We start from the raw sequence: 72,089 nt of genomic DNA on the forward strand, positions 1-72,089 counted from the left end.
AGTTACTATACTTAGGCCAAATTTTTTAAGAATTAGCCACTGATTTGGAGTGTCTCCATTTTGGGGTGGGTGCTCAACCGGATACAGCTTGAACCTGATTTTCAGAGATGCTAAACACCAGTAATTCCCATTGACTTCAGCTGGAGTTATGGATGCTCAGCCTCACTGCAAATCAGACCCCAGGAGTCTGAAATTGGGCTCCCAAAACTTGAACAATCCAAAATCAGTGGATACTTTGGAAAAATTTTCACTGTAGTGTCTTCATGAAAGATCCAAGATCAAGCATTTACTGTACCTAACGAAATACATAGCTCTTGTCACTCAAATATTTCTTTTAAAAACAATTTAACCCTCTCCGTCCTAAAGGCTCCCAAACAGTTTACTACTAATTTTGAAATATCAATAGTTTGTTATGAATAAGGGTCAATTTTCTACCAGGGCAGATATACAGCAGTATGTAAATCAGCTATTTATCACATTAACCGTTCAAAAAAACCCCAAAAGCCCAAGTGTCCACAGATTGTTACTATTAAGGCCTGACACAAAATCAAGAAAAGCAAGGAAACAAAATGCAGCTTAGAAATCAGCCTTTATCACACTGTTGCTCCTTCTGTATGATCCTCTGCCATTCCTGTTCTTTCTAAATAATGCCATGCTCTGCCATCAGTGTGAATGATCTTTAAGATCATATAAATATGTATTTAAGCTTGCTTCTAATGGCATCTTCTTTATGACTGATCAACTGCAATTGCCTGAGAGGAGCTGTTGGAAGTTAATGGTTAAATATTGTCACAGGGTGACTGGCCCCTTTAATAGGAGTCAGGGCCCACTCTGCCCATGACAAACACATTTTTAACTGAGAGTCTTTTTTTACATCTTTAAGTATTTTTGAAAAACATCTTTCAGGCATGCCGTATCAGTCTAAAAGCCAAATAACTAAAATACTATTAAATAATAGAGATAAATTAATAGCTACAGCTTTTTAAAAATCTGTTTTTAATGTTTTTGTTTATAACTATGAGCCACAGGATATTTGACTGAGCTATTGATTGGCCATGCCCTTTGCTTCCTGGATGTTTGCAGTGCCATGCACTGTAGCCTACTTGGTCTTAAAATGTAGGACTACTGCACTAATTCACTACATTTAATGGAGCTGACATATGGCTTGATTTTTAGTCTAACCTTTATTGTTTTATTTCACAGGGGCACTTTGCAAATCACCATAAGCAAAACTGCAGGCCTTTAGTTCTAAGTGCATCTCCTTATCAGAACACATGGCACGGCATTATATTGCATACTAATGAGTTGGAGCACTGACTGATAACATACATGCATAGTTAAATAAAATGTTACAACATGAAATAACAGCAAATCCATTTATTCTTGGTAAAGAATGTCACAACAGGAAAAAGATTTACTCTCTGCTACATGCAGTCATAGAGATCTAAATAGCTGGAATAGTATAACCATTAAGAGCTATTTTCCTGATAACTATCTATTCCTTTATACACCATCTTTCTATTTTTCTCTGTTATATTAATGGAACTTGACAGTACTTGGCTTACATTTTTACATTTGGTATTCGTTGTGTTTGAAGCAAAACTTCCATCCTTTATTGCTTCACATTTTCTCATAAATTATGACAATACAACAAAATGATATTTTTAATAAGTGCCTGTCATTAGGCTCGCAAAGTGTTTGCTTAAATAATTTATATTTATGCCTAATGGGATGGAAGCTTGAGTCTTTTCAATCTGTGAACTGAACCATTAATGGTTGAGTTGATTCAAGGGAAAATATACATTTTCCATGGTTGGAGCTCTCCAGAATGCCATTTATTTAAATGAGTAGCTGGTGAGTTCTCATTTCCTGAGGCTGGATATATCCACAGGTCTCGGGATAAAATGGGCATTATAAAAGGACACATCTGATTGTCTAGCAAGGTTTTAACTATGCAAGTATGTTGTAGGTAAGGTAAGGTATGGTAAGGTAAGGACTTAGTTGATTTAGACTCCCCCAATCATAATAATGCTTCTGAAATGATTGGAAAAGGTTTTCCTAAAATTTTTTCATTTAAATTTATTTTCAAAGCTGAACACTGCAGACTTTAAGAGCCTACTGCTTAGGAGCCTATTGCTTCCTAAAGTCTGCAATGTTAGAAAAATGGCACTGGGAAATTTTAGTTTGCTGTTCTATGAGTTGTAATGATTCACCAGCTGCCTCCTTCTATTCCTAATCACACAGAAACGAACACTCAAATATCATTTCTGTAAGCCTACCAGCTGTATATAAGGCAACACATAGTAAAACTTTAAGTCTTTCCACCTAGCTTAAATTTAGAACACTAACATTTAAAGGCTCAATTTTCCCCTGTGCACGAGAACTACTGGTGCAGTAGTGAGTGGATGGGGGACACATTATGGAGCCAGTTACATCTTCCTGACCCTGAGCTGATTTTGTGCTAACATAAGAACAGCCTAGGGTGTGCTCTAAATTGAATAATTAGTATATGGTTCCTAATGAGCCATATGTCAGTGGAGGATTGATATAGCAGAATTGCCCTCCACCGTGTCCCTGTCCAGCCCCTGGCTCCCCTGCCCTGCCCTTCCTTGCCATGACCCTAAATCTCCATCAGACTTACACACCAGCCAAGAGTTCCCCTTTTCAAAGAAAATTGTCCATGGACAATTTACTGTGAGACTGTATAAGGGCCTGATGCTCCCTTGCCTGGTACCTGGGGTTGTTCTTTACCACCTTTGCAAAACAGATGTTAAATGTTGCTATTCTGATGCAAGGGAGTGGAAAAATCAAGATCTCTATGCTCGTGTGTCACTTCATTATAAAGCTGGTACATGTGACACACGAGCTTCTGTTAGTGATCACAGGCAGACAGAATGCTTTTATATTTCAGACCCACAGGGACTGATCTGCTGTCACTGAAGTCAATGGCAAAACTCTCATTGCCTTGAATGGTGAAAGATCAGGCCCACAATATCATCTTGTGCATTGCCAGAGAAATCCTTTGTAAATTCTCTGTATACAACAAAATATATATTATCTTCTCTCCCCTGCTGCCCCTCTCTCAGGGATGAGGCCACTCATCCTTTGTAACTCTAATTACATTTCATATTTCCCAACTAAACGAATCCATAACCTGCCTTTGTCTTTTCTTCAAAAATGTTAAGACCACACACTCTGGGCTCTGCTAACATACTGTATTATGCTATTATTAGACAAATGTAATTTTAACATCACATCACATACATGTTGCAGCTGTAATTGGAACATGCCTTTTAAAAATACTTTATTGGATGAAATTGTCTCTTTCTCAAGAAAAATCTGGTGCTTTAATATATTTTATTATGCCTTTTAAAATTCTGTCTGTTTGATAAAAGCTTTGATATATTATAAATACCTGTAAAGAAAATATAATTTAAAATTCTGAGAGAAAACATTTTAGTCTTTTTTTTTTTTCGTTTTACATTTTCACAAAACCTACACAGGCACCAAGAAAAAACTAACAAAAATAATTTACGTCTGTACAATATACTCTGGGTTGGAAAGATTCAAGAGACAGATTTTCAGCAGGTTAGTTTTAAAGCTGGTCTCTGATGAAACTTGGGCTACAGCATGAGGACTGGACTTAAACAAAGGAAGAGTCATGTCTATTCCACATGGTTAACACGAGCACTGCATTCACGGACTGACCATTGTTGCTGCTGCTGCTGGGGTAAGCAGTAATCATTTTCACTGACAGCGAGGACTAGTGGTTACTGCTGTTCATTGAAGAAAGCAGCCTCTAAAAATCTTGACACAACAATAGAGCTGGACTGATACAACAAGAGCTAGGTGAAATTTTGCACCTGAAATTTTGTCTGGCAAAAAATGCAGATTTGGTGACACCAAAACATTTAGCAAATTTGTGTCCATTTTATCTTAACTGTTCATATATAAAAAAAGAAAATTTCTGAAAATGTCAGAACATTTTCTTTGGACATTTTTTAAATGAAACATTTTGATTTTCGATTTGAAGCACCTTTTTGATTTGAAATTTCCTTCACTTTTTTTTAAAAAACAAAACTACTTGAAATTGAAATGAAACACTTCCTTTTGAGTCAAACAAAATGTCTGACCCAAAACAATTTTTTCACTTTTGGATTTAATGAATTTTTGAAAGATTTTGGTTTGAGGCCAACCGGAAAATAAAATTAAAACATTTTTGGAATTGCCAGTGCACCAGAAAATCAGTTATTCATTCAGCTGTACACACATCCTAACAGTGTTGTGTTCTTGACAGGGTAGCTCCCAGTTCTGAAAATTAAAATGTGAGTGGAAATTATCCTGCACTTCCTCCTGCCCAGTGCTACCTCTCAAATTAGTCAAGGTCAGTCGTCTCTGAACTGCCTGTCTCTCTAAATGCTAGCAGAATTAAGAAACATCATGAGAATGCTTTTTGGTTTGGACCATTTCAATATTTTGACTGCTTTCCATGCTAAAGAAAATGTTGCAAATTAGCACAGAGAGAAGAGGAGATTTAGTAACAAGAGACAAATCAAACAGGAAGTCACAACCTTGAGAAGTGGGTAGAATATGATTCTCCTTTCACTCATGCTGGTGTAAATCAGGAGAAATTCCTTACATCAATTGAGTTGCATTAGTGTAAAGCTGGCTTCATGCAGAATTAGGCCCTAGAAATGTATACTACTACTGGAATGAATGAGAAATCAGAGATTTTCAAAGTTGTTATAAAAGAAATCCTGCTATTTTTTATTGGTTAATTTAACAGTCGTTACTATGAGAGTAACCAGGTTTTGTTTTAAATAACAGAATTTCACAACAGCTTTGAAAGTCTGTGTCCAATTTGATGAAGTATTAGCAAAATGTTAAGCTCCTAGTTTGAGAGATACCAGCATCATTTATGAAATGGAGATACTGAAACTGTGACAAGTATTTCTAAAAGCTGTTTGGAAAATAGAGATAGATGATGTAAAATCTAGTCAATATCTATTCAGGTATCTTTGGCATTGTAGAGAAACACTGCATTTTCCATTTCACTTAGAGACTTTGTATTCCCCTGCCCAGGGTTCCCTCAATTTTTTAGCAGGATATTCAGCTGTGTGCTATTTTTTGACCCTATGAGCAACAAATCATATACCCATCCGGGACACTGGAACAATTTGTATAGAGGGGGTGCTGAAAGACACTGAACAAAACTGTAAACTCTGTATATGATAGAAGCCACTCCATACCCCTAGCTCCAGCACCCCTGTACCCATTTTGATTTCAATTAAAATAAATGTATGAAACGTTGCTACTCTGACATCCACCATCCCTCAGCCATTTTGTCCCAGATTTTGTCTTCCTACATTAGATAAGGTGATCTGACCACTCCACTCAGCCAGTCCTCCCAGTTTGAATCAGATCTTCTGGATGCAGCACTTTACTTGACAAGAGCTGCTGGAACCATTCTGAGGGACTTCCCTCCATCTCTCTCTCCCTCTTCTCTTTTCTTTTCTGACTTCTGACCTTTCATTTTTCTCTTCCTTGTCTTTGACTGCTGCCTCCTCTTTACTCACATTCCATTTCATCCTTTTTTCCCCTCTTACCTATTCTTTCCTTCCTTTTTCAGGCCCATACGATTTCTTCCTATCTTGTTTTCCTCTCTCTCTCCATTTGCCCCTCACCCCTCCAAAAGATTTAAGAAATGTTGCAATCAGCCATTTGCATTCCCACATCCAGTCTTGCCGTGTTCTCTATGGATAGAAGTCCTTTCCCTAGGCCACAGTGAGATTAGGGAGAAGACAAGCTGGTCACAGGCTTTTGTGCAATATTTCCAACAGTGTAGTTACTGATGCCAAGCTCTTTTACACCAGTGTGACTCTGGATTAGTGTAAATCAGGAGTAACTCCCTGGTGTGTCATCAGAATCAAGTCCAATACTTTCTTCCAGCCATGGATCATAAGGAATAGTTAAACTCCTGAATTCTCTTGATTTATAACTGTCTGCAAAACTCAAACCCATTGCAAGCTTCCTCTCTGCTCTAGAATTTGCACTGAGACAGAATTTGCAGCCAGCATTAAGTCTTGTGAGAATACCAGGTATGAGAAGAACTGATATGCTCACTACAAGGGAAGATGGTATTTCCCCATTCCTTGGCAGTTCGCATAGCACTGGCAGTCCTGTTCAAAACCATGGCCTGCTAAAGGAATCAAGTGGAAAACAACAGGGAAAGGAAAAAGGGTTTGAAGTGGAGCTGTAGTGTTTTCAGAGGACTATAGTTGCATTTCATGCCAGAAGGAAGAAACTACCTCTTTTGGTGATAATGAAGACAAGATTTGAATAGAGCAGTGGTTCTTAAACTGTGGGTCGGGACCCCATTTTAATGGGGTCACCAGGCCTGGCGTTAGACTTGCTGGGACCAGGGGCTGAAGTCGAAGCCTGAGGGCTTCAGCCCTGGGTGGTGGGGCTTAGGTTATAGGCTGCCTGCCTGGGGCTGAAGTCCTTGGGCTTTGCCCGTGCCCCCCACCTGGGGCAGTGGGGCTCGGGCTTTGGCTTTCCCCACCCCCCACCCGCCCGGGGCAGTGGGGCTCGGATGGGCTAAGGCTTTGGTCCCCCCTCTTGGGGTCATGTAGTAATTTTTGTTGTTAGAAGGGGGTTGTGGTGCAGTGAAGTTTGAGAACCCCTGGAATAGAGTGATCACTGATACCCTTCAGCTTAGTGCCTCGCACGAACAAATTACACTTCCTATCTGTTTCCCACCCTGCTTCACATCCTAGTTAAGTATGAAGCAATCAAAGTAGTAATCACATGAGTAAAGTGTAGAATATACTTCAGAAAAGGGCAGTGGGGGTGGGGAGCATGAATATTTCCAACTCAGTGCCATTCCCTACATTTTAGTTGTCTTCATTCAGAATATCAACCAAGGCTTGCAGCAGTCTATCATCTCTATGTTTGTATGGTTTGGCATTGTAAAAAAGGTCAATGTAGTCACTGTACAGAGTGTCCTCAGAGTCTTTTAACTGGGAGGGTTTGTTTAATTTTTCAAGGGCTTGATAGAAATGTTCATATGGAATATTTAACTTTTCATTTGGAGTCTTCTTTGGTGCTCGATTCTGGGCCATGTGCCGGCTAAAAGCACTTTGCAATAGACGAAGCATTGCCTCTGACAGGATTTTGTCTCCCATTTTATCAGTGCTGCTGCTGGTACCTTCGGTGACCTTGGGTTTTGCACTCAGGTTCTCTTGCGTGGTAGGATCCTAAAATACAGAACAGTATTAAAAGTATTAGGTATCACTGAAATGCTGACTGAAGTAGGTCTTGTTATTAATAGGGATTTGTGTGTATGAATAAATGCTATATTGATCATTTAGGATCCACTGGCACCAGGAAAAGGATTGCAAATATCTCGTGCAAAATGTTTAATATCCCAAATAAGTAACAGATCACAAAAGTGTTAATTTGGACTCTACTAGCCGGTTACCCATTCTGTGTACCTAGCTACCATCCTACATTATATAGTGATCCCTGCAGATCTTAAAAGGTAAATATAATTGGATTGGGTACGAACTTGGAAAGAACACCTCTCAGGAGGTGGTGCATGAAGTGGTGACTTAGTAGGTGGCATTTTCACCTCTCAAACAGGACTATACCAATACGCCAAAATAATGAATACATTTCTGCTGGGGGTGCTGTTTCAGATGAGACATGAAAATGATGTCCAGATACATTCTGCCCACCATTCCCCCTGCAGTGTCAGCTGACTACAGTTTTACTTCTCTTCCTGTTATACACTGTTGTGGACTGTTGCTGTGCACACAACTACTTCAGTGGCTGATGAATTGATATCTAAATATATCCTAATGATATACCTACCTACTTATTAGGGCTGATGTGAGACTATGTAGTTAATGCCTGTGAATGCTATGAAAAACTTTCAGATAAGTAGGTATTGTAAAAGTGCAAAGCATTATAATCATACTATCTGGCACCAACTCCCAGACACAGAGGCTTGAAACATTATTTTTCAAAAATAATTAGCAGTTCACCTCCAAGCAAAGAAAGAGGAGAAAAAGGAACCAAAGGCAACAGCTCTAGTTACCAAAAAAACATTCAGGATCAGAGGTTCCCTAAACTACATAGAACCATTTGTAGTGTGCTTCATTCCAAAATTCACAGCAGACACCAGAGCTGGCATGCTCTTTTAGGGCCTGATCCTACTCCCACTGGAATCATTATACGTGATTAGACCCTAAAACGCTGCTTGATTGTTGGAGGGGTCCCTCCCCGCCACTATTCACCTTCTTTACAGACTGAGTGGATAGTTCATTTTGAGAACTGATAACATAAAATGATCACGAGGTCTCTCATATCATGTCATATCAAACCACAAGATAAATGAAACAGTCCATTGTTGGTACATATCACATCACAATACTCAGCTCACAAAAGAACAAGGGCTGGGTGAAATGAATAGAGAGATAGGCACATTCATAAAAGCAAACCACCATTTTTCTAAATTGTTTTAAGAATTAAAAGTAAAATATGTAGGAAACACCACAAAGTGACTGATACCTCTACAAAGTCTGCCATCTTCTCCACTCCTCTTCTGTCATTTTGCACTGCATTGTAGGATGTGTATACACGAGGCTGCTTCATGTGTTCAGGTTGAGTAGAAGTGCCATGCAAAATCAATTTCCAATTCACAATTCTCCCTTCATTCTGCATTCTCCTAGACTAAAGGACAAGCATGAGTATTGTATTAGCATAGACTCAGGGAATGAGAGAGAAGAAGAGAGAGGACAGCAGATGTCAACAAAGACAGGAGTCACACGAATGGTTTATAGTACTTTTTAAATGTAAATTTAGATGCTGATTTACAAGCACTGAAAGATACCATCAATATGATACATAATGTATGATGCATAGTGGAAGGTGAGAATGAGTCCAGTGATTCTAAACTATCCCAAATATGCCAAAAGTACATGTATGTTTTTAATATGTATCATTATCATTAGTGTAGTCATTACAGGTGGAAATATAGTACAGAATGTTAAAAATTACTAAACCAGATATTTCATAATGTTAGTACTTGTTCTGAGTCACTGGACAGTGATTTCTGCACTGTGATTTTCAATAATGTTGTACAGTAGTAACACTGCTCACTACTGCAAGCAATAGGTTTTGGGACCGGGACTATGTAATACAGTAATTTTAAAATCTGATAAGGGAAAAGTCAAATATGGAATTCTCTGGAACATGTTTTCAACAAACATCATCTTTGGAGTTCTTGCTCAGCTGTCTACCTGAACTAAGACAGCTGCTGAAGATCCATCCATTCTAATAAAACCCTACCTTACTAGCCTTGAGATTTAAAGGCAACGAACACTATTTAAAATTAGAAGTAAATCTAAGTGAGGATCTCATTGGGTACCTATAATTACACGTATGGTTCAGTAGTGTGAGAAACTGTTTCTGGAATAACAAAGAGTGCCAGAAGCTGAAGAAATGGTGCACTGTTTTTCAGGGAGGGGAAGGCAGGGTTTGTATGAGAGTTCAGGTATCTCGTATTTGAAGATGGAACATGACTATCCATCTAACTAAAAACAAAATGCTCTTCTTATATACATTCCAAGAAATGTTATGCCTTGTTACAATGAGCTATTGATTAGGGCACCTCTAACCATGGGATTATCTGACAATCCCACAAGTCCTACATGTAGTATTAACACTACTCCCGGTGTAGAATAATGTTTGTTTCTGCTGCCTTCTTCACCTGCTATGTGCTTGGCATTACACTGCTGCTTACAAGTTCCTCTCATTCCACAATGCACCATTTATTTCCCTATATGGTGATCCTCCAATTAAAGATGTCCCACGGAGAAAAACAGAATCAGTGTTCCTCTTCCAGGACTAAGGTGTAAAGGATAGATCCTGAAAGGTGCTGAGCACCTTCAATTCCCACTGATTTCTATAGAGACCATAGAGACCAAAGTGGTTGGATACTCATATGTCTCATAGGAGGCACTCAGCACCTGATAGGATCTGCCCTTAGTGACAAGCTTATTATCAAACTACTTCAGTGCAATTCTCGATAGGTGAGTGAGCTTGGTTTGATTGCTTTCCCTTTGAAGAGAATGATTTCTCAGTCATCTACCAAGCAGCTTTCTCCTCAAACCTCTCACTGTTGTAATCTATATTCCCATATGGTTTAGTAAACATGTATTATATATCTCTAGATTTCTTAGCTATAATCCTTGTGGATCATTCATTACTTTGAGAGCCAATATAGGGGAAGATATACATCAGAATTGTTCTCTGAGGTCAACAGGAATTAATAGACTCACAAGCTTTTGAGTCTATGAAAATTATGCACATGTACCAAGAAGAGACTAGACCTCTCCTTGTGCTTTACTCCCCAGGAAACCAATTTGCAAATAAGCCACTACACATTCCACTCCAAAATCACATAAAAATTGCATTAAATGGTTATTCTTCAGCCATATGAGGAGTATATACAGCATGATAAATTATTAAAATCTAAATTCTGCTGATAGTTGCACTTCCATGAAGAAAAGGAGTACTTGTGGCACCTTAGAGACTAACACATTTATTTGAGCATAAGCTTTCGTGAGCTACAGCTCACTTCAGCGGATGCATTCAGTGGAAAATACAGTGGGGAGATTTATATACATAGAGAACATGAAACAGTGGGTGTTACCGTACACACTGTAACGAGAGTGATCACTTAAGGTGAGCTATTACCAGCAGGAGAGCGGGGGGGAAAAAACCTTTTGTAGTGATAATCAAGGTGGGCCATTTCCAGCAGTTGACAAGAACGTCTGAGAAACAGTGGGGGATGGGGAGTGGAATAAACATGGGGAAATAGTTTTACTTTGTGTAATGACCCATCCACTCCCAGTCTCTATTCAAGCCTAAGTTAATTGTATCCAGTTTGCAAATGATGCGTTGGAGAGGTTTTAGTTGGGAGCTGATCCCACTAAGGGTTACCAAAAGAAATTACACCATTTGCTCAAGGAACTCCCTGAAAAAGCACAAGAACAAATCCGCACAAACACACCCCTGGAATCCCGACCTGGGGTATTCTATCTGCTACCCAAGATCCATAAACCTCGAAATCCTGGACGCCCCATCATCTCAGGCATTGGCACCCTGACAGCAGGATTGTCTGGCTATGTAGACTCCCTCCTCAGGCCCTACGCTACCAGCACTCCCAGCTATCTTCAAGACACCACTGACTTCCTGAGGAAACTACAATCCATCGGTGATCTTCCTGAAAACACCATCCTGGCCACTCTGGATGTCGAAGCCCTCTACACCAACATTCCACACAAAGATGGACTACAAGCTGTCAGGAACAGTATCCCGGATAATGTCACGGCAAACCTGGTGGCTGAACTTTGTGACTTTGTCCTCACCCATAACTATTTCACATTTGGGAACAATGTATACCTTCAAATCAGCGGCACTGCTATGGGTACCCGCATGGCCTCACAGTATGCCAACATTTTTATGGCTGACTTAGAACAACGCTTCCTCAGCTCTCATCCCCTAATACCCCTACTCTACTTGCGCTACATTGATGACATCTTCATCATCTGGACTCATGGAAAAGAAGCCCTTGAGGAATTCCACCATGATTTCAACAATTTCCATCCCACCATCAACCTCAGCCTGGACCAGTCCACACAAGAGATCCACTTCCTGGACACTATGGTGCTAATAAGCGATGGTCACATAAACACCACCCTATATCGGAAACCTACTGACCGCTATTCCTACCTACATGCCTCCAGCTTTCATCCAGACCACACCACACGATCCATTGTCTACAGCCAAGCTCTACAATACAACCGCATTTGCTCCAACCCCTCAGAGACAAACACCTGCAAGATCTCTATCAAGCATTCTTACAACTACAATACCCACCTGCTGAAGTGAAGAAACAGATTGACAGAGCCAGAAGAGTACCCAGAAGTCACCTACTACAGGACAGGCCCAACAAAGAAAATAACAGAATGCCACTAGCCATCACCTTCAGCCCCCAACTAAAACCTCTCCAACGCATCATCAAGGATCTACAACCTATCCTGAAGGACGACCCATCACTCTCACAGATCTTGGGAGACAGGCCAGTCCTTACTTACAGACAGCCCCGCAACCTGAAGCAAATACTCACCAGCAACCACACACCACACAACAGAACCACTAACCCAGGAACCTATCCTTGCAACAAAGCCCGTTGACAACTGCGTCCACATATCTATTTAGGGGACACCATCATAGGGCCTAACCACATCAGCCATACTATCAGAGGCTCGTTCACCTGCACATCTACCAAAGTGATATATGCCATCACGTGCCAGCAATGCCCCTCTGCCATGTACATTGGTCAAACTGGACAGTCTCTACGTAAAAGAATAAATGGACACAAATCAGATGTCAAGAATTATAACATTCAAAAACCAGTTGGAGAACACTTCAATCTCTTTGGTCACTCTACTACAGACCTAAAAGTTGCCATCCTCCAACAAAAAAACTTCAAAAACAGACTCCAACGAGAGACTGTTGAATTGGAATTAATTTGCAAACTGGATACTTGAATAGAGACTGGGAGTGGATGGGTCATTACACAAAGTAAAACTATTTCCCCATGTTTATTCCACTCCCCATCCCCCACTGTTTCTCAGACGTTCTTGTCAACTGCTGGAAATGGCCCACCTTGATTATCACTACAAAAGGTTTCCCACCCCCGCCCCCGCTCTCCTGCTGGTAATAGCTCACCCTAAGTGATCACTCTCGTTACAGTGTGTATGGTAACACCCATTGTTTCATGTTCTCTATGTATATACATCTCCGCACTGTATTTTCCACTGAATGCATCCGCTGAAGTGAGCTGTAGCTCACGAAAGCTTATGCTCAAATAAATGTGTTAGTCTCTAAGGTGCCACAAGTACTCCTTTTCCTTTTGCGAATACACACTAACACAGCTGTTACTCTGAAACTTCCATGAAGTTATCCTGGTTTTACACAGCTGAATTTGGCCCAATCTTTTGAGTTTCTATCTCTTTAGCCTGTCCTTTTCCACTTTTATCCAAGTGCATGTTTTGTTTTGTTTTTAAATAAATTAGTTTTTCACTGAACAAACTCCAGCTGTTCTCCATACTGGATGATGTTAGTGATCCACTGGTCTATGTCCCCAACTCATATACTTGGCTAATTAGCACGCACACATACTTACCACATCAGTAATTCTCAAAGTCCAAGTGCCTTTTGGATTCTCTCCCCATGTGTGAACAGACATGAAGTCCCAGTTTTTAAAACCATTGGGAGACTTATCTCTCTCTCTTTCAGCCAGTAAGACAGTGTTGGTTCCTGTGTTAGTGCAACAAACAAACATTAATGGAGTTAGTGAACATCCATTGACTTTGTTGAACTACAGCTCCTGTAAATCCTCCCCTCGTATCTGCTCTCCATTCATCACCTTGTAGAGATTTTTGCCTATCATCAAGAACTGCCCACCTCGTTAAACAATACCCATGTTTGCTTTAAGACTGAATAGACCATTTGACTGTTGATCCAAGGCTCTCTTATCTTTCATACTATCAAACCACCAATTGCACTCTACTATCACCTGGAGCAGTTACACTTGCTTTTGGTTTGATTATGGGATGGGCCAATGTTACTTCTGGACATTAGCTATTAAACCCTTTTCAAAGCAGTATTTACTACAGAGGGTTGCAGTTAATCCAGGAGATATAATGGAGTATCAGAATCACACCAGCAAGGATCTCACATCCTAACAGACAGGAACATACACCCACAAGGGAAGAGCTTGTAGGAATTAGGAAGGGCATGTCATGCTTTCCTACCTTATGATGTCATTCAGTAATAAAAAACAGAACTGGGGAAAGCTTTCCCCACTTTAACCTCTGTGGGTCAAATTCTGCTCACAAAGTTTGCATGGGCGTAAATGAGAGCAGAATTTATCACTGTGTTTTCAATGAGTGTGGGGTGTATCTTAGGCCATGTCTACACTAATGGCACTACAGCGGTACAGCTGTGGTACTACAGCCATACTTCTGTAGTGCTGAAGTGCAGGCACCTCCTACAAAAACAGAAAGGGGTTTTCATCAATGTAGTTAGTCCACCTTTCCAAATGGCACCAGCTAGGTTGACAGAATAATTCTTCTGTTGCCCTAGCCATGTCTAGCCCAGGAGTTACGTTGGCGGTATGAATTTTTCACAACCCTGAGCACTGTAGCTCTGCTGACCTAACTTTTAAGTGTAGACCAGCCTCATACTCCGGCCAAGTCTACAGTATGGGGACGTTAGTGGCACAGCTATGTTGCCGTAGCGATGCTGGTGTAACCCATAGTGCAGGCACAGTCTACAGTGATGGAAGGGGTTTTTCTATTGCTGTAGGAACACCACTTCCCTGATCGATGATGGTAGCTAGGTTGAACGGAAGCACTCTTCCATCAACCTAGCTGAATCTGCACCGGGGTTAGGTTAGTGTAGACTGTAGCTATGCCATGCGGGAGGTGGTTTTTTTCATATCCTTGAGCAAAGTAGCTATGTGGACCTAAATTTTATGTATAGGCCAGGCCCGGGTTACATTGTAACACCATGGTGACGAGCTGTAACAGGGGAAAGGCATTTTCACTATAGTATTGGCCTGAGTAAAAGCTACTACTTGCGTCTTGCTTCCAACACTCCTGCTAATACATCCCAGAATGATGTTTGCTTTTTTTGCAACAGTGTTACACTGTTGACTCATATTTAGCTTGTAATCCAGTATGACCCCGAGATCTCTTTCTGCAGTACTCCTTCCTAGGCAGTCATTTCCCATTTTGTATGTGTGCAACTGATTGTTCCTTCCTAAGTGGAGTATTTTGCATTTGTCCTTACTGAATTTCACCCTATTTATTTCAGACCATTTCTCCAGTTTGTCCAGATCATTTTGGATTTTAATCCCATCCTCCAAAGTATTTGCAACCCTGCCCAGCTTGGTATCTTCTAAAAACTTTATAAGTGTACTCTCTATGCCATTTATCTAAATCACTGATGAAGATATAGAACAAAACCAGACCCAGAACAGATCCCCATGGGACCCCACTTGATATGCCCTTCCAGGTTGACTATGAAACACTGATAACTATTCTCTGGGAAAGTTTTTTCAACCTGTTATGCATCCACCTTATAGTAGCTCCATGTAGGCTGTATTTCCCTAGTTTCTATCTATCTATTCCCAGACAAAAACTAAACTAAGATGGAGTCAATGCTGAGAGTATGGCTCAGTAATTTAGAGTAAAACATGTTTCAGGGATGTTGCAATAAAAACAGACATTGTAAACCCAGGAAATTCAGAGTTAAGGTTATACTTGAAAGAAATCCAAACAAGTTAAGGGTGCAAATGCACAACCCAAAGAACCCTAACTCTGCCTTCTAGCGATACTGTGCCATAAGTATATGATTAGGATTAATGCAGTTTAGTGTTTGTGGTCTCAGATTAGATAACACTGATCTCAAAGACCATATTAAATTGCTACCCCTCAACCCTGTGTCATTTCAGGGCGAAGTTAAGATTAAATTGTTTTATATATATTTTAATGCAACCATCACTGTAATATCTAGGTGCCTGATACAAACATAATGCCTCCATTCAGGTGATGCAGTTGCTCACCCCCATCCCAGAGCTCCTTTGACTCACTGAGTCATTGTCTGGCCCCTACAAAGCATAAACTACAAGCTGGTGGCCTACAGAAACCCCCAAAATGGGCTACACACCCTCAGCACTGGAACACTGTACCCAGAAGTCTTGTCTCTGGAATAAGGGACATCACAAAATGATGCCTCAAAACTAACCAATCACTGTTTCCAACCCCGCAATATCATTTTCATTTATGGTTGCTACCTCTGAGGTACAAAAAATGGGACTCTGGAGTGATTCTGAGGCTGTAAAAGTGGAGAGCTGGCAGTATCTACTGAGCATCCTTACAGAATTCTCAGGACAGCTACCTCACAAAAGGAACAATCCTCAGAAAACCTGGATGGGTGGCAAACCTACTTTCAGTTATCATTTTCAGTTACCATTTTGAGGTCTTTGCTTTCAAGAATAACTTAAAAGACACGGAGGTAGATAGTGGGGCATAGGCAGCCAAATTCCTGCCTTTACCACATGCTTCCTCCAGGAGTGGCAATGAGGATCTGGGCCTTTAAGGCTGAGCTTCACAGACAGAGTCTGGGCAAGGTGCTTTGAAGTGCCTGCGGATGTGCACAGCCAGTTGGAACTGGACATAGAAGAAAGCAGAGATTTTGCAAGCACCTGAAGCACTGAGAGATCCCTGAGCACCACACCAAGCATGCACCTTTTTGGAAGTAATTACTTTTCCTATAATGTATTCAGCCATTTCTAACACAGGGAGATTAAGTGATTTTTATATAAAGATTAATAAAATCAATGTCTTACACTGCAACAGCAGAAACTAATCATTTCTTTGAACACATTTGTTTGCCTCTTGTACCTGATGGGGAAGTGAGGGTGACGTGAAGATCACCTCTGCGGGAATATTCAATCGTTGCTTCAAACTGCACATGCTCCAGAGATGTGACAGAATTTTCTTGCCCTTCACAAGCTTTTGTGGGAATTTCAATGGTTACTTCTCCGTTTGCTCTTAATAACCTAGCAAAGATACAGGGATTATTTGGTTACCTACTAGCTTATTACACAAAGTCCAATGGATGCATTTTACACCTGTATCATGAACAATCAGACTGGGGGGAAGATGTACTGCACTCCTTGCTCATCCCAAACTGCCAGTGGAACCCCCGGGAGCTCTGAGTGCACACAAAATACAGAAATCAGCCAAACTGTTTAAACCGACTGGGCCTGATTTCTTCCACACACTATGGAAGCAAGCAAGCGGGATAATCAATATGTTCTTTCAAGTCTTAATGTCTACATTGCTCTCCAAGAGACTCCTAAAAGACATTCTCTTAAAAAACCAGCATCACATGAGTGTATCAGATGTACATGTTGTTTGCCTCAGTAAAATCACCGGCAGGAATATTATTGTATAGTTACAATGGCTGTAAAAAGCTGCAGCGACTGTAGCCCTCTAATCATTCCTAGAATAGAGCCTACACCTTCCCGACATTTTCAAAGCATTGTGCGTGGCTTTCTCTGTACAATTCTCATTAACTTTAATGAGAATCTGGTGCTTGAATCCCTCCCTACACAATGCATTAAAAATGTAGGAGCTAGCGAGCTTTGTTTTTGTAATGCAACATAAAAGGATTGCAGTAATGATACCTAACTAATAAGTTTCATGCACGTCAGCTCTCTGTATTAAATTCAAAACACAAAGGAAAACAGAATAGATTGGGGAAAAAAGGCAAGAGAGTTTAAAAAAGCACTGTAATAAAAACAACATAAATAAACAGGTTACCAAGAAGTAAAACACCACGTAGCTGTAATATACTTTTACTTGGTGCACTTAGATGATGTGATTTAAAAATTTGTTATAACTATCTTTATTTCAGACAGCAAAGCCATAAATTAACCTGTGAAAACCAAAAATAAGAGAGTCTAAAGATCCTTATTGATTAAACAAGTTAATTAATGAGAGCGTCATTATGGCTTGCCTCTATTAATACTGAGTCTATGTGCAATATATAGGAAATATTTTCAGGTATGATATATGAGGTTTTATCAGAGTGCATTTGGGATGCTTGTGTACATAGGTACAGCAGGATGACTGTGAGTTATGCAGTTATCACGAATGCTGCTGATACAACCTTTATATCACACTGTCATGTTTGGGATATATGTCACATATGTTACAGAAAAAAATATTTTAGGAACAATTTAGAAAAAACAAATTAAACTATATCAGGGCTATTTCTTGTATTTCTTCATCTTAACTGGTTGGATTTAGCATAACAGTGCTAATAGTCCTGCAGTGTCATCCATCCAGATGCTGGTTACACCTGCTGACAGAATCTTCATTCATTGAATCATGGATCTTAGTATTTTGCAGCAGTCTTACACTGAACTACATAAAACAAATAGATGGGGCATTACTCACCCACTCCCTGGATTCCTGAGAAATAGAGCAAGGCAAAACCAAAGAAATTGAAATTAAATATCTCACTCTCATTTATACCTATTGGACAAATTTGTGCAAGATACTACCTTCTTGCCTTAGATTAGAGACAGATAAATTGATATGAGGTATTAATTGCAATGCAAATTCTTACCTAGGTTCAAAGCTGTTGTCCTTTACTATACACTCTTTCTTTTCAGGTACTCCTTTCCAGATTTTAGGATCAGCTAAATCCACCAGTGCCTTGGCATTAAGCAATCCAAATCCAAATCTGCTATTCACCATCAACCCTGCTCCATTCTTCTTCCATCCAGGATTGTTGGCCAGTGGGTCATATTCTGAAGTCCAGACGACCAAATGCTGCATATCCCTCCAGGTTAGATTAGGGCTGTTTAAAAAAGTCTGGTTAATTCCTACAAAACTGTCAGTCAGCTTTCTCTAATGGTATAATTTTACTCTACACACACAAAGATGTTGAAAAAGCAAAATCTTTTTCTGTTAGGTGCTTATATGCACCCATGCCCCATTACTGTAGTATCTGAGAGCCTCACACACAATGTATTTATCCCAACAAAACTCCAAGATATGGAAGTACTTTTATGGCTATTATACAGATGGGGAACTGAAGCAAACAGAGACTAAGGGACCGATTTTTAAATGTATTTAGGTACCTGAGTACTTTTAAAAATCTGGCCCTACATGACCTGCCTAAAATAAGTCTCTGGTGAAGCAGGGAATTAAACCCAGGACTTCCAAGTGCCCTAAACACTGGACCATCCCTTCCTCCCTCACAGTTCATTTCTTCTCTGAAAAGGGATTTTGTGAAAATGCTGTTGTGAAGTTCCATGATTTTTCGAAGACATTTTTTCTAACTACCAGACCTGCAAACTCAGCATTGTTCTCTGAGCCCCGATCTACACTACAAAATTACTTTGGTATAACTACATCACTCAAGGGTGTGAATAATTCACACCCCCTGTACAACGTAGTTATGCCACCCTATGCACTGTTGTAGACAGCGCTATGTCAGCGGGAGAGCTTTTCCCACCAACATAGCTACCGCCTCTTGGGGAGGTGGACTTATTAAGACGACAGGAGAGCTCTCTCCCATCGGCTTAGAGCATCTTCACTGGAAGCGTTGCGGCTGCATCGGTGCAGATACACCACTGTAAATTTGTTGTGTACACCTGCCTAGAGAATCAGGCTTGGGTGCTTTCTATTTCATGCATCATCACTAGCACTAATGGTTCTGCAGTCTGAATTAGCACCTCATTTAAACCTGTGCAACCCTATTGTCTTCAGAGTAGGTGCTCACTGACACATGTGCAACCCCACTGCCTTCATGGGTAACTGACTGGAACTTAAGCAATGTCTACACTGCCCTGAAATTCGGACTAAGCGGGTGTGAATGGCAGTGTGTACCAAAGTTCTGCACTGTAACTCCCTGTGATGGGGGGCTGCCCCTTGCTGGCAGAAAAGGGATTAAAAGCAGCCCTAAGGAGCCTGCACCAGAGGCAGTCAATCAGAGAAGGGCTGAAAGGAGCAGCCAATCAGGGCTGAGCTGCAAAAAGGGAGCTGCAGGGCACAGGAGGGCAGTTCTCTGCTGGGAGCCCAGGGAGGAAGGACTGTGTCTCTGGAGAGCTGAGAGAACTGCCAGCACCCTGGACAGAGCAGTGCTGCTAGCAGGAACCAGGAGAGTGAGAGACAGCTCCTGGCTGGCTGCTGGGGTTTGCAGGCAGAGGCCCTGAGGCAAGGGCAAAGAGGATGCTGGGGCCACGAGAAAGTGACCAGACAATTTGCTGCAGTAGCAACTAGGGGAAGTGGCTGAACAGCAGACTGCAGGTCCCCCAGAAGGGGGGAGCACACTGTGTGGCATGGCTGGAGGGCTGTGTCACTGAAGAGGGTGTCGTGGTCCTTGGAGAGACGTGGACCCTAGAGCAGGAGTGATGGTGGCAAGGCACACCCAAAGAGGACTAACACACAGAGCTAATTCCCAAGACAGCCAGCAGGAGGTGCCAGTTTGGTAAGCGCACCCTGTTACACTCCCACTATGTGATGCTATGGTCAAGAACTAAAGGATTCTTAGTTCTCACTAATGTACTCCTGTTTGCAGAAGGTGATGGCAATGCGAACTAGGAACCTTTTAGTTTGTGCCTGCAGCTTCCACATGGGGGAGTTATCACATAGCACTTTAGTGCGCAAGGCTATTCACACCTCCACAGTCCAAACTGCAGGGCAGTGTAAATAAGCCCTCAGTAAACAAACTGTTGCTGATGTCCAGAATGAAACAGAATCCCCAGGCTCACCCTATCTTATCTATGTTGATCTGCCTGGCTAGCAGGGGTTAAAAGGACTACTAACTTATTTTTATCACTAAAGTTAGTAGACCTAACTGACAGGAAGCAGACCTGTTGAGTGAGATGGTGCCATTTTTGTACAGTCACAGTATGAGAGGACTACCTAAGTAGAGAGTTTAGGAAGTCTTACTTTGCATCAAGAGCTAGAGCAAAAATCCCTGCTGCCAATGGAGCAGATGCAGAGGTCCCAGTGTGAGTCTCGGTACATTCGTTGTGAAGATCAGCACTTGTCTGGAAGAAAACATGGCTAATATTAACATGAAAAAGCTGAATAAGCATTATTGTATCCACACATATAAACATAGTTATGCATCCTTTATCCAGTGCACCTTAATTCACCGTAGAAAAACTTTCCAGCAGTGAACAAAATAATGGACGCTTAAATCTGAGGATAATTCAGTCTACTCCTCCTACTATATCTATTTCAACTATAATTTTTGTATCAAAATCCCTTGTATTGGAACAAAGTACTCCCACATTGAATATCTTGCCTTATTCTGAGATTTGAGAGATATAAAAATAAGTGATTCAGACTCATTTGTGAATCATAAAAACCTATCATTGTGTTTGGTCTAGAACATTTAAAATTACTGCTTGCTTAAAAATTACTCACAGGATTAGTAGTAGCGTTCTGCTTTCTCTTCAGCAGAAGCACTATAATTTGTAAATGAAACATGCATTTTATTTGAAAATGAAGTACCTAATTCCTCTGCCCATGTGCGTGCAATATATGAAAGTGGATATGCTGAGAGCTTTACATCTCAGCTGCAGAGAAGCCACTTTGGAAGGACATTCTTTTGAACTACTGAAATGAAAAGTTAATTTAACCTCCCCCTATGCAGTACACGGTAAGATTATCATCAACCAGATCAGAGCTGGTGTTATAGTTATTTAAATGCTACTTTAGCACACGTAATCTCTTTATGGCAGGGACTATTATATATATTTTGCACGATATCATACATATACACACACACAAACACACACACACACACAGTGTTAGGTGCTGCACATTATATATATAATGTGCAGCACCTAACACAATGGGATCCTGAGCCTTGACTGTGGCTTCTATGTGTTACCACAATAAAAAAAAAATAATGAAAGAGACATAGAGCCCAATTCTGCCTCCTGCTGAGCGTCATTTGCAAGGTGCTGAGCAGTTCCCTCCTTCTGTAGTCAGTGGGAGTGGAGAGTGCTCAGAGCCGCACCAAAAGGGTTGAACATCTAGCACAATCAACAACAGAGTCTGGAAAATTAGAGATGGTTGGAAAACCACATTTCCCCCCTTCAACGTCTCTTGAAGGTCACTAAATTCAGGCTATTTCAGACAAAGGACGAGGTGGGGAGCAAGTTCCAGAGACCTGGAGTCCTCACAGAGAATGCCCTGCCAGCTGCCTCCTATCTTGGATAATGAGGGGATACAGCTGAGGCATTCCTGCTGACTCAACTGTGCCATGAAATGACATTTTAAGTTGGAGGGAAATTAACATTTTCATTTCATTTTGAAGTGTCAAAGAAGTAAAAATTTTCATTTTGAAATTCTTCCAGGAAAACCAAAATTTCCCATCAGAATTGACATTTTTCCACTGGAAATTTTGATTTTGACTAAGCTATATTTTGGGGTAGAGAATTTTTCAACTCAAAAAATTTCAACCATTCTAGTGCTGATGATATGCACTTAGGCCAGCTGACTGTTAATCACAGGCAGTGGAAATTCTTAGAGATTTCCTAACACCTGGAGATTTCATCTCATGAGAGGAAGATGCAAATAAATAAATAAATAAATCGTTGAATCTAGGGCTAGATTTAAATCCTGTTCTGGTCTCAAAGGTCACATACCTGAAAATACAATGATCCTCTTACTAGCAGGGAATGCAATATTCTGAAGCACATTTATGTTTGTGTTAAAAGGTCAAGGTCCCAACTAGAAATGGACTTGAGTTACGATCAACAGATCTGAACCTGAATTTCCCCAGATTTTCATGCCTTCAGGTCTAGAGTAGGGGTTTGGATCTGTCTATATTCCTAACAGGTAATTACCCCTGATGTCACACGTTTGAATTCTGAAGAGCATACATTTTTCCAGCTAAGTTCAGCATGAATTTACACTTGTGAATTTTCCTTCTGTTTTCTGACGGTATGAACCCTCCATAGTTTTGTATTTTTATGATTCACCAGCTTTGGGTCAGACCCCACTCACTAGTTGAGACTCTTCCAACACAAAGATAGATGAGATGTGGTTCTGAATATCTTCCCTTTTGCAAGATATCATATCAAACCTCTATCACATTTAAATAGCATATAATTTCAGAGATCAACTGTAATGAAATGATGGTACTATGTAGTTATTGCTTTAAAATTAAGGGACGTTAAAGGGTTGCAACCATTTTTTCAATGTGCTAATTCTCCAGGGTTCCATCATGACAGTATTAGGCATATAAAGCATAAGTAAATGAAGCACTTAAAAATCGGGCCTCTAAAAGCTGTTTCTGCTTTGTTGTTTTCATATATAAAACAATTCTACATGTGTTCCTCAAGCATGTTTATAAATCTGGTAAAAACAACCTACAATTCTCTGGTCAGTATAATCCCCACTGCTGTAGGCTGTGGCCAGTGTCGAGGAGCACTTCTCTGCATACCAGGGAGAAAGACCTTGTTGAGAAGCACTGCTGATGGATATAGTGTAGATACTATCTGTGTAACCATCACAGTCACAGTTATCACCCTGACGACCACCATTCCCAGAAGCCCATACAAAAATTGAACCTTTTCCATTTCGGCCCTAAGGAAAAGAAAGGGATGATTATCATGAGGAAGAAAGTCGACAGTCTCTTTAATACATTCCCACCAAAAATCCACATAATTAAATGATCGCCGGTGATAAAGAATAATTGTTCATATAAATCACAGAAGTTAGAGATAGAAAAGACCTATTATATGTCCCAGTCTATCTCACTGCCAGTGAAGGATTGCTCTCTATGTACATCATCTTGTGATTGGTCCAGTCTAGTCTGAAATGTCACAATTAATAGGGCATCTACCACGTCCACTGGAAATACAGTTTGGATGCAAATCAGGAGACTGTGATCAGTAGCTGTGGGGTTTTTCCCTGTGAATACATTTAGCACTGAATGTGTTTACAAAAAGCAGCGATACTTTTTTCAACGAATGGAACTTCATTATGAGTTAATTTCATTTGCATTTGTTGTGATCATAGTAATATTGGTAAGCGATATGTCTGATGTGTGAGATGACATTTCCACCCAACTCCCTTTGTAATTATGCCCTTTACAGTTTGGCATTTACTTGATGAAAAACTGCAAAACCATAAGCTCATTTTATTGGAGAGTCTACTCATCACTCCCAAGTCTGTGGGCTTCCAATCATCAGTCTCAGGGCACAATTGCTCCCAATTCCTATTCCAGTTTCCAATGTATAATAAATTAGTAGCAGCTATAAAGATGCTGATAGCTAGGGATGTGGAGAGCTGGAGCAGCATGAAAAATGCCACGCTTTTCCTAGTTTAAACAAGCATTTGCCATTACATCTTAAACTCTTGTAGACTTTCAGTGGAGAGTATCTGCTAATGTGCAGAGCAGAAGCTGACATTTCTAATTCAGTATTAATTTATGTACATTCATTATAGAGAGCAACTTGAAAAGCAGATCATCAATTAATCCCCTCTAATCAACGTTGACATTGCTGGTTCAAGGGCCAAGTGGCAATTGTAGCAATCTCAAAATAAAAAATAAAAATAGAAAAACAAGCAACACTCTTCCTATTAGAGTTGTCAGGGTGGCTCCATTGGAAATCACAATAATGAAATAATAACTTGTTTTAGTAACTATGGCTCCAATCCAGCAACACACTTAAACACATGAGACACTCCACTGACTTCAGCAGGAATACTCATGGGCTACTCACGTACTTACGGTTAAACATGTGCGTAAGTGCTTTGCTTGATCCAGATCTAGGGGGCCAGTCCTGAAGCTAGCTGAATACTGTCATCTCTGACTGACTTGAATGGGAGTTGAGGGCACTCAGTTGAGGGCACCCTTGCAGGATGGGTCCCTAATGGGTTAGTTTGGTACAAAATAAACCTTGAAAAAATGCTGTCCTCTTCACCAAGCAAATTTCCTGATTTCCCAGGTCCAGGCCCAGGCCCTTGATTTCAGGGGCATTGCTTCCTTACTCTTTCCAATGCCCTTTCTGTCCATCTTCCCTTCCTACTCCCCTGGGACTCAATTTTCCTCTCTCCCTTTTCAGACCTCCATTCCTCTCCCTCCCCATCTCTATCTCTCCTTTACCAACACCTTTCTCATTGGTTAGAATTTCCCGCAGTTGTCAGGCTCCCCCTTCTTCTGTCCCTCTTTCTGCTGTTCTTGGCCTTTCCCTTTTCTCCAGACTCCTCTCCTTCTCTTCTACAACTCCACAGGCTCTGCTTCAGGCTCTCTTTCTCTTCTCCATTTATCTCTCTGCTGCACGCTCCTGTCAACACTATCTCTAGACCACCTTTAGATGTCTGGATACCTCCTCCTGGCTAAGAGGTGGGGACGGTGTTTATGTGTCTGCGTTTTTGTGTGTGTACCCAGCACTCCCATTCAACACACCACTTGTTTTCTAACCAGATCTACAGGGATAACATAAAAGAGAATTTAAAAGCCGCTGCTTTCAGTATTCTCCAGCATGCATTCCTACCATCTTCATTTTAATTGGATCAGGTTATGCATAATGCAATTAACATAGTGCAAGTAGCAGAATAACACAACCCATCCACACAGTGCTAAAACGCATCACCATTTTATAAAATGAAATATTCGTGAAGCGAACACTTTGTATTAAATTTTTATAGGAGCCTCTGTGCAGAAATCCAATTACTATTCAGAGCAAAACAAGCAGACAGAGAGGAGGTGGGGGAAGGGAGGCACAAAAGCAGCAAAAGGAAGGATGAAGAAGGAAAGCTAGTCTGCAGAGAATAACCCCTTGAAAGCAGAATACTATAAGAATGCTTTCAAAAGTCAGGTCCCAGCTGGGAAATTTTGCTGAACCTTTATATTAATATCCTTCTAAAGAATGATTCAGTTTCTCAAATCTGTTTGAATGAGCAGAACGCTTTAGCAAGAAATATACAAAGAACCATTGCCATTTTCTCACCCCAAGCACCATTTTAAATTATGATCTTTATCTGCAAGCTGGGCTGTATTTCAACTTAACTACCTATTAGACAGCTTACCTGTTTGATCCCATATTCAAAAGCCTTCTGTGCTAGCCTGCCAGGTCCCTCTACAGTTTTACCATCATCATTAGGGCCCCAGCTTGCACTGTAAATATCCACATGTTCTGGATTAAAACCAATTGAACTGGCTTCAATTGCATCAGTGACTATTCCATCCAGCATTCTTATACCTTAAAATAAAAAAAAACCAGGTAGAATGAATCTATTTCATGTTTCCTTTACATTACCATTGTTAACTATTTGTACAGCACCTAACACAATGGGATCCTGGTCCAAGATTATAATATCATTGTAAAACATTTCACGTATGTATCATCCTTCCTTTGAGGAATTCAGGGCATTTTACAAATATTAAAAGTGACCCTATAAAAATTGGACTGTGCCCCACTATTTCTCCCCATTTTTCTTTTTAAAGTCTACAGAGAAGGACTGTGAGAGTTCCCCCTCCCCCAGTTTGTTTTTTACCCTTGAAATATAAAAAAGAACAAATCTGGTCTACAGTCTCTCTCTCTCTCTCTCTCATCTTTTAACAAAGCTTTCTTGTCTTCAAAAGTTAAATAGGTGTTATTAAAAATAGAGTTTTTAAAAGTCTTTTGTCTTTAAAAGTTTTGAGTTTAAAAGCTTTGAGTTTAAAATGAAGAATTTTAAACACTCTGACTAAAGAATCCCTTCCCCCTCTCAGTTACTAAGCTTGTCTTTTATGGTGTTATTGTTTCGCTAGCTATCCAATCCTGAATACACAGAGGAATATTGCAGAACTTTCCCAGCATTGTTAATACTAGTTAATTTCTACCATTGTGAACAATATGGAAAGCCCCAGTGATAGCCAGCCATTAACACTTTCATTAGAACCGTGTCATCTAATCTTGCTCAGAGCAGGATCTCCAGAATGCCCCAAATTCCAACGGCAGCCAGTGGCTCATCTGCACTAGAACTCCCAATATTGCTAACACCGCTCGCTATGTTAGAAATGGTGGGGAACTTTTGCACAATTCCAGCAGTTGTACAGCAATGGTAGCAACAGTACAACTGCTAATGTAATGAGGATTCAGAACAGGTTTTCATGGCACAATAATAAAAATGCTTGGGCTCTGTCTATGCTAGCGATTTAGTACCAGAGAAGCTGTACCATTGCTGGCAGTTGCTGAACTATGGATTATAATTCTTCTAGTGCAGAAATTCGCATACATTTTTCCAAAGAAGGACAGACAAGATCTGAATTTCTAATGGTAGGGGGGAAAAAACCCACCAAAACTCAGACTTTGATTCCTTCTTTTGCATTGCTAAGAAACAAAAAAAGGAAACTGACTGCAGGATTAGGGCCTGAGACTGTAATATGCAATGAAATACTTAGAACACAGGAGCTAGTATAGACACTGTGAGAGCACCAATAGACATAAAGGCAGCTGTACAGACCTGTAATATAATACAAGAACAAACCATTTATATCCTCAGCGCACTAATGAAAAACAATTAAAGCAAAACTGCTGTTTCGGTTCTATTCTCTCTGAAAATTCTGTTTGTTTTTAAAATAAACTCAGGGATATGATTATTGCAATGGTTTTTCATTAAATTAGTTTTCACCAGTAAGCAGTGTCATAGTATTTGTCCAAACACTTGTCTTTCCCTTTTCTTCTACATGCTTGTTTCCCATCATCAGCCTCATGAATTCAAAAGCAGGCAAAAGCAAAAGGAATTTCAGACAGATACATGTATCTGCCTGACAGACGGCTATTTTTAGCATCACATTCACTGTGTTGGAACTCTCAGCCCAGTCCTTCATAAAATACAACTTCTTAATCATTTGATTTCCATGCAGCATTAGAGAAACAGTGCTGTAGTGATGTATGTGTAAATAAATAAATTCCATTTACTACATGGCATATGGGATAAACCACATTTCTTTTTTCTACAGAAAATAAAGGAGGGGAAGTGCATGTATATAATAAATGAAATTGAAATGTAACATTTAAAACTGATACAAGGAAATATTTTTCAAACAATGCACAATAAGCCTGTGAATCTCGTTACATTATTTCAATGAGAGCAAGAACGTAACAGAATTCAGAACAGGATTGGACATTTATATGGATAATGAGAACATCCAGAGTTATGATGTTAAATATTTGAAAAATAAACAAGAGCATTCCTTCCTGGAGAAGTGTACCAGTAAAAACCTGTCTCTCCATTTGCAAATCACATAATAATGCATGCAAACAGGTGTGAAGTAACCTTCTTTGTACATGCAAGTGCTTGGAAATGTGGGTACAGTGGGGGTTCAACATTTTTGCAGTTTCATCCCTTCGCCCTGCTTTGAATATTTGATCCTTGATGTCTTCTTCTGAGTGAGATATTTTACTTAAACAGGGTGTGAAAGCATAAAGCAGAATGGCAAAGGCGGACAGGAAAATGACATCTGTGACAGCTCTAAACTCCTCTGAGAAAACAGGACTCAAACGGTGAGAACAGTAATCACAGTTGTCAATCCCAGCTCTGCTGTCCCATTTGAGTCAAGGAAAAAAAAATGTTAAATTGAAAAACTACAAATTTACAAGTCTATTTTCTTTTGTGCTAAATAACCACAAGCAACTGATATTTTGATCATGTCTATTTCACAGATCTGTAATAAACTAGACTTTCAGACACCATTCTAAAAAAAGGGCAGTGTTGACTAACAGATAAACAAGACTTTACCTGTTTTCAAAATTAACATGTAACTGAAGTGGAGAAACAAGCAATTGAAATGGAAACCACAGCAATATGAATACCTTGACTGACATGACCTTTCTATATAACTGTGTAGACAGGAACAAAACACTCTAAATAAAGGAAACTGGATTTTCTCTCTCTCTCCGCAGGTTCTATTTATTTTTGTTCAAAATTAAATACCAACCCACCAGTCCTTTATTTAAAAACACAGCCCTCTATTTGGTTGCAACCAATAATTATATTATGGATCAAACCCTGAGAAACTGATGACTGCTCTGGATTTGGGACAATATACATGTAGCAACTTAAACTATTTCTGGTATGAAACCAAATACCGGAAGGTGCTGAATGCCTCTTGAGACAGGCTGAGCACACTCAGCTCAAGGTGATGGTAGCTCAGAGTGCTCAGCACTTCCAACTGAGCGTTCAGCACCTTGCAGGACCAGTCCCTTACTTAACTTTGTTTCCATTCACATCAGAAAGGTAAAGTTTAAATCAAATTATTGTTTGGTTTCTTACCTCCAACTCTGGAATTGTATGCCACACCAACACCACATTTCTTGTTATTGGCCTGCATGGCAATTTCTCCTGCACATCGTGTTCCATGTCTGGATAAAGTAAATGACCATTTAAATCATACTATAACTTAGTGCATTTATTTAACCTACAGAGAGACTTGTCACTGTTCTTCTAGAATTGGTGCATTCTTTCATCATCGAGATGTGAACTCTTTGAATATTAAATAGGTTTGGAAATATGTCCATTCGGAAAAGAAGGCGCTTTTTGTACTTAGGCTTTGGCAATCATAATTTCGAACCATCCCATGATCAATGGATCATCAGGATGAGGCACTAAGAACCTGATCCAGATCCCGCTGAAGTCAATAGAAAGATCATGTTGTTACAATGTCTACCATGAGCTGTACCATACTTGCTATAACAGACTGCAATAGTAAGGCAAATTTGGAATGCTAAATCCCTTAAAAATAATCATGAAAAAAGCCACTTTTAAGCAAAAATTTAGAGGTTTAATTTATTTTGGGATACAACTGCGTAGTATTTAAAATAAACAAATATCTTCATCTTTGTGAAATGATTCCTCTAACAAGATATTTTGTATGAAAAATCTTTTGCCATGAAGGATTCCTACCCTTCAAAGCTTAACAAGACAGCATAACTATACAGAGTTACTTTATCTAGTACTACAGCTTGGTTGCAATGAAATGCTTCAATGCTTCTGGGTGGAATTCCATTTACATATTAATAAAGATTAGAGATAATGCAGGTAGATTTAAAAGATAATGTCATTGGAATAAGAGGATAATGGCCTCCTACTGATAAATAAATGCTGTAGCAAAACAGAGACATTCATTTCCAAAATCATAGAACATTTATTCTCTGATAACTTCCCATTCTGGTGACTTTATTTCTATTATACCAATGAATTCATGATGTGGATGCTACCATTGTGCCTAATTAGGGTGACCACACAGCAAGTGTGAAAAATTGGGACGGGGGTGGAAGGTAATAGGAGCCTATATAAGAAAAAGCCCCAGATATCGGGACTGTCTCTATAAAGTTGGAACATCTGGTCACCCTATGCCTGATAGACAGTGGAGAACCAGAGTGTCAGTTCCTCATTGTATCATTATTAAATAGTGACATCCTAACTGGCTTACAGAATTAACTTGTTCTGTGCTACAGCTTGTAAAGAGGTCTGTTCTCTTCTCTGTGGACCAGCTCTCTCCCTAGACTATCATGGAAGGACCTAGGTGCAGCAGAACTACTATGGTGTTTCACTATGCAGAGGAGAGGTGGGTTGTAGGGAGGTCATGCGGAAAGATTCTTCATTCCTTCCCTGCCACAAAATGCTATAAAATTCCACTAAAATAAGTGGCCAGGTGTGTAGGAGGGAGCCTGCTGCACCTTCACAAGGGATGGTGTGGTGGGTATGTTTCCCTAGTGCCTAAGACACAGTCCCTCCCAGAGGCCCTCCAATGGGCAGATATAGTTCCTCATCGTCCCCCCGTGCAAGGCCATGCATTACAGGCATAACTGAGTACAAAGTCTGCTTAGTCAGATTGGTATGCCTTATAATTCATTAGCACTAACACCAAAAGATTGTTCCCTTGAGATTACAAATATGTTATCAGTGCTTTATACATAGAACCATATGAAGAAGATAGCTTCAAAATATAATGTGGAAATTAAATTGAAAAAACTCATCTTGATCTGGAAACTTATTCAATGTCCATATACAATATGCACAAAAATACCATAATGTTTTTTCCCTTTTACATGTAATAGTCCTTCTGACTACAAATATTTCTCAGGTTAATGGTGAAGAGCTGTGCATTTGCCTGTTCTAAGGCACAGCATAATACTTCATTAGTTTGTTTCTTTTCACAAAATGAGAGGCTACTCACTTGTTTTCATTTGTTGGATCATATCTGGGAAAGGGATCGTGATCATTGTCATTGAAATCATAACTTGCCTCGGGATCCTAAATTAAAAAATAGACTTTATAGTTACAATGAGAAAATATCCTCTAAAACAAGTTTTAAAGTTTCTGAAGTCTATACTAGGTGATGGCATAATTAGATAGATAGATGTGACATCAACTTTAATGTATACTTTCTCCTCAGCGTTAGTCATCATTCTTGATGTTTAGGTGAACAATTCGCTTTCATAAAGTAAAGGTACATAACCTTTAAATTAATCTTCTAGAACAGGTATTGACTAGCATGCACGTGGGAAAGGTTTCTTGCTATTAAAGCTTTGGATGTTGGAAGGCTAGTGTGGGGAGGCCTGCAAAGAAAGGTATTGGGATATCTGGAAGAAGGGCACTGGATGGTTTATTTATCATTAAATAACTTTACAAACATTTAATTAAGGAATACTCACAGTCAGAGCTGTTTTGAACGACAAGTTTTTGTTAAATGAAAAGTGGCTTTTTTCAAAACCAATTTTTTCATGAAAAATTGGTGAAAGTTTTTTGTTTACTATCTGTTTTCAGTAAAAAAAAATAACCATTTCCATAACATCTTCAAAAATATTTTTTTAATTCTCCATTTTTTTTTGGCAAAATTAAACATGGATCTTTTAAGAAATCTTTGAAATGACAACAATTTTGAACAGTCTAATTTTTGCGTAGTTAAATTCTGGAACTGGCTTCCAAAGGAGGTTGTGGAATCCCCATCAGGTTTTAAGAACAGATTGGACAAACACCAGTAAGGGATGGTCTAGGTTTACTTGGTCCTGCTTCAGCACAGGGGGCTGGACTTGGTGAGCGCTCAAGATCCCTTCCAGCCCTACATTTCTATGATGCTGTGATTATAAAATCCACAAAGGGCTAAAAGCATTTTAATAATTCAGCATTAAACCATGATGTCTAAACATGCCCAGGGACTAAACCACCCTGAAGAACCCACTATCCTGGTGAGCTTATTACTCAATTCCTAGTGATACAGGCCAGGGTCCAAATTATGCTTGGGATGAGTATTTCAGTTTCTCTGTCATGTGGGAGCTGTCTTACTGAACAGAGAAAAAGCCAAAGAAGAATGTTTGTATATAAACATCTGCAATTGGTTGATTTATTCTACAGCATTCTTAAAGCACAAACTTACATAGTTAGTATATATGTCAGTGTGATTCCACTCCAAGCCATCATCGAGCACTGTTATAACAACGCTTTTGCCAGTAATCCCTTTTTGCCATACAGGAATAACATGGAGATCCAGTTTTGGCAGAGATGGAGTCACCCTTGTATCTTGCTGAGGGGAAAAATGATAGTAGCATTTTAACATTTATACATTCATACAACACCTGTTCAAAGCTGTGTTTGAGCCATATTACAAATGTGCTTTAAATGAACCTTGGTTTGAGTGTGACCAGAATTTGTAAATTCCACCCAAGTTTTACAAAAAATCAACGAAGATTGGCCTGTTCAAATAGCTGGGATACTGACAAGCCTCCCTGTCCTTACCCAACTTCCCTCATTCCGTTCACCATATGACTTATGATGCTCCCAAAAGATATCTTAGGTAAGAAAAGGGCATCCTGTGTCTGATAACAGGAGTAAGGGAGATTGAGGAGCAGGATATGCTGGGTGATCCTTGGATATTTGAGTTATTAGTCAAATCTACAAAGGTTGGTTCTCTTTCACCCACTGAGAACCAAACCGAAGCCACCCAGGATATGGGGAGCTGTGTTTTCTCTAAATTGTCTCTCCTTTGATGTCCAGGTTAGCTAGTGGAAAACAATTAGGAAATGGAAGGAATTAAAATGATGGGTTGATTATGAAGGACTGTGCTGGATCACACTTTCCTATTTGCTACCTCAGTGGAAAATCTCTTGGAAACATGACTCACCTATGCCGGCTTTCCTTTTAAGGAAGTGTCTTTAAAGATTAACTCTTTAACGGATTTTTTTTTGTAATGTTAACCATAACCATATATATATTTTAATATATGACAGCTTTACTTAATACCTCTATAAAAACACAGGCATAGATTCAATCACTAATGTTTTCTTTGTGTTTCTCAGCACATAAATACATTATTAAATAGGAATTTTTTAAATGTTTGTACATCTTTGTTTCCAGAAGAATGCTGAACCAAGCGTGAGATCCAGATAATGAAATGCACTGCGGGAACAACATTTCTTGCATTACAATGCCCTGTTTTCTAGCAGCTGCAGTTCAGGGAAATATTCTAGGTCATAGGGTTGTTCTGTAGGATCTATCAAATAATTGCTTTTCTGATGAATGTGTGAGGATAACCTGCGGCAGGGCTTTCTATTTTGTCATCAGAGGAGCCAATAAGCAATGTATTTATTACATGAACAGGGAAGCATCTTGGAAAAAATACTTAACCCTTAAATAGCACTTTTTATTTGAGGATTTCAAAAACACTTTGTAAAGGAGGGTAAGTATCATGATCCCCATATGAGCAAACTGAGATGCAAAGAGGAGAAATGACTGGGCCAGAGCCACACAGTGAGTTAGTGGCAGTGCCAGGAAGAGAAACTAGGTCTCCTAGATTCCAGTCCATTGCCTTTTCCACAAGACCACACTGCCTTTCTCTATATTTGCATTCTCCCCATTGAAAATGAGCTGGAAAGAGAACACAGGGGAAAGGCCTCCCGGAAATATAAGATTCTGAATAAAACAAAAACAAAACAAAAAACCCACATCTGACCAAACAGCACTGGGGTAAGAGAAAAGCTGGTCAATCAAAGCAGAGCAAATAAAAAATCCACAGGGGCACAGCAGTGAAGCTGGTGCCCAGGGCAAGTGCCCGTCCCTAGAACCAGCACTGCCTGGGGCCTCCAACAGTACCTTACCCTCATTCCCTCTTTTGGAGCCAATGAAGTCTGAAGGTACAGGCATAAGTAGATGCACAGTGTGATCATATGTGGTGAACAGGCTTAAGTTTAGTTACGATATGTCCAGCAGATTCTCAGAAAAGCAATGTAAAACTCAGCTGTTCAGCTGTATTTAGCTGGGTTGTCACAGGAGGTCAAAAAACATGTTTAGGGCAGGAAACCTCATCCTCTGCCATCTCTTCATTAATGATTGATCCTATGAGATGAGGAGCACCTTCAGCTCCAGCCGAAGTCAATAGAAGTTGGGGTGCTCAGCACCTGGCAGGTTTGAAGCGTTATTCTCTGTTGACATATGCAGTGTGCATTATTAGCTCCAACACAGAAATATGCTATCAACTAAAGAGATAAAACTAGAGATGCTGGTATTATCTGGTAAGGCTAAAATTCATGTTATTGTAAACATGGCTCTTAACTGTTTAACAGCTTTTTAAGGTATCACATAATTCCAGTGATCAGAAACTTGAACTGGAAACTGGATGACATAGCCTTTGTGTGGCTTAAAGAAAAAGAATGTTGCTTGGTGATATCAAATGCTGAGACCTATCATTTCCATGGGCTACACCAAGGAAAGTGGCTACAGTCTGCTCCCTTCTGTGCACCCTCTTTGACATCAATAAAATAGCACAAGTGATTAGTAGAAATAAGATTCATTGCCTGCTAATACCATATAAAAATAAACTCTTACCAGGTACCACTGCTGATTCCACATAGGATCGTTGAAAAGGTTTTCTGCTGAGTCTCTCAAGGCTGAACGCTTAGTTCGCTTTTTTTCATATTGTTGCTCTGCCCATGACACCTACAAGTATTTTTATCAACAATAACAACATATAAACTCACAGAGATTAACTGGTTTTGAGAGTGTTTCATTGTAAAACAGAACCTTGGAATCTAAGGGGGAAAGTGGAGGGTTCGTTCCTGCAAAGTGCATTTCTGCATTAAAGTGTATCTTAAGCAGAAGGAAGATTGAGTGAAACCATGGTACTATAAAATCATTTAAAGTACAGCTAGAGTGAAAATCTTTTCTCTGCAAATGCCCTATAATGCACCTTTTATTTGTTGAAAGTATATAGCTGTTAGAAGATTGCCTAATCTGTGGTAGTGACTCAAACAAGCAAAAACACCATTTGTTTCACTCTTCAGCCTACAATTTAATATCTCTCTGTGTGAACTAGAAAGAACAGGAACCATGAATTTTTAGAGAGGGAAAAAGAGCCATTCTTGCTACAGTCACAGCGATGTTGCTACTCATAGTCCATCTGTCCCTCAAAGCCTCTTTCCAAATGGCACGTATGATCACATTCCATTGTGTGAACAATTAGAAAGCAGCGAATAGTACACCAAATTCAACACTGGTGTGACTCTATTAAAGTCAGTGGGGTTACACCAAAATGAATAAGTTCAAGTGTGTTTGTGAATGTCTCTATGCATGTAATTGCATGCCAGTTATAGATATACGTGACTATGTCTAATTTACTTGATGGTATTTTCAAAAAGTTTCTCATTTTGTCTCTTGGAATGAATTACTCCTTTGTCTATTTACCCAGAAAAATTCAGTTCAATTTTAACAGAGACAGATTCTGATACCCTTACTTATGCTGAGTGTAACTTTATTCTGCAAATAGTGCTATTTATTCAGTTGGGGAACTATTCATTGAAGTAAGATGCTACTCAACAGGAGTAAGGGTATCAGAATCTGGCCCATAGCTGGTGTCTAATATAGACTTGCTTTTTGCTCCATTTTCCAGCTTGGTAAAGTGAAAACAAGCTAGGTGACTTGCCAAGATCCTACAACAAGTCCTCAGCTCAAGATGTTTCTGGCTCCCTAACCCTTTGCTCTAAACATTAGATTAGGTTTTTTTATTCGGACTCATCTCTCCAGGCTGTGCTCTCATACCTTTTTGCTTTACACATCTGTCACAGGATATGTCACAATTGTGGGTATGAAAAACCTAATTTAATGAATTGTTATATTGATATGATTTAAATGTATTTCACATAAGGGAAAGTTAATGAAAAGCTCCAAATAAGAGAATATAGCTAAAAAAACTGAGGCCGCTGCACATATGTAATTTGAGAGTACACTGCATAATATATATTTTCCTACTTTGTGTACATTTAGTGCTAAAAATGTGTGCTGAGTGACAGCCCTGGAGACTGTAGTCCTCTCCTTATCCACTTGACCGGAATAGCATGGATTGTATTAGTGCAAGAAATATTCTACTACTGCCCCATCAATGTGCAGGAGGACCACTTCTACATAAGTAAGGACAGTAATCCTTCACTCCTCCATGTCCATTCAGTGCTTGGCCTCTTTGTCAGTTAATGCTTGTTAACAATTAGTGTCAGCTGTGCTCATCATTTTTGTGATGAGGACAACTGCCCTCTGGGACATGAGCCGAGATCACCAAACTCATATATCAGTGAAAAACATAGTCTAACAAGCCAAATTTTTGTCACTATGTAGTTGGGCTTGATTCAAACTGTCAATCTAATAGAGAGAAACAAGGCTCTGTACTAACCCATTTGGAGCCAAGCAGCCATTGATATACAGAATAGTTAAAATTATCCCTTGAATTTGATGTAATGTTGTTGATAGAAAATGGATCTCTTAAACTAGTCTGAATATTGGAAGAAGTTAGGGACCAGAAAATTACACATTTTCAAAACAGTTAAAAGCATTACATATTTTACTTTAAACACTGGGCAGATTATAAAAAGGCATAGCTCCAGGATCTTACTTACTGCATTTCGATAAAACAAATTAATATTCTCAATACTATAGACCAAAAGTTTCCTTAATTTACACCCACACAGCCCTACTAAAGTAAATGAAATGCCACAAACATAGCTAAAGGCAGGATTCTATCCACTGTCTTTTAAAAATGTATTTAATTCCTTTAAGATGGGCTGCTCTTGAACAGGTATAGATCTTTAGAGAAGATGTCTATGTATAACTGTATAGCATTACAGCATTGCTTTTGGTTTTCTGTATATACTTACATAATTATGTCTCACTCTTTCAAATAGCTTATCTGAATACTAGATGGTAAATAAAAAGCAAATTGGAGATGATTTTGCAAATGTCACCTGCAACATTTCAAAGCCCTCTATTCTTTACTTCAATAGATAAATATGCAATAATGATTGTCATCAAAGTCAGTCATGCAATTGCCCCCACTCTCTGTGTTATAGCAGAGAAATATACTATAAACAAAATTGGTGGTATTTCCCCCAGTAATGGATAAATTAAATGTAACTGGATCAAATGGAGAGAACTAAACCTAAACTCTGTATCAGATCAACTTGGTATTATCGGGGTGTTGAAAATGTGAAGCCAGATCTGGATGTGAATTTGGAAATGCAACCCTTATTTACAATCAGCCAAACCCAAATCCTGTATATAAACATCTCCAAATTTAGAATAAAGAAAAAAGAAAAGAAGTACTTGTGGCACCTTAGAGACTAACCAGTTTATTTGAGCATAAGCTTTCGTGAGCTACAGCTCACTTCATCGGATGCATAGCATATCGTGGAAACTGCAGAAGACATTATATACACACAGAGACCATGAAACAAAACTTCTCTCATCTCTGACTAGCTTCTCATATTGAATGTTGCCTCCTAACAAAAGCTCACAGTCTAATTTTTTTCTCTGAGTAACTGATCACTTAAATATTTTTGTTCTTAAATGATTAAATGTTTTTTCACAACTGGATCTCTAAATATTATAAGAAGTTTAGATTTAGATTTTTGCTGTTCCACTAGATAGTAGTTTTAAACTTTATTAAATTTCCTAACTTTTAAGCTAGGCTTTTAGTTACTGAAAAACTAACCAGTTACCTGGTGTGTTTAAAAAGCAGCCACCACCTTTACCATCCACAAAATTAGATAAATGGAGGATCTGTTTCACCGGTGTAACTAAGACCCTACAAAGTCAAAACTCCTCTTGACGGTTTCAACTGTCTGATTTCCATAAGAGTTTTGAGTGCTCAAATACTGAAAGACTGGGCCCCGTAACAGGCCCTTTTTAAATGTTAATTGGACAGCTAGTTATTGAAACAGAGTATTGCAGCAAAATCTCAGCACTTTTTTCTAATTTTTTTCTAATATATAAGCACAATGAACTAGACCTAGATTTCCTAGAAATAGCACAGAATGAGCTTTCAGTCAGGCCCTCTGAAGTCAATGGAAAGACTACCATTTACTTCAACAGACTTTCGATCAAGCCCTGAAGTTCTTTGTATGTATTTGCACCAACCACACATAAGCATTTCAATCCAGAACTACTGCAGGTCTGGAATTATAAAAGAGCAATTTGCAGAAAAATACACGGCAGCTTAGGGCCAGATTTTGCCAGTCTTACAGACCTTGACTAGTGCCTTACTCCTTGAAGTCAATGGGCCTGTTCATGGAATAATGTACTACTCCACACGAGTATGGATGGAAGAATATATTTGACTTGCAAAATGTGTCTGTGACCACATTACAAGTCAAGCAATAAGCTGACAACATGGATGCTGGATATCAGAAAGGGTAAATGCTACACTTACACGATGATCATCGGAGAGTCTCTTAGTGATATGAATGGCACTTCTTCGAGATCTTCTTGGATGGCTTCTGTGTCTGAATAGATAGTGATTTTCGAGTGATCCAATCTATAAAACAAAGGAATATTTTCCATACTGCCAGATACTTCTCCCATTGCAAACAAATATCAACATTCATAACTTGTCAGAATTAGAGTCCATCTTCAGATGACTGAAAACTAGAATAAATGTACAGTTTATAATATTTGTATTCTAAAATAAAATTATCTCCAAGCTAAGGTGTTGATCACTAACAAAAGCTGTGTGTTATTTGGCGTAATGCTGGGAAAACAAGAGGCACACTCCAAGCTAAAGCTGAAGCTAAAGTAGTTACTTTTGATTTACACGGGTATAAATTAAAGTAAAACTTGGTCCCTATTTTGACATATCTTAATTAAATTACATTTTAAGGACAAGGTTTTATTTCTGACCAGGGCACATGCTACTGCCAAAGAGATGCTGATGGGATTGAATAAGGGAATGTATATTTTCTTGGAGTATTCAAATGTGTAGCCAGTGACTATGCAAATATGAGCTCCTTGTGCATGCAAACTAGGCTGATGGGGTTCTCTATCCCAGTTTATTGTTTACAGCTATGAAATCTATATTTCCATATGACATATTGGGAGTAATACACATATCCATCCATATCCTACTAAAGTCAGTGGCAGTTATGCCATTGTCTTCAGGGGGACCAGGTCCAGGCCATAATCACGGACCTACTATTATACATACTGCAGTTTGTTTTAGGAAAGGATAAACCTCTTTGATGGAGAGGGCCTGTCTTCCCCCTGACAATCAGCGGGGCAAGACACTGTTTGGGAAAACTGTGTGGTGCTAGCCAATGGGGGACTGGAAGAGGAGAGATGGATTTTAGACTTGGTTCCCCAGGCTCTCTATCTTCAGCATCCTCTCTCCTACTTGGGTTACTTAGATGAAGTGAGCTGTAGCTCACGAAAGCTTATGCTCAAATAAATTGGTTAGTCTCTAAGGTGCCACAAGTCCTCCTTTTTTTTTTTTTTTGCGAATACAGACTAACAAGGCTGCTACTCTGAAACCTTAGATACAGGCTTTTTTTACCCTTGCGCGGTGGTTTGGTTCCTAACGCCGCCCATCTCATTGGCTGGAGCAGCAGGACCCAGGGGGCTGGAGCTCCAGAAGAAGCGGAGCAGCAAGGATGCTGTTACGTCAAGGCAGTTACTCATCCCTGACAACGCTGACATCACGGCATCCCGAGCGCACGAGGAGCGAGCCAGCGCCGCCAGACACCCCCCACCCCGACTGCAGGGCCAGAAGTTTGCCTAATCAGAGAGCCCGGGGCGGCGGGGGCGGAACCCCCTGGCTGTGCACGAGGCAGGGGAGGGCTCGCTGTCCGCTGGCTAGGTACGGGCTACGGCATCTTCCTCTGTAACGCGCACAGGCGGGGGAGGGAAGAACCAGCTCCCGGGTAAAGCAAAGTTAACAAGGCTCCGTTCCCTGCCGGGGGAGCTGGCGGGCCGCGGGCACCTGTCTGCCGGCTCGCCCGCTGCCATTGCAAGTCCCGCGCCCCGCGCCGAGGGCTGGCAGCCGCTGGCCACTCACACCAGACACTCGGGGAACGCGATGCTGCCATATTGGACCCACCTCCCTGGCGCGGGCGGGGCCGGGCGCGAGAGGACTCGGAGCTGCAAACACTCCCCTTGGGGCGCGAGTTTCAAGGCAGCCCCGAGCGGGACCCGAGCCCGGCACTCCTCGCCCCCGGGCACCGGCCCCGCCGCCTTGCGCGTCTGCGCGCAGCCCCCCGAGCGAACCCGGGCCCGCCGCAGCTAACTGGACCGGCGCCCGCCATCGCCTTCCCCGCCCCAGCGAGCCCAGGGCTGGGACCTGGCGGGGGGGGGGGGCGCTCCAGGCTACATGGGGCCGGTCCGTGCCCGGGGAGGGGCGTCCGAAAGTTACCTGCCGGCTGCCCCTTACCTGGCCCAGCAGCTCGTACTCCAGCTCCTCCGCTATGGCCTGGGCTGCCGCCGGACCGCCCGGGATCTCCGCCGCCCATTCATTGACGAACTGCTTCTCCGCGCCGGCCAGGCTGGCAGCCGCGCACCAGGCGCAGAGGAGAGCCAGAGCCACCCGGCGCCTCCCGTCCATGGCCCGGCGAGGGACGCGGGAAATCAAAGAAACGCGGGGAGGGGGGGACCAGGCGGCGGATCGATAGCCCCGGGCTGCAGCCCTTTCGCTCCCGGTTGCTATGCGGACACCCGGCAGGCTGGAGGGCGCAGCGTCTCCCAGCCAAGCGCGCCACGGCTCTGGCTCGGGGCTGAACGGCGCCCAAACCCTCTCCCGCGCCGGGCTGGAACCGAGTGTTTACACGTCAAAACTACGAACGCCAGCCTGACGTCAAATGTAGCTGGCCCCCGAGCGAGCGGGTTATTCCCAAGCGGGGAGGGGGAAGGGGGGGTTGCTAAAATAAGCCGGAGGGACGGACGCACATTCAAATAAGAGGAGGAAAAATAAAACCCAGCCAACCCTCTGCTAGGAGCTGAACCCCTCTCCCCCTGCCCACACACATCCTCCACCATTAATAGCTTCCCTAAGCGCTGCCAGAGATAAGCTCTCTGTCAAGTGCATGGCACTAGCAAACAGTATTGTGCCTTTTCTTATCAGGGGGCTTTAGGCTCCTCTTCCAGGAGGTGGCTGCTCTAACCTGCAGAAGGCACGAGTTAATGCCCGACACAGCTCACAGACTGGCTCTAACCGCCCTGGAAAATGCTTGCACTGCCCCAGCAGATGACTTGTAAAGGGGTTCTGTCCAAGAGATAAACAGCTAGCACTAACCTCGTCTGAAGCAGCTCCAGCTCCCATTGCAGCAAAGGGACGTGCAGTTTTCTAATGCGCCAACTTTAGTTTACCTCCTTACTCCTGGGGGATTTTAAAACTAGGGGTTTGAAAAATCACGGCAGTGGGAACAGGCGTGACAGTGGAAATTACAGTGTGTGCTGCGCGCAGAATAACATTGCCTACCACATGCTCGCAGATGGAGATAAAGGATATACATCCCAAACCTGTTTGATTTCTTGCTCTGTTTAAACGGGAAGAGCTGTTTTCTGGGGAAAGGGTCGACGGGACAATGAGTTAGAGGCACATCCTAAATATCTGATGTTACCCCTCGGAAAAAGTATTTCAAAGTCAAATTTTAATCACGAAAATAAATGGGAAGTAGTGCCTACTTAATTACACGTCTTCCCAATATTGATATTTAGCACAGTACAAAGCGTTCAGAATCGTAAGGGGTTTATTTTTATTTCCCCTCTCTATTAGTACAATCTTTTTCAGTACGTCAGGATGAAGAACGATTATCCTAAGTGCTTAGAAGTAAACATGCAGTTAAAACAGCTTGAGACAGGGAAGGCGCAGAGTACTATAGATTCCTTCTGTGTCTAAGTGCAGGTTTGCTCGAATGCAGTCCAAAGTATGGCACGTTTCAGCATGGCTGGGATGGACAGCGACTAGCGGCTGCATCTGAGTGAGCTGTGCATCTGGATAGTCTCATGCCCTCTCGGCCGCGAATCTCCGCTCCGCTTGACACTGGCTTTAGATCCAACTTCTTTTTTAATAAGGCAGTAATTGAACTGTGAGGCAAGTGCGTTGGCAGACTCCTGGCAGTACCTCAAGATGAACATACGGTTGCTGTTTTCCCCCACAAATTCTAAGATTCATCCTGTACTAAAACTGGAAATGAGTAAAGATTTTATCATTTGATTAAAAACAAAACCTTTACAGTGTGGGTTTTTTTTTTTAGCTGCTAGCCATCCTTGGGAAGAGCTGTGCTCAAGACAGAGAAGCAATAAAAGGGAAGAGCTGGGAGAACAAAACATTTTTCAATTAAGCTAATAAGACAAAACCTACTATGCAGTAATGCTTGATTAATGCACAATGTCCCCTGATACTTCCATCGCACCACAGGTATGCATTAATTTGCACCGCTCCCCAGCCTATGTGCTAGGGATCTTTAAAATAAAGTATCATTGTTAATTTTTAAAGAATTAAAATATTATATTGCCATATCATGGCATGGCTCTGTTCTCCAGTAATGCTGACATTTGTTAAGAACAGAACATTGTATAAATATATATCATTTTATCTGTTCATAATTTCCCCCTCTTTATATTTTATTTAGCTATTCTGCTGCCATTTCATTCTCTTCCCTCTCCCCACAGCTCAGAAACCCTCCTGAAGACTAGTCACTATGCTTGCTTTGCCTGACATTAACCATCTGTCCTAAACAGTTGGTCAGTTTGGTTTTGTAGTTGAACAACTACATGTGGGTTGCTTAATGCTCCCAGTTTATTTTTACAAAGAATAGACAATTCACCTGAATACTCCTTCCAGGGATGTAGCTGAACATGGCATTTGTACATACATTTGCCATGCTGTTGTCCACCACCCAACCTCAACCGCACTATTCCCATGATGTTCCAAATTTGGCCTGTCATTACATATAGTGCATACAAATATAAAGTTAAGAAAAAGGTCTGAGAAAAGAAAAAAGAAAAAGTGCAATCACGCTATAAGAAATGTTAACATTGTATGCTATAGCTTACATGGCCTACTTAATCCTCTCAGAGACATTATGGTGTAAAGATCAAATTTGGCCCTCATTCAGTTGCACGGCTCCCACTGATGTCAAGTCAGTCAATGATATGCAGCACAGGGAAATCAAAAAGTTGTTTTTAAATGTCAAAATCATGGCACAAATGCAGTTTTCCTGGCACTATTCCTCAGCCTGACCAGCACGTCTATTCTGTTTCATAGGGGCCACCTAAAATGTAAGAGCAGTAAACAGCTTCTCCCTTTGGGCAAAATCCTCCTCTCAGATCCAAAGGTAGTCTCTAGTCTGATATACTGTTCTTCCAACATGTAATGAAATCAGATACCAAGGTGCTCATATTCTATGGTGATGAGTTCAGAATAAATATCTAGATAAAAATTGATCAGACAGACACTCTAGAATCAAGTGGAGATCTGCCATGCAGCTCCAAGAGTGGAATTGTATTCTTAGTTTCCTAATACAAAATAAATCTGACAAAGGTAGTTGAAGCACCAGTGGGGGTGAGGTCTGGTAGAAGAGAAAGTAATGCTGGACAAACCTGCAATCACCAGAACACTTTACAAAGAAAAAGCAAGCTGCTTTTAAACTTCAGAGAAGTGCCATGGGAGAGTAGTTTTGTGTTCTGCTTTATTCAGGTTCTTAAACCATGCCAATTACTATGGTGTCTGAATGCCTTATGATACCTGTAGTCGATCATTTGGCAGAGCTGGGCTCCTCAGCTGAAGTGCCAAACAAATGAGGCAGGAAGTCAAAAGACACAGAAAATGGTAGAGGTGGTGAGAGGACAAAAGATTCTGGCAAGAAAGACTAATCACATTTACAGGAGACAGAAGTAGTAAGATTATAGAAGCAAGAGGTTTAGAGAGGCCAAGGGAAGAAGAAGGATGATGTAAGTAATAGACGAGACCAGTGGTTCTCAACCAGGGGTACGTGTACTCCTGGAGGTACACAGAGGTCTTCCAGAGGGTACATCAACTCATCTAGATATTTGCCTAGTTTTATAACAGGCTACATAAAAAACACTAGTGCAGTCAGTGCAAACTAAAATTTCATACAGACAACAACATGTTTGTACTGCTCTATACACTAAAATGCAAGTACAATAGTTATATTCCAATTGATATATTTTATAATTATATAATAAATATGAGAAAGTAAGCAAATTTCCAGTAATAGTGTACTGTGACACTTTTGTATTTTTATGTCTGGTTCTGTACGCAAGTAGTTTTTACGTGAAGTGTAATTTGGGGGTACACAAGACAAATCAGACTCCTGAAAGGGGCACAGTAGTCTGGAAAGGTTGAGAGCCACTGGACTAGACAGGCTAAAATAGAACAGCAATTAACATAATGGTACTCATATTGGAATTTAGTGCTGCTAATTTTGAATACTCATATTTACTGAAGTATGGTAACCTAGGTTGAGATTTTCAAAGCCAATTATGGGATTAGGACAAATCTTCCATTAATTTTAATTCATTTTAATCATTCCTTGATTTTATCCGTGTTCAGTGCCACGAATATGATTTCTTCAGTTTCCTGGACAATTACATTATAGGTCTCTTCCTTGCATTTTCTAGGCCTTCTTAATTGTGGTAATCGCTCAATGCAGTTTCTTGGGCTACCTAGATATTTATTTCATTTTTTATTAATATTATAACATTGCAAGTTCATATTGCTTTGTGTGATAAATTTTTCACTCAATATTTAAACAAATCGATAAAAGCAGTATCTATGTGTAAGAAATTATGTCAAAGATGTAAAAGGGTGATTCTAATTCATATTACAGAATCTCAGTTAAAATGAATGGGATTGCATGTCTAAATCTCTTAGATTGTTTTGAAAATCTTGACCCTGGTTTTTATGGAGGATAGGTCCATTAATGGCTATTAGTCAGGATGAACAGTGATGGTGTCCCTAGCCTGTTTGCCAGAAGCTGGGAATGGGCAACAGGGGATGGATCACTTGGCAATTACCTGTTCTGTTCACTCCCTCTGGAGCACCTGGCATTGGCCACTGTCAGAAGACAGGGTACTGAGCTAGATGGACCTTTAGTGTGATCCAGTATGGCTGTTCTTATGTACTTATGTCATAAAAATGAAGGTTTTAGCTCATTATATTCCTGTCTAATAATAATGCAATGTAAAAGCAATAGCCTGTACAGCAGAATCAGGTGAAGCCAAGAATAATTGTTTCATGCTCCATGACTTTGCACTGTTTATGAGTGACAGATGTGTTTATTCCATGATGCACCCAGGGGTACTGTGGCTAAATATATGCTAATATACAATCAGACCAATTTAAAAAAAAAGAAATGTCTAAATGCACAGCTTCAATTTAACATAAAGACAAAGTGATTTTCTAAACCCATATTACTTTTCATTTTTCAGCAGACTTGTTTCTTGAATGGCACAGGAGGTGGGCAAAGATAAAATTGACCTTTGGACAGAGAAAGATTAATGAAAAGGCTCATTTTTCAGTCCATAAATTAAGAAGAATCATTAAAATTCTTGAGGCAAAGGATGGTCTTAGGGTTAAAGTGCAAAATTAGGAATTTGTTTATCTGTACATTTTTAGTATGTTCATCATCACTGTAGTATCTAAATATTTTGGGCAAAACCCTGACCCCACTGAAGTCCATGAGAATTTTTCTGTTGCCTTCAGTGCGGCCAGGATTTCAACCCTCTGGCCCTGATTTTATCTTCAAGTTGGCATAAATCAGGAATAATGCTACTGAAATCAAAAGAAGTATAGCAGTGTAACATCAGTGTAAACAGACAAAATCAGGCTCCTCGGCAGGAGACCATAGGCTCTTGTCTCATTTCTGATTCTAACTGCCAAAGTAAATAATTTCATTTCTTTGTGCTTTAGTTCTCCTACATGTAAATGCCTATCTCGCAGGGATGTTTTGAGGAATATTTCATTAACGTTTGGTAAATTGCTCCAAGACTCTCAGGTAAATATTATACTAAAATAGTCATTTCATCCAATGTGTGAAATCCTTTCCCTATTCAACTCAATGGCAAAACTATCACTGACTTCAATTGGACCAGAAATTCACCCAGTACTTTTTTTCCCTATGTCCCTGCAAATAAGCCTTTAAAGATTCTAGGCCAGATTTTCAGCACTGACTACATATTTGAATGTACATTTCTGCATCTACAGAAAACATGTACACAAGAACAGAGACCACCTGGGAAAATCTAGGTGTCTGCACATACTATCATACTTTTATGGGATGAGTTAAAACCTTGTTCAAACTGATGTGTGAATGCATCATTCATTTAAAACAGTTATAGAAGACAGTGAAGAGACTACCCCTAAAACAAGGCCTAAAGAGTTGTCCAGAAACTAGCACCATGTGGGCAGGGGTTTCCACTGGGTATTGTGACCAGGTGCATGTGAGTGGGTGTTTAAGAGAACATACAAAAACTGAGAACAGACAAGAACAGAGAGAAGGACAAAGGCAAAAAGCAAGAAAGCCAAGCTGTAGTCTGTGAGCACAGTGTGATCCTGCAAAAAGCTAGAGAGAGCTTTGGGTCTGTTGGTTAAGAGGCTTGGGGCTTTAAGCTAAGAAACTGCTCCTTTTGTTCTTGGTTCCTCCTGCATTTGGAGAAGCAGGACATTGTTCATTCCTGATAAACGAACAAGATTTCATCAAAGAGAATACCAGACTCGCTCAGTTTCTACTGCTGCCTAGAACATTTGACTAGCTGCTCTGGTCAAAAAGGGCAACAAAACTTCCGCATGCATTGTACATGCTAAAGATAGAACAGAATTAAGTAAACAATGCAGACTTATCTTCCAATCTCCACTCATGCTTCTATGTTTTGAAACCAGCCTGCAACAGAGATGCTGTAATGTGAATCAGAAGCACCCTTATGCAGCTTTAACTTAACCACTCACACACAGAAACTGCCTCTGTTGAACTGTTTAAATGTTCAGTGACAAACACATCCTAAATTGCATTCAAGGAGGAGGGGGAGTAGCAGCCAAAAAGCAAATTTGTGTGAGAGGTTGTAGTATTGATACAAAGGAAAGAACAAATATATATCCAAGTAGTCCGAGGAACTGCTTTGGGTGATTACTACAATTAAGAAAGGTCTGCACAGTGCAAAGCTAACAGAGCAACAAAAAGCCCCTTAAGGTAGCAGTCCAGGAAAATGAAGACATTATATTCTAACAGAAGCAGTGAGTGCTGATAACACCAAGGACTGAATATACTGAACTGGCTAGTGTCAATAACTATACAGTAGGTATGACTATGACAGGCGCTAAACACCTACAGCCTCCATTGACTTCACTGGGATATATAGGTGCTTAGCACCGCTCAGAATCAGGCCCTGTTTATTTGTTAATTCTGAATGGTCTCACGTAGAAGAAGCGATTTATGTTTTGCACTTGAAGAATGTTATAATGGAGAGCATGTCATCACCATGACTACTTGAGAAAACAGAAATATTTGAAGCTGCCAAGGTGAAATACTAATTCCAGATCATATGAACACAGAGCAGCCAACTATCTTTTTTCTATATTGAATTTTTCTTACAAAATCTTAATAGTTACAATCAGAAAATACATCTTCCATATATCTTACAGATGATAATAGTACTCCCTTCCTAACTCTGAAAGAGCTACATTCCCCGCCCCAGCAAACTAGATTTCCAGTGATTCAAATGGTCAGATTTTCAAATTGTGCCCACAGAACTGGTGCATACATCTGTGGCTTGACGTCACATATACATATTCCTGTTTTTATTTTCTGAAGAGGCAGAAAATAAATAATCAGTGAATGAGAAATAATGTCATTGGTTGTAGATCGCTAATTGAAAAGAAGAAATGGATGTTGCCAAATTACAAGAAGCCATCGTTTAACCAGATGATCCGTAAAAGTATGGAAAATAAAATAAACTCATTAATAGACACTATTGGCTTGAGTTTAACTCCAAGTACAAAATCTCAAAAAAGTATGTGCATCTCTGTATATTATGGCTGAAATTCAGCCCTTTGCAGGTGAAGCCTGAACGAGGCCCCCTGTGAACCATTTCAATCACCTTAATATATGGCTTATATACGCTATAGGGCCTTCTGTGGGATCTCAACACTGGAACAAATTTAATCTGAGAATGGTAATGTATTCTACATATGGATGCACTTTATGCTCTTCTCCTTAATGTGCTCACTACAACTGGTGACGCACACTATAGACAGCGGGTCATATTCATTGCTAGTGTCATGGGGTTCATCTCCATTGACATCAATGAAGGTGTACCTGTTTACACTAGCAGCAAATTTGACACATAAGCTTTCCCATTCAAGATATCACTCAAAAACACCAGTCAAAATCTGCCACAAATGATAGGTCTGGCAGATCCAGAAGCCTGCAAACACCTATCAATGGCAGCATATCATCTACCAAAGATACTGATACCAGAAAATAAAGACACTTAAGACACAGCAGCAAAAGAGTGAGACTTGTCAAAATGAGAAACCAGTCATCAATAATCAAAACACCTTGGAGGAAAGTCCAAATAGATCAATGAAATTCCCTCGTCTTTGTATAATTTGGAGAATACCACCACAATATGGACTAATCATACTTATGCAAGTTTAATCATGAAAACCAAAGCCAGGTAAAACTTACCTTGTTTCTGGTTTTGATAAGAACTTAAAATCTGACCCAAATGTGTTGAAAGGATCAAACATCTTCAGGGTGAACGCCTGCATTTTATGTTTTGGGGTGGGAGAAATACTGTTTGTAAGGAATGATCATGCACATATCAATATTTCTTTGTAAAAAAGTCATAAAGTGAAACACATAAGGCAAATTCAGTTCTGGTGTAACTTCATACATTTGAGTCAATTGCTTATATAGAATGGAACTCTGCATTTTTATTTGCTCACAGGGGCCTTATTTCAATAATTAGAATCCACAAAGCTAAAATATTGTTCTTTCCTCATGGATAAACTGTTAACAACCTTGGTGGTAAGCACAGGAAGATTTATTCATAAAGAGACAATGGACCACATCCTTGGGGGCTTTACTGATCCTTTGCACTGTACCACTATGTAATTTGGCAGCAAAAGTTGGGTGCACGGATCAGTGCAAGGGTGCTCCTGCAGACACATACAGCCAACATAGAGGCTTGGACACCACACGCCTTCCTTGCTCTTACTGCAGTAGAGAAGGGGGCCATGGTTAATAAACATTTTTTTTGTCAGATGACAAATGTTACACCAATCTTGGACAGTTGTAACCATTACAAGTGCTCATAACTCAGCACCTAGTGGCATGCACGGAACACTACCAGGGTAGTGCAAGTTGGAGCTTTATGCCAGTGTTGTACAATACCTCGATTTTCACCCTGAGCATTTAGGTAGTTCTCTAATGAGCTAGATCTCTAGGTTAGATCCTGAAACTTTTCTGGTCTTTTCAACGTTGTCCTGTCTGAATATCTTAACCCAGATGACAGATTCATTGTAAAAAAGTGTTATAAAAAGTGAATGCTACTAATACCACCGGCATCTCACGATAAACTCTGTGGTTCTTGTCACTGATTCTACAAAGCAAGTATGATATCATAGGAGAGCTAAATGGTTTCAAAAGAAAAACAAGACTTTCTACTGAAAGTTTTAAAATGGCCTTTGGTGTCCATAGTATTTTTATTGATTCTAGAGTGCGCATATAGAATGTTAATACCAATTAACAGATAAGCAGGATTTTTTTGTACCAGATATTACATTTAGTCTTAATTTGCTAAGTCAAATCAAGAAATTAAATTACTACAGTGGCAAAAACCATAATTTGGTGGCTCAAAAGTTGTGTGCTCATTTAGTTTAATTAGTTAAATATTAGAAGGGCCATCCTGCTTAGATTTAATTTGGCTCTATACCAAAGCACACTCTTAAATCCCACTCTTTATAATCAGTACTATTTCTTTTTGTGCTGGAGTTAACACTACAAAGTAATTGAAGGCTAATATAAAAGAAGCCATATGTGTAGGTAATCACACAGAATATAGGAAACACCTGTTTTTACTTCAATTACTGCCTGCAAACTAATAGTGCATGTTTATTTTGGGGCATTAAATTTGCTTGTGTAATAGCGCATGACACATTTTCAGTTCTCCTGCAGATGAACACTGAGGATGTCTAACAGTATCTGAATAAATGAAACACAAACATGCCCTCCCAGCCACACATGCAATTGAATATGGGCCTAATGACACCACGCATTATCCACTGCATACAGTGTATACAAGCAGGAAGCAGTTGGGAAACAACCTTAACCTTTTCATTCTTAGCAACCTGTAGACTTTTGTTTATTTAAAGTCTCAAGTTAATTCAACCAAAAGGCATGGAAAATGCACAGGCAGGACTGTGTAAAACACAAAGAGAACTGACAAACAGCAGTGACTTTATCGTGAGGAAGAAACAAAGCCAAAAGAAGTTTGATTTCTAGACGCTAGGCCATGCAGAAGGTTCACTTGCTCTTCTCGTGATTGATAAAAGAGCTGGTTAAAAAAATGGGGAAATGTGAAAAATATTGTAATTTTGAAGTTCTTTCCATTTCACAGGATTTGAAATGAACCCATTTTTTTATTTAAATTTTTTTGCAATAGCTATTAATATTGTAATTGAAATGTCATATTGTATGTAACAACATCATTTCTGAACGTTTTAAAAATTCAATACATTCAATTATGGTTTTAAAAAATATTTTGATAAATAACTGATTAAATACTGATTAAAAATCTAGCAGAAAACTTCATGTCGGATTCAAAATGATGTTCCCTGCCATTTTTAATGAAAAGTTTCATTTTTAAAAAAAGGCAATTTTTGCACAAAATATTTTGAGAAGCCAAATAAATAAATAATACTTCTTATATATTGCTTTCCACTCATATATTTAGTAGTAAGATCTTCTTAACCCCCACATAAAGGATAAGCAATATGTAATGGAAGAGGAAGAGGTAGGGAGAAGAAACAAATGGAAAACAACTACACTTTGAGAGAAAAGTGAAAGGAAATGAAAAAAAAGTTACCCAAAAACCCCAGCTTTAAGTAAACAAAAATGTTATTAACCATTTCAAAGATGTCTTCAATTTAGATAAATAAAAGTATCAATGAAAAATGAAAATTTTCATTTTTTTGCAAAAGTTTTCAGTTGTGAAAAAGGGGATTTCCACCAGGTCCAATACAAATCTGTTAGATCTGTACAGATACAGGGGAATGTGAATGGGTTATCTTATGAAGATAGTTTTTAGAACAGTAATGCAATCACCACATGGTAGTTCTGCTGTATTCCAATCACTACATGATAGCTCTCAGTCACCTACAACAACCTCCTTTATTTGTCATTACTCTAAGGGTGGCTGGACATGTTAGTTTCTCGTTCAGTGGATGGAGTGAAGCTTGAATGTCTTTCATTTTTTTTTCTATGATGTTGCTGTGTTTTCCATCTAGCTAAGTTCTTATATCATGCCTATGACCATTGTATCTGACCACCAATTTGGTAGCTCCATTTAAATAAGTCTGGGGACTTGGTCATATGTAGGGTTGCATCAATTTAACTGTATGTGGATGATTTGAAGGTGTGAATTTAAACCAATTTATTTGAACCGGAGCAAACTCCTGTGTGGACATTCTAATTTTGCTTTAAACTGAACTTACTTTGGTGTAGTTTATGTTGATCAGAAACAGGTATATACTAAACCAAAATAAGCCACAGAAAACTGAAATAAGAGTGTCCACACAGGAGTTTGCACTGGTATAGCTAAACCTGTGCAAGTTTGTATATAGGCAAAGCTTGCATGTGAAGTTCACTCCTCCGCAGGATGGTATTTCCATCTCCATGTATTATCCAAATTGTACTGTTAAGTAACACTTAGCAACATATAGCCTTCAATGACTATATGTGTACTTTAATCTAAAAAGTCAAATGCTGACTTATATCAAATGATTAAAATCCATCTTGAAAATTACAGTCGTTTGAACTACTGAAGCATAACTGACTATTGGAGCACAGGTTTTAAACACTTCTTGAGATAAGGTTTCAGCTCTGGTAACCAATTATAGTTCTAAGAAAGCTATTCACGACAACCAGATTTGCTGATTAGATATATGCCAGATACACACAATAGATGACATTTCAGTGAGCGCTATGGGTGATGCATATAAATAGGAAGTATTTTTACTGTGGCTTTTTTGTTGTGTGATAATCAATGTAATAACATTTTTGCAAACTAGACACTTTTTGTTCTCAATACACAGTACTAACACTACAGAATTTTTCTATAGCTGTCCATGTAGGCTGGCATCTGGCCCCCAAGCCTGGCTTATAACTGATACTTCAGGGGAAAAAGAAAAAACCATAATGCCCCCAGTCAATTGTGCAATACTGTAACATGAGGGAAGGGAGAAATTTCTTCCTGATTCCTGTGGTGAGTAGTTTGTGTCTTCACTATTTAATTATTACTTAATATTTGTATTGAAGCAGTGTTCAGAACCCCCAGTCAGGGACCCGGGCCCCACTGCACGAGGCAGTGTTGTTGTGCAGAGACCTATACTCTAAATTGTCCAATATGACAAAAGTCCAACTCAACCTGTTACATAAAATAATTTATAAAAGTCAGCAACAGTTAAAGACAAAAAGACTGAATTAGTCCAAACAAGAATGTCTGTTGATACCATCCAAAGACTGTTATAAGATCATGACTTGTAAACAAAGGAGAATGGAATAGGAAATTAGTGGACCAAAATTGGTATGTTCAAAGTTAGGCCTAACTGGACACAATTATGAGGGAATGGGCTATTTCACCTCTTACCCACTTTTGGAGTCTTTAAAAAAGAGAGAGATCTGGTGAGAGGATCAAATGGTGAAGGGTGGACTGAAAGGAGAAAGCTTTACAAGCCATAGTGTGGATGTCAGCATTTATCTCCATGACCATCTTTGCTACTAAATCCCACAGGGGGATTGCAGGATGTGTGAAAAAGTATATCCTTTTATTACTTTAAAATCTACCTGCTTTAAATGTCACTGCATGACTCATTCTGATACTGCATTATGAGGTAGCATAAAAGAAAGGGAATGATCAGTCTCCTTTTCAGATTAAATACAGTATCTCAGTTAACACCCTTATAACTCATCTTTTTCATGCTAAATAATCCTAGATTTTATTCTCTCCCATCATATGAAATGCTGCAGTGCCTCTAGCTATCTTCACTGAAAAGATCCAGAGAAGAACAATCTTAGCTATATAGCATCTTTCTTGAGTTAAACCATCAAAAGCAGAGCACAGTTCTCTGAGGGTCTGATCCTAAGAGGCAAACAAAATGGAACACCGTTCCCTACAGGATCAATCTCTTTATTCCAATGGAAGTTGAAGGCACTCAACCCCTTCCTGGATGCTGGTGCTCAGCTCCTGGCAAAAGCATACCTGCCAGGGAACTCATTCAACTACAATATGCATGGAAAGCAAACACAAAGGATAAACAATGTCAAAGCACATTGATGTAAAACTCCAAACAAATGTTTGTGAACAATCTTTTCAGTATTCTTCCCTCAATAGCCACCACCACATTTATTAACTATCCCTAGAACCTCTTCCAGAAGATGTGCTTCTGATAATGTTGCTGCAGTATCTGGAAATATACCAATGAAAATTTTCCCCTTTCCTTGAAAATATATACAGCTGTTTAATAAACTCTCTCCTATCTGAAATAGGCTATGATGGACAGTGTGTTTTTCTAGGCTGATTTCCACCCACTATCTCTTTTGCATTTTGTTCAACAAAAAGAGAATGTTTGCTGTCTGTGATATGTTTGAACAGGACTCCATATACAGGTTTATTTAGTTAAATTAAAGGACAACGCCTAATTCAGATACAAGAAGGCTCTTACATTTAACTTCTCACTGATCAAATAGTCTAGTTTTGCATTTTAATGTCGGAATCTCCAAAGACTAATTTAATGACATTTCCATGAACAATTTTTGCTGTTTTTTTACAAGAGCAACACAGCAGCTTTCAGTTTCCTTTGTATTTTTATATAATCACTATGAAGTCATGTTGCTAGGCAGAAACAAAAATCAATATAGAAGTCAAGCCATATGAGCTCATCTCTGAATCACTGTGGACATTTTGGTTTCTCCTCTCCTCTTTTTTTTTTAGAAGACTCTTCCCTACTAAAATGTGAGTATAGCAAATCTAGCTCAATGCCATTTACATTACTTACAATATATTGCATTCCACATTCATTTTTCTATTACCATACATTTATTTTCTGCATATATTACATGAATAGGAGCATGCAGAGTTGTTGTAGCTATGTTGGTCCTAGGATATTAAAGAGACAAGGCGGGTGAGTTAATATCTTTTACTGGAGCAACTTTTGTTGGTGAGAGAGAGAGAGAGACAAACTTTTGAGCTTACACAGAGGTGAAGAAGAGCTCTGTGTAAGCTTGAAAGCCTGTCTCTCTCATGAATAGTAGTGTTATTTGGGTGAAAACGACACAGGCAACCTCCAGTCTTAACTGACCATCTGAAAGCATCTCCAGTCATATTGCATACAATTCTTCTGAACCTTTAGTAGAAAGCTCCTTCCACTAAGCAATCAACTTTTGTAAAGCTCTTTAGTGGTCACCTAAAGGGAAACCAATATCTTGAAAATCACATTGCCATTTTAAAATGTGTACCAGTTACTGTTGCAAGAACCAGATAAAATATAAGCAAAAGAGATTATAGCAAATATTTTTCTCTGGTTTTCCTTTTGTTTACCAAGTGCATTTGACAGCACTTTGTGAATAGGAAATTTTCCTGTTGATGGGAAGTCACATTTCCTGTCTCATGCACTAAAGCAGGATGACATCATTCTCTTGTACAGATCTTAGGAAGCTCCTATGCACTTTCTTCTCTAGGCCCTGCATGAAAGCATTTAGCAGTAGCAGCAGCAGCAAAACTAAAGCTGAAGAGGCAGCAGGTAGATGTGCACAGAGAGGAAAGGGGGATTATGTTTGGTGGTATTAATAGGGCTTGGCACTCACCCAAAAAGCTTTGTAAACATCATTAGGAAAAGAAAAGGAGGACTTGTGACACCTTAGAGACTAACAAATTTATTTGAGCATAAGCTTTCGTGGGCTTCAGCTCACTTCATCGGATGCATTCAGTGGAAAATACAGTGGGGAGATGTATATACATAGAGAACATGAAACAATGGGTGTTACCTACACACTGTAATGAGAGTGATCACTTAAGGTGAGATATTACCAGCAGGAGAGCGGGGGGAAAAAACCCTTTTGTAGTGATAATCAAGGTGGGCCATTTCCAGCAGTTGACAAGAACGTCTGAGAAACAGAGGGGGGTAGGTGGGGGGAAATAAACAAGGGGAAATAGTTTTACTTTGTGTAATGACCCATCCACTCCCAGTCTCTATTCAAGCCTAAGTTAATTGTATCCAGTTTGCAAATTAATTCCAATTCAGCAGTCTCTCATTGGAGTCTGTTTTTGAAGTCTTTTTGTTGAAGAATTGCCACTTTTAGGTCTGTAATCGGGTGAGCAAAGAGATTGAAGTGTTCTCCGACTCGTTTTTGAATGTTATAATTCTTGACGTCTGATCTGTGTCCATTTATTCTTTTACGTAGAGACTGTCCAGTTTGACCAATGTACATGGCAGAAGGGCATTGCTGGCACATGACGGCATATATCACATTGGTAAATGTGCAGGTGAATGAGCCTCTGATAGTGTGGCTGATGTGATTAGGCCCTATGATGGTGTCCCCTGAACAGATATGTGGGCACAGTTGGCAACGGGCTTTGTTGCAAGGATAGGTTACTGGGTTAGTGGTTCTGTTGTGTGGTTTGTGGTTGCTGGTGAGTATTTGCTTCAGGTTGGGGGGCTGTCTGTAGGCAAGGACTGGCCTGTCTCCCAAGATCTGTGAGAGTGATGGGTCGTCCTTCAGGATAGGTTGTAGATCCTTGACGATGCGTTGGAGAGGTTTAGTTGGGGGCTGAAGGTGATGGCTAGTGGCGTTCTGTTATTTTCTTTGTTGGGCCTGTCCTGTAGTAGGTGACTTCTGGGTACTCTTCTGGCTCTGTCAATCTGTTTCTTCACTTCAGCAGGTGGGTATTGTAGTTGTAAGAATGCTTGATAGAGATCTTGCAGGTGTTTGTCTCTGTCTGAGGGGTTGGAGCAAATGCGGTTGTATCGTCGAGCTTGGCTGTAGATGATGGATCGTGTGGTGTGGTCTGGATGAAAGCTGGAGGCATGTAGGTAGGAATAGCGGTCAGTAGGTTTCCCTGTATAGGGTGGTGTTTATGTGACCATCGCTTATTAGCACCATAGTGTCCAGGAAGTGGATCTCTTGTGTGGACTGGTCCAGGCCGAGGTTGATCAATGATACAAATAAATTTGTTAGTCTCTAAGGTGCCACAAGTACTCCTTTTCTTTTGCGAATACAGACTAACACGGCTGCTTCTCTGAAACCTATCATTAGGAAAGAAATTTAAACTCTTGAGTTTTAAAATCTCAGATTTTGGCAACTGGACAGTTTCAGAACATTCAAGTTGTCCATGCCCCTTTAGAACAGATTCCATTGTTTTATATTGCCATCCATATGTAAAGCAACTCTACAGAATCTCATTGTAAAGTATGGGCAATAGAAGAGATCAGATTAGATATGTAGATACTGAAATAGCTACACTTATATCTACACTCAAAATCCTTGCCAAATTGTGGTATAATTTCTAGAAACACCTCTGAGGTGCCTCAGACTGCATTACTTTTGAGAATAACATCACAGAGCCAACGAATTACTGCTTTTTGCACTGTAATGTTGTTCTGGTGGTACTCTCTTCCAGAAGTGGCATTTCATACATTGGGGTCAGAAAGCAGGATATGTAAAGGGTAGGGGTATGAAAATGCTAGTCCTTCCTAGAGGTTGAATGGCACCTTTCCCTTTAGAGATGCCAAACTCACCTCTGAAGACTAATAACGTCTCTAGGTAAAATTCGGCATCATATAATTCCACAGGCTCTCCTTTGCTTGCAGCAAAGGCTGTTATCGTGGTTACAGAAAAAGTCAGGAATCAGGAAGATCCTTTGTGGGATTTTGAGCTGAGCAGATTTTAACTTCTGAGTAGTAATTTAATCTCCCCAATTCTCAGTCAAAGTGGAAACTTTGGTATAAAAGTGGGATCTGGCTGAGGCCCGATGGTTTGGATTTAAATTGGGGCGTGGCGTTCTAATCCTCTCTTGGTGTCCAGCTCCCTCTTCCCTCCCATAGTTATCGATGCCCTTCCTTCCACGGACCCTCCAGTATTTCCTTGGGTCCCTTCCAATTCCCCAGGCACCTCCAGTCTGCCACACTACCTACACACCTTTGAAGATCCACTCACAGGGCTCAGATCGTACAGGGAAATCTGTGGTACAGGTGAGTGTTGAACTCAGATCTCTGGCTACCATCCTAATCTCTAGATCATTCTTCCTCCTGGTCAGATGAAGAAGAAAAGGGACATTAGGAATGCTTTTGAATATCTGACATGTAGCTACAGAATCTGAATTGCATAATATTCGCCCTCTTTGTAATGGGCTATTTGGTTTTCATGTACACTGCTGTAAGAACATCACACACACACAGAAAACAAAAAAACCCCCACATCTAACCGATACATTTGCTACTACCATACCAGCCACTCCTTGCAGAAGGCAGGTTTATTTCTTAAAACTGAAAATTCCTTCCCAGTACTCGTGAAAAAAAAATAACCTTGTTATATACAGCGGTCTTAATACCCAAGACAGAAATAGGTAGCAGGTGACAGAGCGGATCTAGCACAGCTCAGCTTTCATTGGATTAAAACAATGATTAATTCATAAGCTTTACGCCTAAAAGTTATTTTAGCGGCAGCATGAGCATTGAGTGACTGGAAATTCCCAAATAGATACCAGTGCATAGCAGAGTGAGTAAGTGCACACCCACAGGAGCACATATTTGTTTGCACTGTCACAGTGTATATGATACGTACTTAACCAAGGCTTTGGAGACTGGAGCAGGTGGGTAAAAATAAGCAGCTGAGCCCAGAACAACCAAGTCATTATTTTTGTTATCGGAATAAACAGTTCCTAGGGAACGTTTCACATCAAAGGAGAGATCTAAGAACAGAGAAATAGGAAGTCTGTGAAAACAGCTCTGTGAGTAAAGAAATAGCATTCAGAGACAGCAAATTTGTATGAGCTTTTTCTCTTTGAAACAGAAGGGAGGAGGAGGCCCTTAACTGCACCAGGAACAGGGCAAAGTGCCAGAGATATTCAAATGAACATGCAAGGATTCAGCTCCCTAGTCTCTATTGCTTGCCCTACCCCCCTTTACATATATATATATATATACATACACATGCACATGCACATGCGTGCACACGCAGAGCGAGTGAGCGCTGTGTGGGATTCTCTGTGCAGCTGATTGAGTATCTTGGTGATAGTCTCACCATATGATTGTTGTAATCCCCCAGCCTTACTGTTGTTGTCCATTCAGGCAGTGGCCTTCCCTCCTCTGCTTTCTAGCAGGCCCAGTTCCACCCCCTTGGAGATTTCTGGGGGCACTGGGTGGCGCCTTCTCTAGCTTCATTTTTCTGCAGACCAAGAGGTCTAGTCTAGAGGTTCTCAAACTCTGGTCCGTGGACCACCAGCGGTCCGCAAGCTCCATTCAGGTGGTACGTAGATAGTTCCCTTTAAGGTGCATGCCTGCGTGGCAGCACACCAGAGAATGAAGGGCCACCCACCTAATTAGTGGAGCCACGCCTGCGCGGCTCCACTAATTAGGTGCCTGGACCTACGAGAAGATGCACATGTAAGGTGAGGTGGTGGCCTTGAGGGGAATAGGAGGTAGGTGGGAGGGGCCAGTGGGGTGAGAAGAGGGAATGGGGGGAATTTGGGACATGCAGGGTTGCAACGTCCAGAGAAAGAGGCGACTTTCCCCAGCTCCAGGGCTGCGGCTGCTGGGGAGAGACCCCCTCCTTCCCAGCCTCAGCTCTGTGGCTGCTGTGATGGGGGAAAGACCCCCCTCCTTCCCAGCTCCAGCTCAGGGCTGCCGCAGTGGAGGAGAGAGGGAGAGACCCCCCTCATTCCCAGCCCCAGCTTGGGGGCTGCTGTGTCGCAGGAGAGAGGGCACATCTATCGCATTAGAAAGGTAAGACTATTGATATTAAAATATGATTTGTATGCTTTTATTTGCAGAACAAAAACGTTAATTATTATTAAGGGTTTTTTATATAGCTATTTACAATATAGCTATTTACAATAGTTATCTAACAGTATAAACAACATTTGGAAAGATCATTAAGTGGTCCGCTGAGACACTCAGAAATTTTAAAGGGGTCCACGAAAAAAAAAGTTTGAGAACCACTAGTCTAGACACTGCTCCTCAAAATCCACATTGTTGCACAGGTGAAAAATGGAGCCTTTCTTGCATGTTTAGGTTCCATAACACCAATTAACAGATCCTACAGAGTTCAATACTTGTAATCTCATGAACTGGAACCTACAAGGGTGATGAAGCTCTAGATATAAAGCTTATTACTACAGCTTATTACTACAGCTACTCCTTTAGCTCAAGAGTTTGGAACAGAAGGAGGCTATCATAAAGTCTATGTAGCCATGGTATGCAGTATAGCTGGTCACCGTGATATCTAATCAGCCAAAAATCCTTACACTACACATTTTGGAGATGTGCAACTTCCTCTGGAGTAGAGGCTGTTGTCTTGTCATGAAGGTAGCCTTTTCCTTCATCTCCCCCTTAAATGAAGAGATTTATTAAGAGGCAGTGAGTCAGGTTAAGGATCTTGTGATCACATCAGACTGTTGCCTTCCAAGAGAAAGCCATGCTTAATATGTAGGGTTTTTTTGTTGTGCAGCGGGGCTCTTCTTTATCTGTGATATGCTCCTAACAGCATGTTTTCAATGCAGTAAAATATTTGTTCACTGGTTGGAATGATCATATGTCATTCTCTGTATTCTTTGCACTGGCTTCCAAGTGCCTGAAAGAGGGTTAGCACTGTTGTTTTTTAATGTAGGCTTATGGTCTATTTGAGACCTCCACCATACACTTTGCCCTGCTAAGTATCTAGGCTCAGAGCCCACCCCATTTTAGGAATCTGACTGTTACATCTCAGGTCAACAGGCGATTACTCCATTGCTGTGATAAGGCTTAAAGAGTGAACTACATTCCCCTTTGATATTCATCTCAGTCAATCCCTCTCCAGTTACACAGAACACCTTCAGACTTTTTTTTTCCAAGGTATTTTTCACTATCAGCCATGTATTTATTACCCTCCTTTCTTCCATATTTTTATCACCCCCTTCTTTTTATAGTGAATCTCTTCAATTGATTTCATTCATTTGAAATTTTAATGAGGATGGCAGGAGGGAGGACTTTAATCGTGTTTTCACTGAATTTTAATTTTGTTGTGATGCTCTGTGGCTTCCAGAGCGCTTTGGTGAAGATGTGAAGAGAGAAGCTTTATCATTAAAATGATTATTTTCCAAGCTGACTTAGAGATTAGTGTTAGACTGGCTTTGCATACAGCAGTTTGTCAATGTCCAGCCCTGGCACTGGGCTTCCCTCTATCTTTTGACTTGTGCAAACAAACAATACCTACGGTATTACCAAAAAAATGGAAACCCCCCCAACCTGCCAGCAGTAAAAGAATATGGCAGAACACTTGAAAGCTGTGAAGAACATAGATGGGTACAAATAGTCCTAATTCATTTTTTCAACGGGAATTTTGTTAATCTTATCGCACTTAGAGACAGACTCTGCTCTTATTCAATGGAAAATTTCCCTTCTTCTCTGAGCAACTTACATCTTCAGATCTCTAGAGCAATGCATCTAAAAACTATATTCTATATTTCTGTAAAATCTAATACCTAGGCCTAGTCTTGCAGCCTTTACTAAAGCGCAATTCCCACAAAAGTCACTGGGAGTTTTGCCTGAGTAAGGAATGTAGGATTGGGTCTCTCACTTATTAAACTCTCAGAAGAAGACCAGAGAGCAACAAGAATTAAAGGAGGCAAAGTTGATCTAAAACTTCTTTTTTATAAGAGTAATGATCTATAACTATTTCAGATTGCAGGTCCTTCTCTGCATTCCTTCTCTTTTGAATGAGAGTTTTGGGTATCTGAAGAATGCAGAAGCTGGCTCTATGTCTTCATTTTCCTTAGAAATAATATCCACACCTGAATATTCCACAGTGAGAAAATGGTGGCACTTAGACCTCAATTCAGTAAAGCACTTAAGTGAATGTTCTTAAGTGTTTTGTGAAAACAGGGCCTAAGTTTTGGATAAAGAGAGTAAGGAAAATTATTTTGATTTACTGGAGTAAATAAAATAATGAAACGAAAAATATAATATTTTGAAGTACATTCTAATGCTTACATATGTTCTTCTGAGATAGTAATAAATAATAATTAGAATACCTTGCTCTTTTATAGCACTTTACAAAGGGGGTCATTATCATTATCCCCATTTTACAACATGGGGAAACTGAGGCACATGGATGGGTGCCCCCAGGTTACCCAGTGGCAGAGCTGGGAATACAAGCCAGGAATCCTGAGTCCCAGTCCCATGCTCTCTTCAGATGTTGCTGTAAGTTGTTTCTGAAGAGTGCTTTGTATCCCTGAGACTTAGTTTTAAATCAATTCCTGAGCACCAAAATAACTTATTTAAAATGTTCATCTTTCTTTTTTTAAAATGCATTATAAGGCAATGCAAATTGGGAAGGTTGACATGGATGAGATGATTTAATAGTAATTATCAATATTTAGCATTCTTTTAGCTCCCTTTTGCTCCAGAGCACTTTGCACATATTAATATTAATTTTATTGAATGCAAGTTCCATGTTTCTTTTGATTTAGGTTATAGACTTTTCCATCACTAATTGCTGTGATTCCCTGAAAACTACTTTAGGGTTGCAAAAAATCCAAGAGCTGTTGTCTAATGCATGTGAGAGAGGAGGGGTATCCAGGCCCATCATTCACTTTGAGCAAAGCACATGCACATCATTCCAGTGAGAAAATGAAAATGGATTAAATCTATCACTTAAAACGTATCTACCTGTTTAATAAATATAAGGGAAAATGTGATCCTGAAAAAGAGGGACAAACTCTAGGAATTGCACCTGTGCAATTGAGAAGGGAATTTGGCCCATTATGTTTAAATATGTAGCATGCTAATTTAATTAGATAAGAGCTGTGTGTGAATACCAAGGCTTGTACATTTCTAGATAAGGCAAGCCTCTTTAATGACAGTTTTCTTTACTGTGTTATTCTCAGGGCCAAATTCTGATGCTTGTACACAGCCCAAGACTTATTTGTTCCTTCTTTGTTTCCTTTGATCAAAATGATAATCAATATTAAATTCTTACACTTTATGAAAGAACACAACACTGATGTAGCTGGGTGGGTTTGCACTTCAGTTAATTTGTTGGGGAGAAAGAGGATAAGAACAGCCCATGAAGAAACATGAAATTCATAAACAAAAAACCCCTATAGACCAGTTCCTTATGTCAAAACATTTATGTGGCTGTTTATTTTCATACCTTTCATTTAAACAAGTTGTTAGGTGTAGTGTCTAAGTTCTACTGAAAACATTACTTTCGTTTAGCCTGCACTTTTTGGGAAAGCAAAGGGCAATGTTGTATTTGCTGCTGCAGAATGCTAGTCAGGACTTTCTGATGACACTTTGCTATTGGAGTTTCCTTGTAGAGAAGGAAAACTCTGTTTTCATTTTTTTCCCCCTCATTTTTACTGTGACACCAGATTGTCATGAAAAATTCAACTTACATTCTCCTTTCTCCTATGACCTTAAGAGAGAACATACAGAGCTCTGAGCTCTCCTTGGCATTTTCAACGAAGTCTTCTGCTCCACTGTCTACTGGCTTTTGTAAATAGCAATGACGTGTAAAGTTTAAAAAAAAATATGGCAGTTAGTGCTGTGTGATAATAACTTTTAGAGAAATGTCAGCTGCTGTGTGTTCAGCGTATCTTATCCAGTATTTGTCAAATACTTAACATTTCACCTCAGATCACCCATGTGTTGGGAGGTGTCACATTTTCATGGTAACAGCATCTGTATATCCCCTCTTTAGTCCACCAAAGGCACCCACTTAAAGGTTTCTGGCTCCCAGCTGTCAACCCTCTTGGTCGCAGACCCGCAACTTACTCACTCCCAACCAAAGTTTTTCCAAGCTGGACGGTTCCCTGCGTACATTGTGATATCCTCAGCAAGCCAGAGTGCATAAAGCTCAGCATCTGTGCTTTGCTTTCCCTTTGAAGGCTGCAAACAAACAGTTACAAGTCACCACGCAGCTCTTTATAAGCAAACATTTAGCCTTAAGGTAAAAGTATTACACAGAAAACATATTAAAAACAATACTAGTTCCTATACACATGCTAGGAGCTTACCAGAAGTCATGCATCAGTCTTAAGGGGGTCTAAGTGTCCTTCCAACACTTCTGTAAGGATTGGGGCTCCCACTTAGGCAGAAGGTCCTGCCTGTTTGCTGGATCAGAAAGAAGGCCCTGAGTCAGTTTAACATCCTTTATCCAAAAGTCCTTTCTTTGTCTGGTGGTCTCTGGAGGATCTAGTCTGAACTCATATATGCAAACCTCTCCAGGAGGTGGTACCTCTCTGGTTGGGTTAGAACTGGCTGATTTGCCTTAACCACCATCCACTATTTTTAGTTTTTGGAGGAGCTGTGGTAGCCCTCCCCCATCCGATAGAACAAAATCATACATAAACCGTTCCTTTAAAACAATGGATCCCAAAGATACTGCATGGGATAACATTATTTGTCACAGGAGGAATTGGCCACATCCCTGTGGCCTTATGGGCTAAACCACAGACGTCAGCTCCATTGCAGACTGTCCTAGACATAAGAAAGTACAATTGACACTGAAATCCATAATGGGGGAAGAGCGAGTTCTGATGGGCCATAACTCCAGCTTCTATCAAGCTAGCTTTTTATACTGCACCTGTCACCACGGTATAGCTAAGCCAATCTCTCTCTCTCACACACACACACACACACACACACCTTTCACCACAGTATCTGGGCCAAACCCCCCTACCGCCACCACCACTTACTCACTCACCCCACCTTCTTTGGTATAACACACCTGCTAGAGTAACTCTCCTGTGAAGTCCCAAGGGTGAAAGAAGATGGATTCTTCCAAGCCTGTAGGTCTATGAACTCTTTTCTTTTGCTACCTTAAAGAAGATATGCATGTCAGAGTGGGGCATCCCTTATCGCTGGTCATGGTGCAATGGGTGTGGAGGCCCTCATCCTGTGCCAATCATGGGAGAGTTATTGGGGAGGCTCCCCCATCCTCATTAGCAAACTCCTTAGTAAAGGAGTTCTTGCCCTTCATCACCACATTTCAGGGGTGAGTCTTCAGCTCACTGCTTACTCCTGTCTTCTCTCTGGCTGCCAGGAACACAGCTAGATGTATGTCAGTGAGAGATCAATATCGTTGGGTCAAACCCATGACTCTTTAAAAACTCTGCACTGACTCACTGACATGCAGAACAAGAACACTGTTTCCTGACATGAGCTCCTGTACTTTGTTCGTTTTCACTATGCTGTTTTGTATCAGATCACAGCCAGGTCCCTCCAAACAGTAGCTATAGTCAGAGTCGGTCAATCTACTTGAGAATAGGTAAACTAGAAGAATTTTAATCACTCCAGATTTACATTTTGTGTCTCAGTGTCTCCATGGCATTTCATGTCATGGATTAGCCATAGAAAAGGATGTATTGAGTATTCTGATTTTAATGTTATTTTTCCCCTTTCATACTCTGCAGTAGCCCTCAGTTCCCTACTTGTATCTCCTATGTACAAAAATAATCTCATATTTTGTTCTAATAAAGTTCCCACCCAAGATGAACCCCATTTTAAGAGACTAGTAGCTATTTTATCTTTACTATTAAAAGGCATATATTAAAATAATATTTTACCCTCTGGGTGAAATCCTGGCCCCACTTGAAATCAATGGAAAAACAGCCACTGACTTCAATGGGACTAGGATTTCACCCTAAATATTTAATTTTCTATCTAATTTATATCTCTCTGCTATTCCACTTAACATGTTTTTTCCTACATGGTTCCTGGGAGAGAGGCACCAACTCATTTTGATTAAGTATTTCTTTTAATCTTTTAAACCTCTCTCCTACTAATTGCAGCTGGCTCATTGTCTTCTCTATTAAAAATCAGCCCTGGGGTTGATTCCCTGGCCTGCTCCCTCCCTGCAAGAGATGGGAACCTTGCAATCAAGGTTTGGTATTTGTATCCCTTCTCTTAATCCAGCAGGCTGACTTGGATAGTCTGATTATTCTGTGCACAGAGGATGCTCATTTTGCAAGATTCCTATCAGTGAACTAAAGACAGCTCTGTCCATAAAGACAGAATCCTTTATGCTAACATGATAGCCGACCATTCCTAGCATAACAGATTCTGACTGCTGCAGTTACCTCTGGTTTTCTGATTAAAAAAAAAAAAGAAGAGAGCTTACATATTAAATACTTACTATTTGTTAGCACCAATGGTAACATATTTCTGGATCTTCATCAAGAATGGGGGAGAGGAGTTGTGGCCAGATCGACGGTGGAATCCTAGCCCTACTGAAGTCAATGGGAGTTTGGTCTTCAGTGGGGCCAAGATTTCACCCACTGTCTTCACTCAAGTAGAACTCCCAATGAAATCAGTAGGCGCCTTGTCTGAGTAAGGATGGCAGGATCAGAGCCTTGGAGAACGTCTGAATGGATGTGGAGGATCTATAATGATATTAGATCAAGCTGAAGTGAATGATCCTAGGATTACATTAGGAGTAGAGTAAAATAAAATAAAGATCAAGGCAATAGAGGCCAAGGCACTTACTAAAAATTATTGGCCTGATTCCTATGGTTTTTACACCAGATATTTTTCTGAAACTCTGCTGATTTTAATGGCTTCACTTTTGATTTAAGCCAGTGTAAGTGAGAGGAGAATCAGGCAATGTTTGTTTTAATGGTAGTTCTATTGGTGATGGCTGAAAGATTTTGATCTAGTATGTGGAGATTTGCAGTTGACTTTCACTTGGAGAAAATATCTTAACTGCTCTTACTCAAATGAATACTGAAGATTTGAGAGGCAGCTGGAGGGGCAGGGAGTATGCGGCACATCCCCATGCATTTGGGCAAGAAATTAAATATCCACTTCAGAACAGAGGTGCATTTTTCTCCCTCATTGTCTGTCTTTGGAGTACACTAGTCAAGCCAGATAGCTCATGGCTCATTGTCTTGTACAGGGTTATTAAAAAACAGAACAGTTTACTTGAAATGTACATGAAAGTGCAAGATTTACAAATAACCCTAATTGTTAAGCAACATATTCAAAATAAATCACTTTCACTGAAAAGAGACTGACACTTAGTATTCAGAAAAATAAAAGGAGGACTTGTGGCACCTTAGAGACTAACCAATTTATTTGAGCATAAGTTTTCGTGAGCTACAGCTCCAATGAAGTGAGCTATAGCTCACAAAAGCTTATGTTCAAATAAATTGGTTAGTCTCTAAGGTGCCACAAGTACTCCTTTTATTTTTTTGCGAATACAGACTAACACGGCTGTTACTCTGAAACCTGTTAGTATTCAGAATATAGCGTCGGAATACACTGAATAAATTGTATGTGCCAAAGGATTTGCGCATTGCCTGACTATGAGAGTCACTCAGACAAACAACCATGGAAACTACCAAGACATCTTCAGGATATTTCTAGAATACAAATGTCCTATCTGTAGTGGGCTTTAGAAGGTGTTTGAAAACAGAGTTTGTTCTCAGAGAGGAAGGATGATCTCAGACTGGATTCAGGAACTTTGTTTGATTCCTGGTTCTGCCACATACTTCCTATGTGACCTTTAGCAACACACTTCATCTTTCTGTGCCTCAGTCCCCCATCTATCAAATGGAGATAGTAATAATTCCTTTCTCCTACCCTTTGTCTGTCTTGTCTATTTCGATTATAAGCCCTTCAGCACAGAGGCTGTCTCTTACCATGTGGTCTGTAGAGTGCCAAACACAATGGAGCCCCAGACTCATTTGGGCTTCTAGATTCAATGATATTACAGGTTTCAGAGTAACAGCCGTGTTAGTCTGTATGCATCCGATGAAGTGAGCTGTAGCGCACGAAAGCTCATGCTCAAATAAATTGGTTAGTCTCTAAGGTGCCACAAGTACTCCTTTTCTTTTTAATGATATTACAAATAATCAACTGCAATTTAAACGCTAAAGACTGGAGCACGATTTTAAACTAGTTTTGGCAAACAATTTTATCCAACCCACAACAGTCAGCCAGATCAGGTTTGAAATTGATTTAGTTAGAAGCCTGGTTAAATTCCTGTCTGCAGTCGGTTTTGAACTCAGATTGGACTTTTTATGGGGATGTGATTTTGGTAAAGGTGTCTCTTAGAATTTTCCACCCTGCAGAGAGGGCACAGACTAAAATGCAGTTAAATTAATCCTTACCAGTTAAGTGGTTGAAATACACAGCAACAAGCTGCACATTTAATTACTGCTACTGTGCGCAATCACAGAAATGGCTTACACAAATTGTGTACCCCTCTAGTTTGAAACTCTGAGTCACAATTTTTAGAACGCTTTACAAACTTTAAGGCAGTAAGAATGATTATCCCTATTTTGCAGAGGGGAAAGTTCAGGCAGAGTGATTTAGGACGAAGACCTTACATTTGCATGTCAGTGTCATGACTCACAGCCCTCAAATCCAGCTCCATAGGAGCAGCCACGCTTCACCCTCCACTTTGCAGCCTGTTGACAACTGCTGACCCAGGACCTAGCCCCAGTTTGAGGCTCCACCCCGATGTCCCATTGGTGGAGTCCCAGAGAAGCCGATTGGCCCACTGGCACTACTTAAGCCAGGAACAGGAAGCTGTCTGAACATCTGGGATCCACCCTGCTCTGGAGTGTATGCCTCCTGCTCCCCAAGCTTGACTTCCTGGCATCCTGACCTGGCTTGGCTCTTGACCTCTGATTTGTGGTTCTAATCTCCAGTTTGTCTCCTACCTCTGACCCACTGGTATCCTGACCCAGCTGACTTGTGACTGGACTCCAGCTCCAATCACTTGGTCTGACAGCCCATGACCAGGCCTTGACAGTCAGTGACATAGAATCTCAGGGTTGGAAGGTAACTCAGGAGGTCATCTAGTCCAACCCCCTGCTCAAAGCAGGACCAATCCCCAACTAAATCATCCCAGCCAGGGCTTTGTCAAGCCTGACCTTAAAAACCTCTAAGGAAGGAGATTCCACCACCTCCCTAGGTAACGCATTCCAGTGCTTCACCACTTCTTCTGCATCTCTGAAAATTAGACAACTTAATTAGGTGACAAAATATGAAATTAGGGGTAAAATTTTCCAAAGTGCTTCCATGACTTAGAAGCCTAAATCACACAGATTTTCCCACCCTAAATCCCAATGTTACTCTAGGTCCCTAACTGTCAGTTCCCCAAATGTGAAAATTTTGGCCCAGTTACCTTTTTCTACGGAACAATGTTCCCTCGAATTTTTAACAGGCCGTGTGTGCAAAAAATTTCTTCTGTGCCACCGCCGAAACAAAAAACCAACCAAACAAAAAAAGGCAAAGCCGGAGTGCGCGCGGTGTTTCGCTGTGTGCACGGGGTCTAGGGTCTGTGTGCGCGCGCACATGCGCACAGCTTAGAGGGAACAGTGCTGCTGAGTCATCTGACCCTGGATTCATCGCATTCAATTTTGGAATTCTGGTTAAAGATGTCACCTAAAAGTATTCCATCTTTTTAATTGTTATGGTATCTTTAAAGTAATTTAAATTAAGAGTTCGTATGTAGATTTATGTATATATTTATTATAGCTTTGATCTTGCAAGTTGCAAGTCATTCAAGGGGCTGAGATGCTGAGGAATTGAAAGAAAATCAAAGAAAATAATAATGATGGTGGTTTGAATGACTCACGGGCAAAATATTTGCATATTTCTTTGTCTTTCTTGCCAGCCATTCTTATGCCTGCATTTTAATAACAGCTACCTACTGAAGATTTGTATATGCTATTTCGGTTATTTTCTTGGTCACCATCGTGATATAATCTCTTTCCACAGCAATTTAATTAGCACAGTGAAAGGACTGACCTTTCTCAAGATTTTATTTTCCATCATGCTAAAAATATCCATCTGGATATGTCAATATGATCTTTGATGCACACCGCACGCTGATACACTGTGGAGAGGAGAGAAGCATTTGAGAAAAAAGTATTTTAAACAGATTGCAAACTGTATCACTAACTTTTACTTGAAATGGGCAATATTAGTGCAAGTGTCTGGTAAGAAAAAGGCTCTTCAACAATAATAAATAATACCTAGCTCTTATATATCATTTTCCACCAGTAAATCTGAAGTATCACTATCCCCCATTTTACAGATAGGGAAACTGAGGCCCAGAGCAATGATGCGGTTTGCCAAAGGTCACCCAAGAAGCCAGGGGTAGACCTGGGAATAGAACCTCAGTATCCTGAGTCTCAGGCCAGTGCTTGATCCCCTCATCCCTACTGCAGTATGGACCCCTTCACTTATCCTCAATTTTCATTCTTGCCTGGCCCACAAAGGTTTCAGCTACTTCATCTTAAATAAATATATGGACAGTTGGTTGCAAATTTTGAAAGCCATCCATGCCTAAATGTGTGTACCCGGTTTAGGCACACAACTCTCACCTGAGCAAATGCAAATCAGAGCTGCTTGCATGCATGCAAGCAAAGATTTGCATACTTAGGGCTCACACATCTTTGATAATGCCAGTTTAGAAATTCTTGTTCTTTTACCTGGCACAGAGTTCCAGGAATGACCTTTTTGCCTCATACAATTTCACAACAACATAAGAATTACACTCCGTAGTTTGAATGGTTACCTTAGGGTTGATTTGATTTAAGGCCATAAAAACAAGAAGATTTTAGGATTCACTGAAACTTAAGGACTTTTTTTTATAGTATTATGGGGGCAGGGGAGGATGAGCAGGATGCCATCTCATCAGGATGTATCTCTCCTCTTTTATTAAGCTCTCTAACTGAAGCTCATTTACCAGGATTTCTTTCTCACCCACTAACCTGAAAGACTGCTCTGCTTCTGCCTCTGATCCAGGCTCTTTTCTAGGTCTCCTCTCACCTTCCCTAACCTCTTACATTGTTTCAAGCTCTTTCCTTCATATGTAGGTCTCCTTGCACCTGCTGAAACTGTACATCCTGCAACTCTACCATTTTCACAGGGATGGTAACTGTGATCATCTTCAGATTTGGTAATTTGAAGAAGTTTGTATCTGAAACAGAATATCACATCTCAGGCCAATCTCTAGTGCAAGTATGTTCTTATCACATTGTTGGAGTATCACGTACAGAGCGTTTTCAACTCAAACTAGGATGTGAATCTATGCTGCGTCTTTGTAAACGTAAGTGCACGTTGTACCATATGCTCAAATTCTTTTTAGAGTGGGCACAGCAGGCTAACTATTCTGAGCAAAACACTCTCCAGGCTGACTGGCAAGCCTCCTGGAGAAGTCCTTCCTATTAACCTAGCCCTCATGGGAAAAAATTTTAAAAAGCACTTCCAGGCTTCTTCCGAAGGCTATTGTTGCTTACTGCCCCTGTGGATCAAAGATCAACCAACATGCATAATCCTGGAGAAAAGTCTGGCCAATTTGTGTCCATCTTTTCAGTACATTTCTAATATTAGAAAGAACACAGCTTGAAACAGAACTTGGAAATAATGAAGTTTTGTTAGACGATACACAGTATGTGCATCTCTTAGTTATAACGCTATCTGCCCTTTCTCAAGTCATTTTAACATTTTAGGTAAAAGCCAAATAGTTATGCTAAAGCTATTTACAGTCTGGGCAAATGCTAAATATACATGGCTTACTGATGGTCAGTTGCTATCTCAAAAGCTGTTGTATTTTCATGTTAGGTTGCTTAGTGTTTAATGATGACAAGTGGAATATACTTTGCCACGAACAAGGAAAAACCTACTCTCTTGTTCACAGAATTTTAAATTATTTATTTTTGAATGACAGTAGCACTTAGAAGCCATAACTCGGTCAGGGCCCCATTGTGCTAGGCACTGTACAGACATAACCGAAATGACAGTCCCTGCCCCAAAGAGCTTGCAGTCTTAAGGCTGGTCTTATTCTCTTTTACGCTAAAGCCCCTTTACATATCTCTGGCAATGTAAAAGCACATTAAAGTGGGTATTAATGTATGTTAAGGCCCCATTACAACTCCTTAGCAGTGTAAAGTTGCCCTAGTGTAAGTGCCAATCTGGCCCATGGTCCCAAACCTACAACTGGATCTGCACAAGCATATCCTGGCACTAATCCCCATTGAAATCAACGAGACCCAGGGCTGCTTATTTAGAGTGCAATAACACTCAGAGTGTTCAGTACTTTACAAACACAAAGAAGGACAGCATATCTGTCGCAAAGAACTTACAGTATTGAAAGTGTAAGTGAAACAGATGTTGATTGGCTTATTGGGAGGAAGCATGATGTAGTGGTTAGGTCACCCAATCTGGAACTTGAGAGACCTAGATTCAGTTCTTGGCTCTAACATACACTCTCTCTGGGGGCTTGGGCTAGTCACTTAAGGGACACTGTTCCTTATGTGTAAAATGGGGAGAACATTTCTTTACCTGACATGGTTTTGCAAGGATAAAATCTACCAGTGATTGTGAGGTGGTCAAATACTGTGGTGATAAGGGCCATAGAAATACCTAGATAGCTAGATGAATTATGCACACTGGAAACATGGCAAAATGCCATATGTAACAAGACTAAATGGTAGGGAAAGAAAATGTGTTCAAGCTTCTAAGTTGTTATTACAGAATTTGTGGAGTGTCAGAGGAAAATATTAAATGTCAAAAGTCCTTGACATGCCCATTTAAATTATAGGATTGACTCACACCAATTTTTCATCAGCATTATAAAATAGCTTTGCACACTGCTGAGAGTTTTCACTTCTGACTGTAGTAATTGTAATGCAAATAACTGTTTCCATTTACCA

At 40.2% G+C, this 72,089-nt stretch overlaps 1 protein-coding gene across 1 annotated transcript; it reads right to left on the reverse strand.

Moving 5' to 3' along the window:
• Nucleotides 1–1,437: 1,437 nt before the first annotated feature.
• PCSK1 (proprotein convertase subtilisin/kexin type 1) lies at nt 1,438–40,784 on the reverse strand. Its single transcript, XM_074952875.1, has 14 exons — nt 40,354–40,784; nt 38,365–38,469; nt 34,500–34,610; nt 32,056–32,202; nt 30,856–30,932; nt 28,950–29,038; nt 25,719–25,891; nt 23,055–23,267; nt 20,613–20,713; nt 18,280–18,513; nt 16,545–16,702; nt 13,259–13,392; nt 8,572–8,733; nt 1,438–7,256 (listed from the first exon to the last, which is right to left on the reverse strand). The coding sequence occupies exons 1-14, from the start codon at nt 40,522–40,524 to the stop codon at nt 6,894–6,896; spliced, it is 2,238 nt and encodes a 745-aa protein (XP_074808976.1). The 5' UTR covers nt 40,525–40,784; the 3' UTR covers nt 1,438–6,893.
• Between the last annotated feature and the right edge of the window lie 31,305 nt (nt 40,785–72,089).

The sequence above is a fragment of the Natator depressus genome, chromosome 5 (assembly GCF_965152275.1).
Source record: "Natator depressus isolate rNatDep1 chromosome 5, rNatDep2.hap1, whole genome shotgun sequence".
Taxonomy (NCBI): Eukaryota; Metazoa; Chordata; order Testudines; family Cheloniidae; genus Natator; species Natator depressus.

Coding starts and splice junctions, on each gene's coding strand:
- PCSK1 (XM_074952875.1), bottom strand. CDS start 40,524: ATGGACGGGAGGCGCCGGGTGGCTCTGGCTCTCCTCTGCGCCTGGTGC. Junction 8,734..13,258: donor CTTTGAGAATTACTGATGTG/GTAAGTATGTGT, acceptor CTTGTCCTTTAG/TCTAGGAGAATGCAGAATGA. Junction 7,257..8,571: donor AGATGGCAGACTTTGTAGAG/GTATCAGTCACT, acceptor TCTGTATTTTAG/GATCCTACCACGCAAGAGAA.